We start from the raw sequence: 72089 nt of genomic DNA, 5'->3' as shown, positions 1-72089 counted from the left end.
TCGCGCTCGACATCGCCAGCAAATGCTAGCGATGTCGCAGCGTGTAAAGCCCGCTTTAAACTGCTCGTATCACAAGCTGCAGCGATCCTGTGTCCCATAGAACGGTGACATAATTAATGCTGGCACAAAGCACAGGACAGCTTGCACTGGATCCAGAAGGGGAACAGCAGGTGAGTACAATTTATTTTGTTATTTTTACAGAATCTGGCCTCCAGGTAATGACCTTTTGTCTGGACAATCCCTTTAATAAACTATAATCCTCATCTTTCTTGCACCTGACCGCTCTAGTGTTCCATTCCCTGATGATTCTGTTTACAGTGGCTGCAGATATCACAGCCCAGGTGCCTCATGTGACCGCTGCAGACAATCACTGGTTTCAGACTCTTGTGCCGTATACCAGAGGTCCCCAACTCCAGTCCTCAAGGCCCACCAACAGTGCAGGTTTTTGGGATTTCCTTAGTATTGCACAGGTGTTAATGTAATTACCTGCCCAGGTGCTGGTTCTAACAGCACTGCAATGCTAAGGAAATCCTGAAAACATGCACTGTTGGTGGGCCTTGAGGACTGGAGTTGGGGAACCCTGCCGTATACCACTGACAAACTGCAAAACACACATGGTATCCAGTTTGTGTCGCGGGCGGCGGGGCGCTGCGCTCGCTAACGCTCGGGTCCGGCGCTGCGGCTGCTGCTCGGTGGCTCGAGCGGTGGGCCGGATCCACCCGAGGAGATCCAGGACCAGGTGGTTCATCTTCTCACACATCCCATTAGTCTGGGCATGGTATGGGGTGGTCCTGATCTTCTTACAACCATACAATTGGCAGAATTCTTGAAACACCTTTGCTTCAAAGGCTGATCCCTGGTCCGTAAGTACCCTCTCCGGGTATCCGTGCGGTCGGCAAAAGTAGGCCTGGAATGCTCTAGCCGCGGTACGGCCGGTCAGATCTTTGACTGGGACAATCACCATAAATCTCGAATAGTGGTCTACGATGGTCAGGGCGTAGGTGTACCCACTTCGGCTAGGGGTGAGCTTGACGTGGTCCAGAGCGACCAACTCCAGCGGTTGATGGGTAATGATTGGTCATAGAGGGGGCTTCTGGCTGGCTTCGTCCCTTCTTCTCAGTGCACAGGGAACACACTCTCGGCACCAAGCCTCTACAGACTCCTGCATCCCACTCCAATAGAACCGCTCTCTCAACAGCATCTCCAGCTTCTTCCACCCAAAGTGCCTGGTACCGTCATGGTAAGCTTGTGGAACTGCGGGCACATTAGCCTGAGGAACCACCAGCTGGCGAACCTTCTCATGAGTCTTGGGGTTGATCAGTTCCCGATACAGCTTCCCCTGGGACAGGTGCAGCCGGGCTCATTCCTTCCACAGCCGTTGGGCCTCGGGCGGAGCGGCAGGGTCCATTCCAGCAGAGCCTTGTTCAATCATGGTCTTGACCAATTGGACGGCAGGCGCTTGGTCCTGGGCTTCTCGCCATCCCTGACTGGGTAGCGGGTCCAAGCTCACCTATTGCTGCGTGACATGCAACTTCTTGACCGGTGGCCGGTGGAACGCGGGCAACTTGATTTCTTCGAGGTCATCGTCTTCTGATCCCGCATCGGGCAGGTGGGGCATCCGGGATAGTGCGTCCGCGTTGGTGTTCTTGCGGCCGGCTCGGTACTTGATAGTGAAGTCATAGTTAGGCTACTTTCACACATCCGGATTTTGCTCTGCGGCACAATACGGCGTTCTGCAGAAAAACTGCAACCGGCTTTTGTAACGCCGGTTGCGTTTTTTTTGCATAGACTTACATTAGTGCCGTATTGTGCCGCAGGGGCTTGTGTTCGGTCCGGTTTTTGCCGCATGCGGCAGATTTAGCCGATGCGGCGGCCGGATAGAACGTTCCCTGCCGTGTTTTTTCTCCGGCAAAAAAAACCGCATCGCGCCGCATCCGGCCGCTGCGGCGCATTTTCAATGCATGCCTATGGATGCCGGATGCGGCGCGATGCGGAAAAAAACGCATCCGGCCGCCGTATGCGTTTTTTCCACTGCGCATGCTCAGTAGCGTGCCGCAACCAGAAAAAAACGGACCGACCGCATGTAAAAACTTATGCAAAGGATGCGGTGTTTTCGCCGCATCCGTTGCATAGGTTTCACAGCCGGATTGAGCCGCACGGCTCAAACCAGATGTGTGAAAGTAGCCTTAGACAGCCTGGCCACCCACCGCTGCTCCAACGCGCCCAGCTTGGCCGTGTCCAGAACGGATTATTGTCCGTATAGGCGGTGAACTTTGCTGCTGCGAGGTAATGGCGGAACCGCTCGGTAATGGCCCACACCAGCGCTAGGAACTCAAGCTTGAAGGAGCTGTAATTCTCAGGGTTCCTTTCTGTGGGCCGGAGGTTTCTGCTGGCGTAGGCGATCACTTTTTCCCTTCCGTTCTGGACCTGGGACAGGACTGCTCCCAAGTCTACATTACTGGCATCGGTGTAGAGGATGAATGGGAGGCTGTAGTCGGGGTACACCAGGATTTCTTCCCCGGTCAAGGCCGTCTTCAGCTGGTGGAAGGATTCTTCATGCTTCTCTTCCCACACCAACGAGGGTCCTGGGGCTCTGCCGCCCTTGGCCTGTCCCACGAGGAGGTCTTGCATAGGTGCAGCCATCTTCGTGTATCCCTTAATGAAACGGCCCACCAGGCCCAGGAACTGTCTCACCTCTCTCACCATGGTCGGCCTCGGCCAGTCCTGAATGGCAGTGATCTTTTTGGGGTCTGGGGCGACGCCTTCCGCGCCCACCACATGTCCGAGGTACTGCACCCTGGGTTTCAGTAGGTGGCACTTAGAGGGCTTCAGTTTCATCCCATATTTGGCTAGGGACGCGAACACTTCAGCCAGATGTTCCAGGTGGGCCTCGTACGTCTGGGAATACACGATCACATCGTCCAGGTACAGTAGGACCGTTTCGAAATTGAGATGTCCCAGGCAACACTCCATGAGCCGTTGGAAGATTCCAGGGGCATTGCACAGCCCGAACGACATGCTGTTGAACTCGCAGAGTCCCATGGGAGTGGCGAATGCAGTCTTCTCACAGTCCTCTGGTGCGACCGCTACCTGCCAGTACCCGCTAGTAAGGTCAAGGGTAGAGAAGAAGTTAGCAGTTCTCAGCGCAGCTAGCGACTCTTCGATACAGGGGAGAGGATAGGCATCTTTATGTGTGATCTGGTTGATCTTCCGGTAATCCACACACATTCTCATGGTGCCGTCCTTCTTCTTTACCAGCACCAGTAGGGCTGCCCAGGGACTACAACTATCCCGAATGACCCCTGCCTCCTTCATGTTCCTCAACATGTCTTTGACGCATTGATAGTGTGCTGGCGGAATGGGCCTATAGCTCCTCTTTGATGGGTGGATGTAGGCCTGTAGGGATATGGTGTTGAACCCCCTTAATCCTCCCGAAATCTAACGGGTGTTTGCTGAAAACCTGTTCATACTCTTGTACCACCCTGTATACCCCCTCTTTATGATGCGTGGGTGTGGCGTCAGTGCCTATGTGTAGTTCCTGGCACCACTCCTCTGACTGTTCAGGGGGTGGATGGTTACTGGCAGGGGAGGTTGAGGTAGGAGGGACGGCTTCGTGAATGGTGTGAGGGTCTAGGGTGAGCAACTTGGCAAGGGTAGCGTAACAGGGGGAGCCTGACTTCCTCCTCTCCACAAGTCAGCACTCTTACAGGCACTCTCCCCTTTTTAACGTCAACCTCCACTCTGGCTGCCATCACTGTGGGCCAGTGTTCAGAAGGCGTGGGTTCCACCATCGCCGGGTAGTCGCGCCCCTGGGGGCCAACTGCTGCCCTGCACCAAATCATCATCTCACTTCGGGGTGGCACTACCAAGGGGGCCACATCCATCACCCTTACTCCACCAATCTCTCCACCAGTTGAGTTCCCTTGCTGCCGATACAGAAGGTCCCGGATCTCACGCTGCATAGCCCTCTGTCTGCCTCCTCCTGCTGTGGCGGCCAACTGCTGCAACAGACTCAGCACCTCACTCATACAATGCTCCATCACATTGGTCCCTAGGATTACTTTTGGGTTATGGTCACTGGGTTCATTCATCACCACAATCATCCCTTGGTCCTTTAACTCCGCACGTCCCACGGTCAGGGTCACTTGTTTGTATCCCACTTGGGTTAGAGGGAGTCCATTAGCTGCGACAAGGGTAAGGCTATCATCAGAGGGGGCAAGTTCATCAGTACTCCAATACTGCTGGGACAGTGTATATGGTATAGTGGTTACCTGTGATCCTGTGTCCAAGAGGGCCATGAGCGGGATGCCGTCCACTCTGCCAGAGGGATGATGGGGCGAGCTCCGACGTACTGGTCTCGCCAATCGGGGGCCGTTGGTGTCTACTCCTGAGGATTGGCCCTTGGCCCCAGGGGTTGCTCATTTAACGGGCACCGCCCAGAGTAGTGGCCAGGCTTGCTGCACCTGTAACAAATAGGAGGCCCATACCGTAAGTCATTGGTCTCGCAGGGAGAACGGCATCACCTGGGCAACCGCTGGGCCCGCGGCCTCCCCCACTCTTGCGGCCGGAGCATGAGCTATCCCATTTCCATCTACGGGCGCTGCTGCGGCTGCGACCGCCACTCCTCCAACGGCTCCGTCGGGCGCAGACATCTTTTTCCTGTCCCCCCTTGGTTCTCTTTAGCACTTCCGCTTCTTGGGGGTAGAGCTTCGCTTTTCGCGCCTTCCCTGCTCGGGGAAGACGCTCGAGCGGGAGATTTTCGCGCCAAAGATGGCGGCGCTTTCAATTTTTCGGCCGGACGCCGCCGGCGGAGACTGCAAGGCGCACTTCTACTGGTAAGTAGAACGGTTCTATCCTGTTCATGGCACCAAATTGTCGCTGGCGGCGGGGCGCTGCGCTCGCTAACGCTCGGGTCCGACGCTGCGACTGCTGCTCGGTGGCTCGAGCGGTGGACCGGATCCAGGGACTCAAGCGGTGCTCCTCGCCCATGAGTGAAAAGGGGGTGGTTTGTTTGGGGATTTAGTCCGTGACGCCACCCACGGGTTGTGGTGAAGATGGGCACCACCGCTGCTGGTGACGGGGATCCCGGGAGCGATGGTAGGGAGCAGCTGGGATGTTGTTTTCCTCCTTCGTGAGTAGGGGTTGGTGGTCCCGGGGCCCGGTGGTGTGACAGGGAGGCAGGGTCGGTGAGATGCAGGGTTGCAGGGACAGCGCGGCGCGGTGCCGGGTGGCACGGGTGTACTCACTCAGCAAGAGATGCACAAAGTCTCCGGTAAACCAAACGGCTGGATGGACGGGTCCCGCAGCCGGCTGCTGTGTCTCTCCCCGGACAGGTGATGGTGGCTGTCTCTCCCTGCACCTTTTGTGTACTGTGTTGACTCCAATGGCTCCCCAACGGTAGTACGCTCCCTGGTGTATAGATACCGGAGGACCCTGTTTTGCCCGCAGGCGCTGGCCCTTGGACTTCTAACCGGTGGCGGTGGCTGTATGTCCTCACGGTGTGAGCGGTTGCCTTCAATCGGGACTTGGTTGTTAGGGAACCCCGGGGGTTTCTGTCACATTTGGATTTGACTATTGTCGGCGGCTCCAAGCCTGGTCGGGGTCCGATGGCCCTGCCTGGGTGTGCTTAGCTTCACTCCGTTCCCCGGTCCGGTACCGGTGGACCACCGCCCAGCCCCGGTCCTTACGGCTCCGCGGAGTTCCACCAACTCCTGCAGACAGCCACCACCATCTGCCAACCTTGCTGTCAGTGCCTGGGCTCCGACCCAGATACTCGCAGTACGTGACCTCTCACTTTCACCTCCTGAACTGACCTCCTCCAAACTCTAACTCCAACTCACTGCTTTTCCTGCCTCCAGGCCTGTGAACTCCTCGGTGGGCAGGGTCAACCGACTGGTGTGGACATCAGACCCTGGAGGGAGGCAACAAGGGTTTTGTGTCTGACTAATGTAACTGTCCGGGGGTGGGGGTGTGTGTGTGTTTTGTCTGTGGCTATCTGGCTAGTCCAGGGCGCCACATTTGTGCCATCTCCAATGTAAATAGAAGCATTGGAGACAGCGCTGAAGCTGCAGCAGATAGAAGGGTGGCAGGACCGTGCTGTGTTATATTCAGATGGTAAATATGGAGCTTATTTATTGTTTAGATTTGATTGTTGTATCGTAAACTAGGAAAAAACAGTAGAACCTATATGTTTACATCATTTTGTTGTGGTATGAAGGAGGAAGGGGGGGGGCAAAAAGATTTCTTGCACAGGGGCCCCCTCCAGTCTGTGTCCGCCCCTGAGTTCATTGTATGGTAAGATTCAAAATAACAACTCAGTTGCAAGAAAAACTAGACCTTACACTTATCATATAAATAGAAATTTTTTTTAAAAAAGTCACGGCTCTTGCAACAAGGGGAGTAAAAAAAAACAAAGTGCAAAAATGGAAAAAAAAAATAATCCTGGTCATTGAAGAGTTAAATTTACAAAAAAAAATAAATCAGGAATATATTCAACAATCAGAATTCATTATGCAAAAAAATTGAAGGATAAGGGCTATTCACTGAAACTTACCAACTCGGACTTTATTAAAAGGTCAAAAAACAAATATCTAATAAAAAGGAAACATGATGAGATAGAAGAAGAATTTAATGAATCCACTAAAGTGATAAAAGGAAACTAGAAAAGTGGACACAAGCAGTGGAAATTTAACATTCTGACCACTATTGATAAGGAAAACCTGAAAAAGACTACATAATAGCCCTAAGTAAATTGAGTTCTATCAAAGAAGGAAAAATGACAGCACCTGGAAAGTGAAAGATACAGGGATATACTGAAGATACAGGGATATACTGAAGTTACAGGTATATACTGAAGATACAGGGATATACTGAAGATACAGGGATATACTGATGAAACATTGAAAAATGCTGCTGCTGATCAATATTCATTCCACAAAACAAGTAACAAAATCGTACACAAGGGATATTCAAAATCAAACTGTTAGAAATATATCTGCTCTTTACAATGTATAGTACGCACAAGTCAAACATTAATGGGCTAGAATGAAAGGCCTTAGACATAAAACAAAAAAAATGGATTTGTACAACAAAGCTTGTGATTCCATTTGTTTGCAAATATGGTGCCAACTTTGATCCAATGAAGTGAGACCTATTGAACCGCGGATCAACACAAAACTATCAATAACCATGACTTATACTGGAATTACAGTATATATTACACTGTTTATACCCAGATAAGTTGAATGACTAACAGACTCACTGTAGACCCAGCAAAATCTCACATATAAAATTCATTTGTTAGAGATTAAGTTAATACAGATCTATCCGTTGGCTGGGCATGATAGTGAATCTAATTCAAGAGAGGTTGACTATTATAACAGTGTACTCTTGGTTTTACATCTTGTTATGAAAAAGACCCCACGCAGATTCATTGTCAATTTTTTTTCCATATGTGTGTGTGTCGCCCAGGGTTATGGGGTACTCGGTCCTGGGCAGTGTATATCTGGGGAATGTCACTTTGGTGACCGTTGTCTGGTTCCGTGCCCTGGGTCCTTTTTGAAAAGGGGAATATTTACAGGGGATTAGAATAGTGTTCACACGGGACGCCACTTGCGGTGTTGCGGCTATGTAGATGGAGCCGCTGCTGCACAAAGTCCACTACTGCGGCTGGTGTTAATGGCAGGCTGGATGTTAGACCCTCCTCAAGCAGGGCTGGGCCCCAGAGGGTAGGTGAAGTGACAGGTGTCGGAAGAAGGTAGTCCACACAAGGGATTCAGTGCAACTGGTTCTTTACTCACTTTCTGGTGGTAACTGGCCACCCGAGGCCGCCTGGTTTCACTTTCAGGTCCCCTTTGTCCCAGTGCCAGTTTAGTAATATGGTGCCTTCTTCCCCTGCACCTGTCTCTGGTTGGTGGGTCCCCGTGGCGTAGAGCAACTGGGGGTCCCCGTCTGGTGGTTTTCCACTGCAGTCCGTAAGATGGTAGCGTGAACCCTGTGGGTTTGGAGTCTCTGGTCCTGTCCCCGGTTTTCCCTTTGCTACTAAGCCTCATATTTTTAAATTCAGTGATTGTTCCCTCGCCTTGCAGGTGTTATCAGGCCTGGCTGGAGCTTACGCCTGACCTAAGGTCCTGTACCCCGTTGGTGCGTAGTTCCGGGAGTACTCCACCATACTCCACCGGCAACTAACCTCCTGGGCACCAGGTTACTGTTCACTCCAAGTCAGTGCATCTCTTCACGTCTACCTTCACTGTCTCACTCTGACTCACTACTGTCCACAGTCCGCCTTTCCCACCTGGTCAACTAGTGGACTGGACTGGCTCCACCTCTAGGCGGCCATCCATTGATCTGACCCTAGCTTTGTACCATTCTATGGGGGATTGTTGGGGAAAAACTGGGATCTTGTGAACTGTTTGTGCGTGACCGGCACTGGTCTTCTGGGGCCCTAGGGGGTAGGCCATGCATCCCGGTGAAGATGCAGAACCTTGTAGCTCCCTGATGGCTTCAGGGGTGCTACATATGTACACTTTCTATGGGGCAACATTATTGTTTAAAATTGCTCTATAGTTTTAACATTAACCTTAGCATTAGGAAATGCCTTTCTATATACTGTAAGGATATACAGTACAATCCTATGTGTTGACATATATCAATATTATGTATGTTGTGAACATTAATTAGTTTAACCCTTTCACACCAGATCCCATTTTTAGCTTCCTAACCTGGTCAATTTTTTTTCAATTCGGACTAGTGTCAATTCATGTGGAACGCTTCAATGGATTCCAATGATTCTGAGATTGTTGTTTTTCATGACATATACTTCATGATAGTAGTAAATTTTAGTCAATATTATTTTCTTTAAATTTCTGAAAAAATGAAAAATTTGACAAAAAATGTGTAAGTTTTGCAATTTTCAAATTGTACATTTTTATGCTCTGAAAGGGAACCTATCACGTGGAAAGATGCTATTAACCTTGACATGAGGTTAATCTGCAGGTTATTAGCATTCTAAACATGCTCAGTGCCTGCACATTAAACCCAGCTGTCAGGATTAAAAGAAATGCAATCCTCCAGGTAACATTCGGGTTTCAGTCATGGAGGTGGCACCAGCGCAGGTTCAGTCACTACTCTGTGTATGAAGAGCAGTGGTTGTAACCACTCCCCCAGAACTGACTGACAGCAGGGTCTAATTCTAACTGGCTGTCAGTCAGTGCGGGAGGGCATGGTTACAGCCACTGCTCTCTATACACAAAGCAATGACTTGAACACCGGTGCCGCCTCCATGACTGAAATCAGAATGCTGCTGGGAGGATTCAAGTTCATTTGCTCCCTGGTGGGGTTTAGTATGCAGGTGCTGTGCAGGATTAGAATGCTATTATCCTGCAGATTAACCTTATGATAGCCTTTTTCCACGTGACAGGTTCCCTTTAAACCAGATAGCTATAGCACACAAAATCGTTACTAAATAACATTTGCCACATGTCTAAAGCCTGCTTTACACACAAGAAGGAGAACAGTCGAGTGTATATGCAAATAGAAATTTATTTATTATCAAAAGAGACAAACGCAAGACAGCAATATAAAGGGAGTTAAAAACTACCACTGAATCAAGGGGGGCAAACACTGTGATGAAAATGTACAATATAGTTGTTATCAATAGCCGTGGGAGAGGTGAACATATATGGCTATTCTGTTAAACCATCAAAAATAGATGTGATATAATGATAATATCTATTGTTCACACTCTCTACTAGTCATGGGAGAGGCATGCGGTTTTCAAGGAGGGGTCTCCTCCTTGAAGAAGCAACAACACCTCGCGAAACACGCGTTGGTGGCGATCCCGTCCTCCTCTTTGGGTATGTGCATCATGTGATTCTATACCTTTGACTTCCATGGCTGGTTTCTTGTTGGCATGTGGTTTTTTACTGTGACTTTTTTTTTTTTTTTTTCTCTTTGACATTGGACATTTTCTATTGATATGCACTTGCACTTTAGACTTTGTGATAATTTGTCTGCCAGAGAACTATTGGTAACTATTGGCCTTTTGTTGGGAACTGCCGATATGGTTTTTTACATACCTGGGTGGGGTTGGGCTTTACCAGTATATATACTGCAATTGTCATTTGAATAGAGTATTGATATATTCCACCTACCCCAGTGTGTTTGACTATCTTTCAGTATACCTTTACCTTCCCTCATTCTACGACTAGAGGATTGTAAAACATTCAGCACCTCTCCTCCCACGGCTAATTGTTTCCTCCATTGTTTTAAACCGCATGCCTCTCCTACGACTAGTAGAGAGTGTGAACAATAGATATTATCATTATATCACATCTATTTTTGATGGTTTAACAGAATAGCCATATATGTTCACCTCTCCCACGGCTATTGATAACAACTATACTGTACATTTTCATCACAGTGTTTGCCCCCCTTGATTCAGTGGTAGCTTTTAACTCCCTTTATATTGCTGTCTTGCGTTTGTCTCTTTTGATAATAAATAAATTTCTATTTGCATATACACTCGACTGTTCTCCTTCTCGTATGCTATTACGAGTGGTGCATATACCCCGCCAGCGCAAGTGTACTGGCGGAGTATTTACCTTATGGCTCAGTCCTTGAGAAATTGTCTCATAGCCTGCTTTACACGTTGCAATTTTGCATACAATATCGTATGCGATTTGCAACGCCCCAATCGTATGTGTGGCACGTTCAATTTGTTGAACGTGCCGCACAAACGATTAACCCCCGTCACACGTACTTACCTTCCATACGACCTCGATGTGGGCGGCGAACGTACACTTCCTGGAGTGGGAGGGACGTTCGGCGTCACATCGACGTCACGTGGCAGCCGGCCAATAGAAGCGGAGGGGTGGAGATGAGTGGGACGTAAACATCCCGCCCACCTCTTTCCTTCCGCATAGGCGGCTGAAGCCGCGGGAGGCAGGTAAGATCTGTTCAATGTTCCCGGGGTGTCACACACTGCGATGTGTGCTGCCTCGGGAACATTGAACAACCTCATGTTCAATTCATGAGAAATGAACGACGTGCATGCGATGAACGGATTTTCGTTCAATCGCAATCGCACGTACCTGTCACACACTGCAATGTAACTTACAATGCCGGATGTGCGTCACTTACGACGTGACCCCGCCGACACATTGTAAGATACATTGCAGCGAGTAAAGCGGGCTTTACGCACATTAACATCATTTTTGAAACATATTTTTTTTGTTATCAAGTTGGAAGGGTTTAAAGATTATCAGCAATTCTAATTCTTACAACAAAATTTACAAAACCAAATTTGTTTTTTTATGGACCACATCACATTTGAAGTGACTTTGAGAGGCCTATTTGACAGAAAATACAGAAAAGTTACATCATTTTAAAAACTGCACACCTCACACTGTTCAAAACCACATTCAAGAAGTGTATATTAACCGTTCAGGTGATTCACAGGAATTAAAGCAATGTGGAAGAAAAAAATAAACTTTAATTTTTCCAACAAAATTGTTTAAACCTCATACTTTTAATTTTCAGAAGGGTAATAGGAAAAACTGCACCATAAAATTTTTTGTGAAATTTCGCCTGACTATGCAGATACCCCATATGTGGTGAAAAACCACTGGTTTGGCGCACGGCAGGGCTCGGAATGAAAGTAGTACCTGTGGAGACACGGGGCTCAGTGGGTGCTCTCGTCCACTAAAACCCGCCGCCTTTAGAAAGACAGTGTGGCTCAGGGCTCATCCCAACTGAACGCCGGCCTCCTTAACCGTGGGCGTAACACTACTCAGACAACACAGGGTGAGGGAACCACAATAATTAGACTTTATTGGATCTCCAAACAATTAACGGAACATAACACATAACCAGCAAAACACACAAATGTAACAGGCAACAGAGTCTCACCCTTCCGCTGGCTCACCAGGGATTTAGAATGTCCATGCCTCACAGGTTCCAAGCTGTCTGAGGTCTACAAAGTCTGTAACAGGTGACTGAACTATCCCAACCTGAGTGTCCTCCTTAGGTAGTCCTGGTTTGATGTTAAAATCCTGGCAGCCGGAGTCGAAATCCCTAGGCTGTGGATATGGTCTCCAACCGGGACCGGAGTCCCTAGATTGAAGCCATAAGATATCCTGATCCTCTAGTCAGCTCCAAAGAGCTTAGACTGGATCCATCAGCATCCATCAACCTTCATCAACCCTGGTGGCTTAAAGAAGTCCCTTTTATAGCCATAACCTTCCCTTAGGATACACTGCGTCCTCATCGATTGGTTGGACAAGATTGCTTCTCCCATTGGATGAATTTCAAGCTGCATGGATAATGTTCATTTAAATGATGGGCATAGAAAGACTCAGTATATCTACATGGAGTCGGCAAGTCACCGACTAGACAATGGCTACTAGGGTAATTACATTATCAATACACAACTACAATACAATGATTACTGGAAAAGTCTGGAGAGCAATAGCTAAGCAAACATGTCTTAGCACACATAAGAACAATAGTCTGGGTGAATGTTAAGAAACTTTAACCCATGCTAGGCATTGGGTGTCCATGTCGTCACAGTACCATTTTATTTTTGGAGTGCAAACCTGGCTGGAATAGATAGCGGAGACCACGTCTCATTTGCAGAGCCTCTGATGTGCCTAAACATTGGAAACTACCCACAAATGGCCCCAATTTGGAAACTAGACCCCTTAAGGAATTTATTTAGAGGTGTGGTGAGCACCATGAAGACAATTTTGCCAGAAAACTGTTGCTTTAGCCCCAAATTTTTAGATTTTGACAAGGGAAACATGAGAAAATGTACTGTACAATTTGTTGATCAATTTCTCCTGAGTATGCCAATACCCATGTGTTGTGTAAAACTACTGTTTGGGTGCATGGCAGGGCATAGAATTTAAAGGAGTACCAAGTGACTTTTGAAGTGCAAAATTTGCTGGAAAATATAGCGGACGCCATGTCGCATTTGCAGAGCCCATGATGTGCCTAAATAGTGGACATCACTCCCAAATGACCCCATTTAGAAAAATACACCCCTCAAGGAATTTAAATAGAGTTGTGGTGACGACCTTGATCCCACAGGTGCTTTACAGAATATAGCGTTTAATCATGAAAATGAAAGAAATTAATTTTTTCCACAAAAATGTGGCGTTAGACCCAAATTTTATATTTTTACAAGGGTAACCAGAGAAAATAAGCTATACAATTTGTTGTGCAATTTCTCCTGAGTACAAATATGTGGGGGGAAACTGCTGATTGGGAACATGTAAGGGCTTGGCGTCAGAGACCTCGCCCTCTCTTGGATCTCTTCATACCTCTCCAACCGCACTTTTAGTGTCTCCCATTCCCACACAACCTCTTCATCCCGTTCTCTCTCTGTTGGTGTCCCTCAAGGCTCTGTCCTGGGACCCTTACTTTTTTCTATCTATACATTTGGCCTGGGACAACTGATAAAGTCCCATGGCTTTCAGTACCAGCTATATGCCGATGACACTCAGATCTACCTCTCTGGTCCAGATGTCACATCTCTGCTGTCCAGAATCCCAGAGTGCCTATCGACTATATCTTCCTTCTTTTCCTCTCGCTTCCTAAAGCTTAATGTGGCCAAAACTGAACTGATCATCTTTCCTCCATCTCCCCTGCACTCTCCACCTGACCTATCCATTACAATTAATAACATCACGCTCTCCCCAGCACCCAAAGTTCGGTGCCTCGGAGTGACCTTTGACTCTGCCCTGTCCTTCATACCACACATCCAATCCCTCACCACCTCCTGCCGTTTTCAACTCAAAAATATTTCCAGAATCCGCCCTTTCCTCAATCCCCAATCTACAAAAATGCTAGTGCATGCCCTCATAATCTCCCGCATCGACTACTGCAACATCCTCCTCTGTGGTCTCCCTGCTAACACACTCGCCCCTCTCCAGTCCATCCTTAATTCTGCTGACCGAATGATCCACCTCTCTCCTCAATACCACCCCGCTTCTCCTCTCTGCAAGTCCCTCCATTGGCTCCCAATCTTCTATCGTATCCAATTCAAACTACTAACCCTGACCTACAAAGCTATCTATAATCTGTCTCCTCCATATATCTCTGAACTAATCTCTCGCTACACTCCAAAACGTAACCTCCGGTCCTCCCAAGATCTCCTTCTCTCCTCCTCTCTCATTCGCTCCTCATGCAACCGACTTCTCCCGAGCATCCCCAGTCTCCTGGAACTCACTGCCTCAACACGTCAGACTATCTACTACACTTGCAAACTTCAAACGGACCCTGAAAACTCATCTGTTCAGAAATGCCTATAATCTACAATGACCTCACTGCCCCACCACCGTGCGGAGCTGCCGCCCCACCACCGTGCGGAGCTGCCGCCCCACCACCGTGCGGAGCTGCCGCCCAACCTACACCCCACCTACTGTCTCCTCCCCAAAATCCTTTAGGATGTAAGCCCGCAAGGGCAGGGCCCTCTTCCCTCTGTGATAGTCTGTCTATTGTAACGTGTATATGCATTCTGTATGTAACCCCCTCATGTACAGCACCATGGAATCAATGGTGCTCTATAAATAAACAATAATAATAATAATAATAAGGGCTCAAAAGGGAATGAGCGCTATTTGAATTTTGGAGCACCATTTTTGCTGGAATAGATTGTAGACAATATGTCACATATGAAAAGCCCCTGAAATGCCAGAACAGCAGAAACCCCGACAATCGACCTCGTTTTGTAAACTTCACTTCTCCAGGGATTCATTTAGGGGAGTAATGAGCATTTTTAACCCTGAGGTGATTAACAGAATTGTATAATGTAGCGCCCTGGAAAACCAGGTAGTTGAACATGTAAGCCCCCGCACAACACCCATTCCATGAAGGGTTAAATCAGCCGCCCTGAAACCCTAGTCACCCCCCTCAGGGACGGACACACCATTGGGCGGGACCAGGCGGATATGGAACGCCCACCTAGGGGTCTGGAGAGCCCAGGGCGGGAAAACAGTCACATAAGATTAAGTTCAAGTTTGGAGTGGAGGTGCCAAGCTGACAGGTGCCAGGGTCGGAGCCCTGACACCTTGGCTAGGTAGCAGACGGTAGCCAGAGTCTGCAGGAGACGGGAAGACGGCTTACGGGGATCCGAGGTGGACCGGGACAGGGTTGGAGCCCGCCGGTACCTACACCGGAGAACCGACCCGGAAACCGTGTGCACAAAGGGGGTACTTGGACCCTGAAGCCAGGACCGGCACCGACAACCTGGCTAATTAACCAATTGAGGGCAGTATTTTAGGTCCTGTCCCAACCTAAGTCCCGAAAAGTAGACAACCACCCGCTGAGAAAGATAGGGCCACCGCCTGGGCCTGTAGATCCCAAGGGTCAGCGTGAGACGGGCACGGCTCCCCAACAAAATGACCGGGAGCAGACTCCTGTGTTTCAAACCGGGAAGTCCTATCTGCAAAACACTGAGTGCAGAGGAGAGAGACTTTGACTACCAACCCGGGTGTGGGATCGGATACACCCGTCTGCGGCAGCCGACCACCATCACCTTGGTTTACGACGGGACTTGTGTGCTTTATTCGACCGTGAGTAACATCGCCGGCCTGGTCGGGTGCGCCGGCCCCTGCACTCACCACCCTCAACATAGAGACACTGGGCCCCGGGACATCCATTCCTAGCCACGGAGGGGTTAACATCCAGCTGCCAGCCCAACGTCCCTGGGAGCCCCGCAACGGCAGTGGTGGTGCTACATCTCACCACACACCGTGGGTGGCGTCACAGACATTTTACAACCAATCCCGTATAAATACGTCCCCTTTTCATTCGGAGTGTCCGCGCGACCCCCGGGTCCGGAGAACCCCTCGAGCCGCACCATAGATCCGGATCCGAGCAGCTGGCTTGGGGGTGGCACAATAACATTGGGCTGAATAAATGAAAAACTTATCATGTTGTGCCATAAAAATTGGCTTTGGCCCCAAGTTTAGAATTTTCAAAAGGGGTAATAAGAGAAAATGAATAGAACAATTTGTTATGTACAGTGCTGGCCAAAAGTATTGCCCCCCCCCCGCAATTCTGTCAGATAATACTCAGCTTCTTCTTTGATTGCAATCACAAATTCTTTGGTATTATTATCTTCATTTATTTTGCTTACAATGAAAAAACACAAAAGAGAATGAAACAAAAATCAAATCATTGATCATTTCACAGAAAACTCCAAAAATGGGCCAGACAAAAGTATTGGCACCCTTAGCCTAATACTTGGTTGCACAACCTTTAGCCAAAATAACTGTGAACAACCACTTCCGGTAACCATCAATGAGTTTGTTACAATGCTCTCCTGGAATTTTAGACCATTCTTCTTTGGCAAACTGCTCCAGGTCCCTGAGATTTGAAAGGTGCCTTCTCCAAACTGCCATTTTGAGATCTCTCCACAGGTGTTCTATGGGATTCAGGTCTGGACTCATTATTGGCCACTTTAGTAGTCTCCAGTGCTTTCTCTCAAACCATTTTCTAGTGCTTTTTGAAGTGTGTTTTGGGTCATTGTCCTGCTGGAAGACATTATGCTGCAAAATTTGTTGGTAGTCTTCAGACTTCATAATGTCATGCACACGGTCAAGCAGTTCAGTGCCAGAGGCAGCAAAGCAACCCCAAAACATCTGGGAACCTTCGCGATGTTTGACTGTATGGACCGTGTTCTTTTCTTTGAATGCCTCTTTTTTTTCCCTGTAAACTCTATGTTGATGGCTTTTCCCAAAAAGTTCTACTTTTGTCTCATCTGACCAGACAACATTCTTCCAAAACGTTTTAGGCTTTCTCAGGTAAGTTTTGGCAAACTCCAGCCTGGCTTTTTTATGTCTCGTGGTAAGAAGTGGAGTCTTCCTGGGTATCCTACTATACAGTCCCTTTTTATTCAGACGCCGATGGATAGTATGGGTTGACACTGTTGTACCCTCGGACTGCAGGGCAGCTTGAACTTGTTTGGATGTTAGTGGAGGTTCTTTATCCACCATCCGCACAATCTTGCGTTGAAATCTCTCGTCAATTTTTCTTTTCCTTCCACATCTAGGGAGGTTAGCCACAGTGCCATGGGCTTTAAACTTCTTGATGACACTGCGCACCGTAGACACAGGAACTTTCAGGTCTTTGGAGATGGACTTGTAGCCTTGAGATTGCTCATGCTTCCTCACAATTTGGATTCTCAAGTCCTCAGACAGTTCTTTGGTCTTCTTTCTTTTCTCCATGCTCAATGTGGTACACACAAGGACACAGGACAGAGGCTGAGTCAACTTTAATCCATGTCAACTGGCTGCAATTGTGATTTAGTTATTGCCAACACCTGTTAGGTGCCACAGGTAAGTTACAGGTGCTGTTAATTACACAAATTAGAGAAGCATCACATGATTTTTCAAACAGTGCCAATAGTTTTGTCCACCCCCTTTTTTATGTTTGGTGTGGATTTATATCCAAATTGGCTTTATGACAATTTTTTTTTATTTTTTTTCATTGAAGACAAATTAAATGAAGATGATAATACCAAAGAATTTGTGATTGCAATCATTTTCAAGAAGAAACTGAGTATTATCTAACAGAATTGCAAGGGTGCCAATACTTTTGGCCAGCACTGTAATTTCTCCTGAGTACATCAATACCCCATATGGTGTCGAAAACTACTTTTGAGGCACAATTCAAAGCTCAGATTGGAAAGAGTGCCACGTTGGAGATCAGATTTTACTTAAATTGTTTGAGGGTGCCAAGTCACATTGGAAGAGCCCCCAAGGTGCCAGATCAGCAAAGCCCCCATTAGTCTAGTCTAGTGATTATTTTGACCTCCGTGGCGTTTTCCACCAATTAGTGTACAGTGGAGGTTGCAAATGCAAATTGCAATATCCATTGCATCCTGTGACTTTGAAATTGAGTAGACACCTCTGGAGCTGGCACACAAGGCATGAACATAACTGTGCTCAACCACACTTAAAAAAAAATACACTTTAATATTATTATTTGTTTTTAATTGAGCAAAATATATATACATAAAAAAAGAGGTTTGATATTTTCTAGTCTTAAACACTAGGGGGAGCAGCTGCTGAAATCCTACAGAAATCCTACTGTAGAAGTAGCTCACATTACAGCTGCAGTAAAAGTGGGCAGAATCTGCTCTCCTTTGTGTGATATCACAGCTCCCCTTCCCAATCTGGGTGTTTCCAAAAGGATAAGGAAGATGACATTTAGGATCACAGTGCGGAGCCATTTTGTTGGTGACCACAAATGTCTAAAGTGTCACCAAGGACAGCTATTGGTTGTTCTCAGTGAGAGAAACAAAATTATAATCTTGTGATACCTTTTCATGGCTAACTAAAAAAAAATAAAATGATGTTACAAAGCAAGCTTTCGAGACATCTAAGGTCCCTTAATCAGGCATGGTATGATAAAATATCTGAAGAAACACAAATATATACACAAACAGGGCAGAGGGTTGGCATAATAAAAGGACATTGAAATAAACAAACACTGAGCTTAGAAAGTGAAAAAGAGTTTTAAAGACTTAAGCCCACTTTACACGCTTCAATATATCTCACAATCCGTCGTTGGGGTCAAATTGTAAGTGACGCACATCCGGCATCGTTTGTGAGGTATCTGCGTGTGACATCTACGTGCAATCAGGATTGAACGCAAAACCGTTGATCGCAAACACATCGTATCTTTGTCTAGAATTGAGCGTTTTGTTGCACGAACCTAGTGAATTGTAACGTGTGACATCCCTCATACGATTTTGGTGTCTGAGGCTATGTGCGCAGGTGTGCGCTCTGCACCGCAGCTTAAAAAAGGTCCGCCTCAGAGCGCAGCTGAAAAGCTGCGTTCTGAAGCACCTCACAATGTCTGTCATTCACTAATCTCTGTCAGTCGGTCACTATCTCTGTCCCTCACTCTCTGTCCATGTCAGTCTATCCCCCTCTCTCATATACTCACCGATCCCCGATCCCCGGCGCTGCACGGCGTTCACACTGCTCCGGCGGCTTTTACTGTTTTGAAAAAGCCGGCCGCCCATTAAACAATCTCGTATTCCCTGCTTTCCCCACCCACCGGCGCCTATGATTGGTTACAGTGAGACACGCCCCCGCGCTGAGTGACAGGTGTCACACTGCACCCAATCACAGCAGCCGATAGGCGTGTCTATACTGTGTAGTGAAATAAATAATTAAATAATTAAAAAAAACGGCGTGCGGTCCCCCCCAATTTTAAAACCAGCCAGATAAAGCCATACGGCTGAAGGCTGGTATTCTCAGGATGGGGAGCTCCACGTTATGGGGAGCCCCCCAGCCTAACAATATCAGTCAGCAGCCGCCCAGAATTGCCGCATACATTAGATGCGACAGTTCTGGGACTGTACCCGGCTCTTCCCGATTTGCCCTGGTGCGTTGGCAAATCGGGGTAATAAGGAGTTATTGGCAGCCCATAGCTGCCAATAAGTCCTAGATTAATCATGTCAGGCGTCTCCCCGAGACACCTTCCATGATTAATCTGTAAATTACAGTAAATAAACACACACACCCGAAAAAATCCTTTATTAGAAATAAAAAACACAAACAGATACCCTGGTTCACCACTTTAATCAGCCCCAAAAAGCCCTCCATGTCCGGCGTACTCCAGGATGGTCCAGCGTCGCTTCCAGCTCTGCTGCATGGAGGTGACAGGAGCTGCAGCAGACACAGCCGCTCCGGTCACCTCCACGCAGCTAATGAAGACAGTCGTGCGATCAGCTGAGCTGTCAGTGAGGTTACCTGCTGTCACTGGATCCAGCGGTGGCCGCGGGTAACCTCAGTGACAGCTCAGCTGATCGCGCTACTCACCTCAGTTGCTGCGTGGAGGTGAGAGGAGCGGCGGTGAGTATCGCGATCAGCTGAGCTGTCACTGAGGTTACCCGCGGCCACCGCTGCATCCAGTGACAGCGGGTAACCTCAGTGACAGCTCAGCTGATCGCGCGGCACTCTTCAGTTGCTGTGTGGAGGTGACCGGAGCGGCGGTGTATTCTGCTGCTCCGGTCACCTCCATGCAGCAGCGCTGGAAGCGACGCTGGAGCATCCTGGAGTACGACGGATATGGAGGGCTTTTTGGGGCTGATTAAAGTGGTTAACCAGGGTATATGTTTGTGTTTTTTATTTCTAATAAAGGATTTTTTTCGAGTGTGTGTGTTTATTTACTGTAATTTACAGATTAATCATGGAAGGTGTCTCATAGACGCCTGACATGATTAATCTAGGACTTATTGGCAGCTATGGGCTGCCATTAACTCCTTATTACCCCGATTTGCCAACGCACCAGGGCAAATCGGGAAGAGCCGGGTACAGTCCCAGAACTGTCGCATCTAATGTATGCGGCAATTCTGGGCGGTTGCTGACTGATATTGTTAGGCTGGGGGGCTCCCCATAACGTGGAGCTCCCCATCCTGAGAATACCAGCCTTCAGCCGTATGGCTTTATCTTGCTGGTATTAAAATTGGGGGGACCGCACGCCGTTTTTTTAAATTATTTAATTATTTATTTCACTACACAGTATAGACACACCCACCGGCTGCTGTGATTGGGTGCAGTGAGACACCTGTCACTCAGCGTGGGGGCGTGTCTCACTGTAACCAATCATAGGCGCCGGTGGGCGGGGAAAGCAGGGAATACGAGATTGTTTAATGGGCGGCCGGCTTTTTCAAAACAGTAAAAGCTGCCGGAGCAGTGTGAACACCGTGCAGCGCCGGGGATCGGGGATCGGTGAGTATATGAGAGAGGGCTGCTCAATTCAGTCACTTAGGAGATTAGCGGTCACCGGTGAGTCCTTCACAGGTGACCACTAATCAGGGCGCGACACAGACAGAGCTGCAGCATGACCATGAAGTCGGGTGAAGTTCACCCGAGTTCATTCTGACAGTGCGGCTCTGTCTTTGTCTGCTGTCATCTGCCATTCAGCTCTGCTACATGGCTGTCTGTGTCTGCTGTTAGCGGCCATGTAGCAGAGCTGAATGGCAGATGACATTGTAAAAACGCATCCCTATACACACGCTTGGCAAGTCAATAAATAAAAAAAAAAAAAGGTGCCCAATGCATACGTCACAGAACACATGATCTAAAGGATCGCACACAAAATTGATCAATTTAACATAGACTACTAACGCTCGTGTGACAGCAAATGAACGACCTACGTGTGATCTCATAAGATCCCGTATGCAACCTGGGCGTGTCACATCGCAAATGCGATTGTACAACTAATTGCAACGTGTAAAGCAGGCTTTAGAAAAGTCTTTTTAAGATAGGTTAAGTGTTCATCCTTGTCCCCATCCTATAGTAATGTCCCCATCCTATAGTAATGTCCCCATCCTATAGTAATGTCCCCAGCCTTATCCCTATCCTATAGTAATGTTTCCCATCCTTGTCCCCTTGTAGTAATGTCCTTATCCTGTAGTACTGTGCCTAGTCCCCATCCTATAGTAATGTGCCAACCTTGTCCCCATCCTATAGTAATGTCCCCAGCCTTGCCCCCATTCTATAGTAATAATGTCCCCATCCAATAGTATTGTGCCCATCCTTGTAATGTCCCCATCTTATAGTAATGTCCCAATCCTATAGTAATGTCCCCAGACTTATCCCCATCCCATAGTAATGTGCGCACTTTGTCCCCATCCTGTAGTAATGGGGGGGAGAAGGCAGCGGCTATAACCTACCGATCGCTCTCCTCAGACTCCACAGACGCCGGAGTGAAACTGAGAGGAGCAGTCTCCGGCCCCAGATCCACAGTGATTGGAGAGATCGGTCACAAGGCCGGTCTCTCCAATCAGGGCTGGGGGCGGGTGAAACAGAGGTCACCCAGCTCCAGCCAATTATCAGTGCTATAGCTGCACTGATCATGGCTGGATTTCAATGTTTCAGCCATTTTCAATGGCTGAAACACAGTGGCTGTGATTGGCTGAGTTGCGTTCGTCAGCCAATCACAGCCTCCATAGGTCCGGGGAGGAGACACCACCCCTCCTGAGGTCAGGCAGAGGTCCCCTCCTCCCCGAATCTAAGGTATTTGCAAAGCAATCGCAGCCACCGGGGCCGCGATTTCGCCGTGACGTACTGGGTATGTCATGGGTCCTTAAGTACCAGGGAGCCAGTACGTCATAGGTGGCTAAGGGGTTAATGTGCTGTCCTTCACATACACACACACAAAAAAAAAAAACCACTATTCTTCTAACCTGTCCCGCGTTCCCTCGGCTGCCTCATCTCTGCTTCGTGCGGTTCCCAGGCCAGTGCCCCTGTTCACTATCGCGGCCGGTGCAGGGGCCACAGCCCTTGTCAGCGATTTATGTCAGATGATCGTATTGCCGGCGCGAGAGCGCAGCGCCGGCAAAACATCCATCTGACATAAAGCGTAGACAGTGGCCTGAGGAGCCGCATGTTTGAGACCCCGGCTGTAGACAATGGACTTTACACATTAAACACATTAAAAACACATTAAAACACATTACAAAGTCCATTGTCTGCAGCCAGGCCCTCAGATATAATCGTATCTGTTCTAGCCCTGTAGACAGGGATGAACACTTAACCCATCTTAAAAAGACTTTTCTAAACCAAGGCTACCACCCCAAATCCATAGATGATCAGATCATTAGAGCAACAAGGTCCCCTAGAAGTGAACTTCTTCGATACAAACAAAAAGAGGAAAATAGTTGAGTACCTCTGGTGGTGACCTACAACCCACAGCTTGAGGTACTGAGAAGAACGGCCAAAAAACTTCACCACATTCTACACAAGTATAACTGGTTAAAAACAATATTCAAATATCCTGCTGTGCTACAGGCAACCTCCTAATTTAAAGAGCATCATGATCCGAAGTTCTATGCCCTTAGACACACCAAGAGGAACTTATCCTTGCAATGTAAAGATCTGCAAAACCTGCTCTTATGTAGAGACCAGAGACCGGATACAGATCCCTAACACACAGAAGGACTATAAGATTCCTGGGACATTCACATGTTCCTTTCCCAACATGGTGTACTTAATCCTGTGCACTATATGTCCTATTGGGGGCCTCTATGTTGCAGAAACAGGACAGAGACTGAGAGCAAAGATGAGATCTCACCGCCACACAATTACAGACAAAAAAAAACATTTACCTGTGGCCAAACATTTCTGTGCTTCAGGACACAACATGAACCATATGAAAGTTGTCATATTAAAAGGCAACTTCAGATTACAGAGCCATCGAAGGGTCTGGGAATAGAGGTGAGGCACCCCCTAGTGTTCGAGTTCGGTTCAGTTCGTCGAACGGTGGCTCAGTTCGGCGAACGTTCGACGAACACCTTCGAACCCCATTAAAAACAATGGCAGGCAAACACAAACACATACAAACACATTATACATGTACACATACAGTTAATAAACATTGAAATTACACTTACAGGTCTCCCGCCGCTTTTCCTTCCGATCATTGCTGCACCCTCCCGGTAACCAGCACTGATGATAGGACCTTCCGTGATGTCGTCATAGCATGTGACCAGTCACGTGTGTATTATCTCATTGGCTACAGACTGGTCACATGGCTAGACGTCATGCTAGGTCCTGTCAGTGCATCTCTCCAGCACGCGGTGCTCATTTGAGCATCTCCGTGTACCGGCGAGATGCTCTGGCACATGGTCGACTCCCTGTCCCTGCATGTCGGCGCTCTTTACAGAGTCAGCCCACATGCAAGGACTGGATGCCACAGCTGGTGAATAATGGAGATCACTGTTGCTATAGTAACCTGCCTGTCAGATTACTGTTTCAACGGTGGCAGCGGTGACGTCATCGCTTACAACCCGCTGCCTCTGCTCACTCACTGAGTGATTAGACTGCACGGGAGCAGCAGCATCTTCCTCCCATGCAGTGCTGTCTGATGTAGCAGAGCTGCATGAGTTGAAGGAGAAAGAAGACAGAAGACCAGGATCGTGGAGGGGTGAGAGGGAGTAATAAACATTGAGTCTCTAAGTGTATCTGTGTATTTATTTTTATTAAAGTATTTTTTCTCTGTGTGGTGTCTTTTTTTTAACCCTTTATTGGAGATTCTTAATGGCCGGATCAAACTTGCCTGACATTAAGAATCTCTGGCTTAATACTAGTAGTAAAACAAAGCTAGTATTAACCCATTATTACCCAGCGAGCCACCCATCACCAGGGCAGCTGGAAGAGTTGGATACAGCGCCAGATGATGGCACTTCTATGAAAGTGCCATTTTCTGGGGCGTCTGCGGACTGCAATTCGCAGCAGAGGGGCGCCGAGAAAGTTCGGGCCAACCTGTGCTGCGGATTCCAATCCCCAGCTGCCTAGTTGTACCTGGCTGGACACAAAAATGGGGAAGCCCATGTCGTTTTTTTTTGCTTTTTTTTATAAATTTAACTTTTATTAACATTATCAATAACACAGGAAACACCGTATTGTACAGAGTAAAGCACAATGTCAGAACACAAGCATTGTATCGAGGAATTGTTAGCAGATCAATTCCTAAAATATGGGGAGATACAAAACTCAAGACTGTATAAACAACGATGAGAACTGTAACCAACTACTGTCGGAGGATCAACATAAAAACTTTTTATACTATATAACAAGGCCACCTTAGAGGAGTGAATAAAACCGGGGCCGTAACTCAAGTGTGAGTTGGCAGAATAGAAGATACTGAGTAAAACATGAACAAGAAAGAAAAAGAGAGAAAAGAAAGTCAGAGAAGAAAAATGTGGGAGGGTTGGGGTCAAAAAGCGTAGGTGAATTTGTCAGGATGGAGGGGGAGGTGGGGGGGTACCAGACACTGACAGTGCAAATTCAACCTGTCTCCAACAGTGAAATGTAATCATCAGATCCCTTAAACTCTGTCCAGTTATACCAGGTTCTAACAAACCGATCTTGAGAGTTGTGAATTATGGAAGTGAGGTCTTCGAGCAACATCGTCTCGTTTATCCTGGCGAACCACATTGCCATCGTAGGAGGGTTATCTTTTTTCCACAAGAGCGGTATGCAAGCTCTGGCTGCCGTGATTAAGTGTCGTAGTAAGGAATTTTTGTACTTTTTCGTTGAGATGTCACAATGATGTAAAAGGACAAGGGCTGGATCCAGAGCGGTGGTCAAGCTAGTAACTTTATGTATAACTGTTTGTACATTCTCCCAAAACGGGGCAAGGCGCCTACATGACCAGAAAATATGCATCAGACTACCATCCTCCTCATCACATCTCCAACAGAGTGGGCTCACTTCTGGGAAGATTGAGTGCAGCCTAGTAGGAACTCTGTACCATCTGGTGAGCAACTTAAAACTCGCTTCCTGCTCACGGGACGAGACAGAGGATCGATGGGTCAGAGAACATATCTTTTCCCATTGGGCCTCAGAAAACTGGATTTGAAGATCGTCCTCCCATTGTGATTGAAATTTGGTTTTAGTGTTCCCAGTGGGTGTGTTAATAAGATTATATGCCATAGAAAGGGTATGTCTAATGGGACCCGTGCTCATACATTCCTTTTCAAAAGGTGTCAAAGAGTTAGAAAAATGGGATCTAGGAGGAAGGGATTTCAAGAAATGTGTCAATTGGTTGGATCTCCATACATCAAGGGCATGGGGAGTTTGGGAGCTCATAAGTTGGTCCTTTGTTGGCCAGGCGTTTCCACTACCAAAGTGTAGCACTCTGTGATAGCCCTCTCTCATGATTGACCGGAAAATCCAGTCTTCCACCCCCGGCAGAAAAAGCGGATTTCCCAAAACCGGAAACAATGACAACGATTGGGGGAGTATGTGTGATCTAATGAATGAATTATCGCAACATGCCAAAGTAGCCCCAATTGTGGGGTGATCTCTCAGATGTTTTACTCCCATGGAATGCCCGGTAAATATACATCTGTGAAGTCTTGTTCCACGCCTACCCAGGCCTTCATCTCACCGTTCCTACACCAGTCCAGAATTCTGGAAAGATGAGTAGCTAAGTAATATGATTTGAAATTAGGAAGTGCGGTCGCTCCAGCCGTCTTGGAGCGGTGCAGGATCTTTCTGCTAATTCGTGATGGTTTGTCTCCCCAAATGAATTTAGTTTGGATTGATGTTAGGCTTTTAAAGAATGATGAAGGGACCATAATTGGGAGGCTTGAAGGACATATAATATCCTGGGAAGGATGTTCATTTTAAAAATTGCAATCCTCCCAAACCATGTGAAAGTGTTCTTCCTCCACCTCGAGCAATCATTTTGGACTTCCTGTAATATCTTAGGAAAATGTAGGGAGAAGGTCTGGCGGGTGTCCCTCAGGAGCACAGTGCCTAGGTACTTGATCGAAGAGTTCGCCCAGTGAAACTTGTAAGACCTCTTCAATGGTGCCAAGGCAGCGTGAGCTGAATTAATGTTTAATGCCTCTGATTTCGCTAGGTTAATTTTAAAATTGGATAGCTTCCCGTACAATTCAAACTCAGTCATGAGAGCTGGTAGAGTAGATAAGGGGTTGCTGATAAAAAACAATAAATCGTCTGCATAAGCGGCAATTTTGTATGGTGCACCTTTAATCATGGGGCCTTGTATGTTAGTGTTATTTCTGATCTTCCGGAGGAATGGTTCTATCGATAGTATGAAAATCAAAGGGGAGAGTGGGCACCCCTGCCTTGTTCCGTTAAATATAGAAAAATCAGAGGAGAGGAATCCATTCACTTTCACCCTGGCCGACGGTTTTGAATATAAAGCTGAGATCCAGGTGAGCATGTTATGTCTGAGGCCAATTCAACAGAGTGTCTCGAACATAAATGTCCAATTCACCCTGTCGAATGCCTTCTCTGCGTCAGTAGCAAGCAGCGTCAGGGGTAGAGATTTCAGCTTTGCTCTGTAAATAAGGTTTAGAGCCTTAGTTGTGTTATCTCTAGCTTCTCTACCACTCACGAAGCCTGCCTGATCAGGGTGAATGAGTGATGGTAAAGAAGGAGCCAATCTAAATGCTATCATTTTCGCAAATAGTTTGATATCTACGTTGAAAAGTGATATCGGCCTGTAATTGGAACAGAGGGCAGGGTCTTTACCTATTTTATGTATGACCGAAATGTGGGCTCTCAAAGAGTCTACTGGCAGTCTCGACCCCCCAGGGATAGAGTTCAGGCACCTGATAAGGTGTGGAGACAGGGACTTCAGAAATAGTCTGTAATAGGGGAGTGTAAGACCATCAGGACCCGGGGCCTTCCCTGGTTTAGTGTTCTTAATTGACATGGAGAGCTCCTCTTCTGAGAAGGGCTGTTCCATGGCCACTGCCTCGTCACCTGACAACGCTGGCATGCCCGATTCCTTAATGTATTTTTGAATTTGGTCTTTAAATTCATCTCCTTGTGTTGCCTCCTTACCCTTATCTATTGAGTAAAGTACCTCGTAATAGGGTTTAAAGGCATCCGCTATGCCCGAAAGTGTCTGAGTATGTTGCCCTGACTGATCTACTATAGTTGGTACGTACGTATTGGACCGTTGGACTCTCAGTGCTTTTGCCAGTGCTTTGCCACTTTTATTGCCATGTTCATAATAGAAGCGACGGCACTTGGTAAATATTGCCTTTGCTTTGTGGGTCAGTATAGAACGTAGGGATTCTCGCCTGGCCAACAGGGTTTTTCTCAGGGACTCATCGGGGGATTTTTTGTGAGAGCTCTCCAAGTGATTTATTTCTTTTAGTAAATTAGATATCTCCTCTCCACGTTCCCTCTTCACCCGTGCCCCATGTTTGATAAAAATTCCCCTGATCACGCATTTGTGTGCTTCCCAGACTGACCAAGGATCTGTGTCCCCTTTCATATTGGCAGCAAAGAACCAATTTAAACTTTCTTGAATTTCTGTTGTTATGACAGGGTCATCTAAAAGCGACACGTTCAATCTCCAAAGACATTGCTTTGGTCTAAACATCGGCAAGAGTATGGAGATACTGACAAGCGCATGATCGGAAATTATTATGTTATCAATATCAGCGCTACGGAGAAGGGAAACATCTTGGTGTTTAATGAAAAAGTAATCGATCCTCGTGTACGTGTCATGGGGAGCAGAATAGTATGAAAAATCCCTATCTGATGGGTGCATTAGTCACCATGTATCGAGCAATTGGTGGTTAGTTACGGATGCAGGAAGTCTCGCGCTTTTGAACGGAAGGAGGTGTGGAAGAGATGCCTCTTGAGTTATCCAAGGCAGGGTCCAGAATCATATTGAAATCTCCGCCCAGGATCAAAAGGCCCTCCGTTAGAGAGTCCAACAACTCTAAGTATGTGTGAAAGCGCCCTATCCTGCCCCGTATTTGGGAGGTACAAAGATGCCAGTGTTACCTTTTGGGAAGCAATATGTCCCTTGACCACCAGAAAGCGGCCCTCTCCATCTGTGTGAGATTCAAGGAACTCCCAGGGGATCGCTTTAGAAACGACTATGCTCGAGCCTCTAGATTTCGGATCTGGTGAAGGACTATGATATGCTGCACTAAACCTGGAATCAGAAAGCTTAAAAGGTTTAGTAAGACAGTAATGAGTTTCCTGAAGGAAGGCAATATCTAACTTCCTTTTATGCAGAAGATTTAGAAGGATAGACCGTTTTCCTGGGCTATGCAGCCCCTTTACATTTAATGAGCCTACCCTCACTTCTGAGTATGGGTTTGATACCATTGTGATAATTGTTTGTGGCAGATAGTGACGTCTGTGTCAAGATATCTTAAGGTGGCTTTACACACTGCAACATCGCAAACGACATCGCTGTAATGTCACCGGTTTTGTGACGTAATAGCGACCTCCCCAGCGACATTGCAGTGTGTGAAACACATCAGCGACCTGGCCCCTGCTGTGAAGTTGCTGATCGCTACAAATCGTTCTGGACCATTCTTTGGTCCTTTGTTTCCCGCTGTGCAGCAAAGTCTCAGTGTGTAGAGGGGACTTAAAACACTGGAAACGAGTGATGTGTCACAATATCTGTCAATCACTATTCTCTGTCAGTCGGTCTCTCCCTCTCGGTCTCTATTCTCTCTCTGTCGGTCCGTCACTATCTCTGTCCCTCTCTCACAGTCTGTCGGTCATTTTCCCCTCCTCTCTCATACTCACCGATCCCCGGCGCGGCACTGCACGGCATTCACACTGCTGCGGCAGATTTTACTATTTTGAAAAAGCCGGCCGCTCATTAAACAATTTCGTATTCCCTACTTTCCCCGACCACAGGCGCCTATGATTGGTTGCAGTGAGACACGCCCCCACGCTGAGTGACAGGTGTCTCACTGCACCCAATCACAGCAGCCGGTGGGCGTCTATACTGTGCAGTGAAATAAATAATTAAATAATTAAAAAAAACGGCGTGCGGTCCCCCCCAATTTTAATACCAGCCAGATAAAGCCATACGGCTGAAGGCTGGTATTCTCAGGATAATTATTTAATTATTTATTTCACTGCACAGTATAGACACGCCCACCGGCTGCTGTGATTGGGTGCAGTGAGACACCTGTCACTCAGCGTGGGGGCGTGTCTCACTGCAACCAATCATAGGCGCCTGTGGGCAGGGAAAGTAGGGAATACGAAATTGTTTAATGAGCGGCCGGCTTTTTCAAAATAGTAAAAGCCGCCGCAGCAGTGTGAATGCCGTGCAGTGCCGCGCCGGAGATCAGGGATCGGTGAGAATAAGAGAGGAGGGGAAAATGACCTACAGACTGTGAGAGAGGGACAGAGATAGTGACGGACTGACAAAGAGAGAATAGAGACCGAGAGGGAGAGACCGACTGACAGAGAATAGTGATTGACAGATATTGTGACACATCACTCGTTTCCAGTGTTTGACTAGCTAGGTCGTTCTGCAGGTCCGGATCGCTGTTGCGTCGTTGGCCAGGTTTGCCTGTTTGACAGCTCACCAGAGACTCACCAGAGACTTTGTAGCGATCCCGGCCGGGTTGGGATCGCTGGTGGGATCGCTGAAAGTCTCAGTGTGTAAAGGGGCCTTTAGGGGAGGGAGCGGGAAAAGGAAAAATGGGGATGGGAAGAAGGTAATGTAGTGGAAAAAAGACAAGTAAGGGTGTAGCTTACTAGAGAAGAAAAAAGAAGGGAGAAAGAAGAAGGATTTGAGAAACTAACGTTAAATGCTGAGGTATAAATCTCAAGTCGGCTCCGGACAGCAAAGTGTTAGGCTATGTGCGCACGTGTGCGTATTACATGCAGTTACGCTGCGTTCTGCACCGCAGCGTAACTGCATGCGTCCTGCGTCCCCTGCACAATCTATGGAGATTGTGCAGGAGCCGTGCGCACGTGGCATGTTAGAACGCAGCGATTCGGCTGCTTGCCGAATCGCTGCGTTCTAAGAAGTGACATGTCACTTCTTTCGTGCGTTCTGCATGCTGTCTATAGGGAGAGGCAGCATGCAGAGAGCACGAATCTGCCGGCACCATGCGCTTCAGAACGCAGCTTTTCAGCTGCGCTCTGAAGCGCACATTTTCGGTGTGGTGCAGAGCACACACGTGCTCACATAGCCTTAGGGAGTCTCAAGGGGATAGAGTAAGAAGTAAAGAAACAAAGACAGTAATACATTGAGGAAAGAGAAAAGAGTAATGTGTAAGAAAGCTAACGCAGTGTACCCAAGAAAATTCTTAGGCAAGCTCCAAAAAGCGGAGCATTGGGGAATCAGAAGGTTAATAACAATAAAGATAATTGACACACATGGGGGGACATGGCCGTGGGTGCCACAACCCCCTGAAAGCAAAGAGGAGTGTAAATGTACTGTTGCCAGGTTGAATGACATCGTCCTCCCTGGTGTAACAGGGGAAGGACGATGACTAAGTCTAAAAGGCCATTAAGGAGGCCAACAGCTCCTCCCTGCTTATTCTATGCTAAAGCATTAACCTTATAATTGCCATCTAAAGAACATAATACATATTAAACAGCAAAATAAGTGTCTCCCATTTGGTCTGTGTATACCATATATGTGGATCCCCGAAATGGTTACTACTGAGTCATTTATGGCCCTCCTCTTGTAACCTTCAGGATACATGTGGGAGGGATCCCAAAATGGTTACCACTGGGTCATATATGCCCATCCTCCTATCGCCTCTCATGGTACATGTGGGAGGAGTCAGTATGGGAGACACAAATTGAAGAGCAAAATCTCAAATCAGACTGCGCTTGATGGATAGCGCATCAGGGAGATGTAGAAATTTTATCCTTCTGCGAAGGCTGATGGTGGCGACGTGCTCCTCTTCTCGGCTTCTGCTGAGGTGTACGGAAGCCCTCCAATGACAGTCAGTCTGGAATCCGGACTGGCACCACATTGAGAAGATCAAACAGTGCATGGAGATCATCCGGTGTATGAAGGTAGGACATGGTGTCTTCTTTTCGGACGATGAGGTAGAATGGGTGTCCCCACCGGTATGTTGCTCCAGCATCTAATATCTTCACCAAGAGGGGATGAAGAAGGCGCCTCATGTACAGAGTGCGAGCGGAGACATCTGGAAATATCTTAATAGGAGAGTCATTGACAACGATCTGGTCAGACTTCCAAGCCTCCCGTAGAATGTCTTCTTTGTCTCTCGGCTTGGCAGGATCTAATGGGCTTCTCCTTGTGACAAGATGCACTCTATCAAACTGATAGCGGTCTTCTAGAGCTCGACCGGTCACACTTTGGAAAAGTTTCTGCACTTTAGATTGTAAGTTCTCTCTTCCTTCTTCAGGGAGCCCCTTTATCCGAATGTTGTTTCTCCTCCCTCTATTTTCTTGATCATCAAGGAGGAGAGCCATTTCTTGCAATCGTGAGTGCATTGTATCTTGTTTCTTGGAGAGAGCGAGGACTTGAACCGAAATGTCTTTAAGCGAGACCTCAGTCGCTGATGTCCTATTTGTGAGCTCCGCAACCTCTCCCTTAATATTGTCTATAGCCTGCTGATGGGATGTTTCAATTCTTTCCGCAAGATCAGCGAGGTCTTGTTTAGTGGGGAGAGCCTGAATCAAGTCCTTCAGCGCTTGAAAGTCTAAATTAGCCTGCACATGAGCTGACCTGGTATATGAAGGATCCATAACGTGGGGAAGCAGTATTTTTTGTGTCGAGGAATTAGAGGCGTCTTGTGTGTGGGAATCTGGAGAGGCGTCTTTAGATGTCGATGGCGGAGAATGTTCCGAGTGAGAGGTGGAGGGCAGCCTTTTAGGGGTGTCTTTGTTTTTCCTTGAGGTACCTTTAGTAACTTGTGTCGAGTTAGGCATTGATGTTTTTGCCTTCAGATGCGAGACAGCCTTTGCTGTAGGCGCCGGTTTGAAGTAATGTCCTATTGTTTTGGAGACTTCCCGTGTAATGTGGAGAGAAGAAGGTAGCAAGTCTGCGGTGACAAGCTGGCGTTTCCCTGGCATTCCACTTTAAGATGGCAATGTGTTAAATAGACATCAGGAGGCCGGAATCCCACGTTAGCCCCAACCGTGTCTGTGATTACATCATTTTCAGTCAGTGAGGAAGTATAGGGCTCAGGCTATATTAGGAGCCCCCACACGGGGCATTAGTGAGCTTAGTGTAGAATAAAGTGTAATTTCAGCCTTTGACCACCGGAGGGCAGTTGATGAAGACAGATAGCAGGAGTATGTGAGCAATAAACAAGATTAATGTCCTTGTCCACCAGTAAAGGAATGTCTGTTATACAGTTGTTAATAATCCACCTGAAACAAGCAGACTTGTAGGAGAGACCACCAGGCTGCCAGTTATTTCAATTTGTGTCCAGGCCCTATGTCTTATTTCTGACTGCCAGCTGCAGATATATGTGTTTATTGATAAATCTTATCAGACTCCTCAGGCCACTATCAGTGAGGAAACAGTGCTGCTCAAGCTGGAGTGTCAGATTTCCTGCAGAGTCTTAGGCTATGTGCGCACGTTGCGTACAGTCACTGCAGAATTTTCTGCAGCGGTCTGAAGAGCACATGTGCGCTTCAAATCGCTGCAGAAAATGTCCGTAGAAAAAAAAAAAAAAGCCAATTCCATGAGCTCTGCCTGCAGCTCCTGCCATAGACAGAGCAGGGGCTGCCGGCAAAGCGCACGGAAGAAGTGACATGTCACTTCTTGAACGCAGCGCTTCAGGCAGCAGCCAAAGCGCTGCGCTCTATGACGCCACGTGCGCACGGCCCCTGCACAATCTCCATAGACTGTGCAGGGGATGCAGGACGCATGCAGTTACGCTGCACTACAAAGCGCAGCGTAACTGCATGAATTACGCACACGTGCGCACATAGCCTTAAAGAGGCACCGCAGCTCAGTACCTCTGGAGCAGGTGGAGAATTCCCTTGTTATATAATGGTACAGGAGGACAGGACACACAGCTCCCTGCAATCACAAAGGGCCCTCTCAGCAATCTCTTTTCTCTCTCCTCCCGACTGTAACAGGCAGCAGCATCTACAGGTAAGGCATCAGAGAGGGGGTAGGGAAAGGCCTGTAATGGCTTATGGCAGCAGACCCCATGGAATGCTGCATGCAGGAGGCCTCTAGACACCAGGGGCACCCCCAAGAAGTTCACTCACCCCTCAGTCGGGCTTGCACAGCAGATCTGTTGTAGATGGGTGGGGGAGAGGGTGGCACAGCAGATGTCCTCAGGGAGATATTGCTTTTCCAGCACGAGGTCCCTGCTTCAGGCTCAGTAGTAGGCCACAGATTAAAAAGGTCTTGCAGGCAGATTCTGGGGCAAGAAGCTGGTTCAAAATCGCTGCTGTCTGGTCTCCTGGGCACTGGGCATCTATTAGAGTAGAGCAGGGTGTGTAGTGAGGCACTCCTGTGGGTGGATGGCACAGATTAACTTCTCTGAGTATGGAGCTCCCTCATGTGTGTCTGGTCTCTCCGGCGGCCATGAAATCATGAAATAATTAAAAAAAGGGGCTTCCCTATATTTTTAGTTCCCAGGCGGGTACAAATAGGCAGCTGGGGGTTGGGGGCAGCCCATACCTGCCTGTTGTACCTGGCTATCATACAAAAATATGGCAAAGCCCACGTAATTTTTTTGGGGGGCAAAGAACTCCTGCATACAGTCCTGGATGGAGCATTCTGAGCCTTGTAGTTCTGCAATTGCTGTCTGCTCTCCTGCATACACTAGTGAATGGAGCATGCTGAGCCTTGTAGTTCTGCAACTGCTGTCTGCTCTCCTGCATACACTAGTGAATGGAGCATGCTGAGCCTTGTAGTTCTGTAGCTGCTGTCTGCTCTCCTGCAAACACTAGTGGATGAAGTATGCTGAGCCTTGCAGTTCTGCTCCCCCTGCCTCTCCCTCCAGCATACAGTGCTGGATGGAGGATGCTGAGCCTTGTAGTTCTGCAGCTGCTGTCTGCTCTCCTCCATACAGACAAACAGCAGACAGCAGCTGCAGAACTACAAGGCTCAGCATACTCCATCCAGGACAGTATGCAGGAATTTTTTGCCCCTCCCCCCCAAAATTATGTGGGCTTCGCCATGTTGTTGTATGCTAGCCAGGTACAGCAGGCAGCTACGGGCTGCCCCCAACACCCAGCTGCCTATTTGTACCTGTCTGGGAACCAAAAATATAGGGAAGCCCTTTTTTTTTTTATTATTTCATGAATTTCATGAAATAATTAAAAAAAAATGACATGGGCTTCGCCCAATTTTTGTGTCCGGCCAGGTGCAACTAGGCAGCTGGGGGATTGGAATCTTCAGCGCAGGGTGCCCAAGCTTTCTGGGCATCCCTGCTGTGAATTGCAGTCTGCAGCCACCCCAGAAAATGGCGCTTTCATAGAAGCGCCATCTTCTGGCGCTGTATCCAATTCTTCCAGCTACCCTGGTGACAGATGACTCGTTGGGTAATAATGGGGTTAGGGTTAGCTGTATATTATCAACTGGCCCTAAACCCGAAATTCATGGTGTCACGCCAAAATTAGACATGGCCACCATGAATTTCTAGTACAGATAAAAAAAAACACAACTCACAGAAAAATATTTTTATTAGAAATAAAACGGAACACAATTAGTGACTCCATCTTTATTGAAATAAAGAACCCCCCCCTGCAGTAATCCTGGGTCAAGGGTCCCGCGCCATCCAATCCGGATCCAATATCATCTGATGGGTTTGCTGGAAGGAAAGCGATCAGATGATGTGTCAGGTTCAAGGGCCTGAATCACATGACACAGCAGCTGATTGTATAAACGGCTTTTATACAATCAGCTGATGCATCAGTGCAAAAAAACCCCAAAAAACTACACACTTCTGTGCAGACTCCTGTCCGACAGCAGCAGCTGATAGTTTAGCCGGCCGGGCGGTAAAAAGCCGGCCTCACCGCTCGACTTATAGTGTCAGCTGATTCTGTAAGGTGACTGCATCAGCTGATCATCGCCAGGTCTGAGAGAGAGAAAATAGAGAGAGAACAGAGAGAGAAAATAGAGAAAATAGAGAGAAAAGAGAGAGAAGAGAATAGAGAGAGGGAGAGAGAGAAGAAAGAAGAGAGGAGTGAGAGAAGAGGAGAGAAGAGAGAGAGAGAAGAGAGGGAAAAAGAGAGAGAGAGGGAGAAAGAGAGAAAAAGAGAGTGAAAAAGAGAGAGAAAGAGAGAAAAAGAGAGAGAAGGAGAGAAAAAGAGAGAGAAAGAGAGAGAAAGAGAAAAAGAGAGAGAAAGAGAGAAAAAGAGAAAAATAAAGAGAGAAAAAGAGAGAAAAAAAGAGAAAAAGAGAGAAAGAAAAAGAGAGAAAAAGAGGGGGGATGAATGGATGGAGGGATAGAGGGATGGAGGGAGGGATGAAGGGAAGGATGAATGGATGGAGGGAGGGAGGGATGGATGGATGGATGGATGGATGGATGGGAGGGCAAGCACCGGAACTACCACACTCATCACCGCACACATGCAGACACTACAACCCCCATCATCACCGCACACACAGGCATTACCTCAGTGACGTCCTCGCTGACAGCGCAGCTCACTTCAGCTGCTGCGTGGATTTGACACAGAGCGCTCGTGTTCTACGGTGCTCCCTGTCAGCTTCACGTAGCAGAGGTGGATGTGTCGCGGGACCTCTGTGGATTACGTTGGACCTGGAGGGGTATTTGGGAATATTATTAAAATGGTGAAAGGGTGTTTTTTTGTCTTTTATTCCAAATAAAGGATTTTTCCTTGTGTGTGTTTATTTACTTTCACTTACAGGTTAATCACGGAAGGTATCTCGGGGAGACGCCTGCCATGATTAATTCCTTATTACCCCGATTACTACCGCACCAGGGCAATTCGGCATGAGCCGGGTAGAGTCCCGGGACTGTCACATCTAATGAATGCGGCAATTCCGGGCAGCTGCTGGGTGATATTGTTAGGGTGGTGGGCTCCCCATAACGTGGCGCTCCCCATCCTGACAATACCAGCCTCCAGCCGTGTGGCTTTATCCTGGCTGGTATCAAACTTGGGGGGAACCGCAGTTTTTTTTTTTTTTAATTATTATTTTCTTTATTTATTTTACTGCACGATATAGACCCGCCCGCCGGCAGCTGTGATTGGTTGCAGTGAGACAGCTGTCCCTCATCGTGGGGGCGTGTCTGACTGCAACCAATCATGGGCGCCGGTGGGTGGGGAAAGCAGGGAATACCAGATTGAATAATGAGCGGCAGCCATTTTCAAAAGAGGAAAAGCCGCCGGAGCTTTGTGACAGCTGTGCAGCGCCGCGCCCATGATCGGTGAGTAGGAAAGAGAGGGATTGTGCTGGGGATGCAGGACGCATGCAGATACGCAACGTGCGCACATAGCCTTACTGTGAAAAGCCCGCTTTTGGTGATCGAACCGTTATCGAACGGTAACTCGAACTGCCGAACTTGAAGCAAATCGTACGAGTTCGTTGAACAACTCGAACACCGCCCAAAATCACTCGAATTTGAAATTGGCGAACCGTTCGAATCGAACATCGCTCAACTCTATCTGGGAATACAAATTCATTAAAATGTTTAAAGGCCCAGTCACACACAACGACTTACCAGCGATCCCGAAAACGATGCGACCTGATAGGGATCGCAGGTAAGTCGCTGGGAGGTCGCAGGTGAGATGTCACACAGTGAGATCTTACCAGCGATGCAGGAACAATACAGGTCACAGTAGCGACCTGTATAACGATCTCAGCAGTCACTGTGACCCTGTCACACAGTGTCAAACACAGCGATGTGTCCTGCTCAGCAGGACATCGCCTTTGAAGAAAATGGCCTGGACCATTCTGCAATGACTAGCGATCTCGCAGCAGGGGACTGATCGCTGGTAGGTGTCACACATAACAAAATCACTAAGGGGATCACTACTGCGTCACAGAAACCGTGACTCAGCAACGATCTCGCTAGCGATCTCGTTATGTGTGACGGTACCTTAACTCTGGGGACACAGGACTCAACCTGTCAGGAGGATTTATGATCCGCTACAAAATCTGAGGAGTCTGCTCTGGAGACTGCTAGGGCACCTGACCTCTGATCCTACATGGATATTGGGACAATAAAACTTTAATCTAATCAAAGCTAAATAAGCATTCACTTTATAAGTCAGTGTTTGTTTATTTCAATGTCCTTTTATTATGCCATCCCTCTGCTCTGTTTGTGTATATATTTCTGTTTCTTAAGATATTTTGTCATACCATGCCTGATGAAGGGACCTGAGATGTCTCGAAAGCTTGCTTTGTAACATCATTTTATTTTATTTTAGTTAATCATTAAAAGGTATCACAACAAGATTATAATTTTGTTTCTCTCACTGAGAACAATCAATTTTTCAACTGGAAAACACTATAACAAAACCCTTTCTCTTGTAACCAAGGACAGCTGCATAGTGTTCCCCACATAGCGCTCTGCACACCCTGGTCCAGCAATGCTCTGCCGCATGCATGCTCACCCGCAATGTTCTGCCACATGCACGCCCACAATGCTCTACCACACGCACACACACAATGCTCTGCCACATGCCCGCCCACAATGCTCTGCCACACGCACGCAGTGTGTGTGTACAGTGTGTATATACTGTGTATGACCGAGCAGCATGAGGGAGGTGGAGCCAGTGTGTGTATATACTATATACCCTGTGTACTGTGTGTATATACTGTGAGCAGCATGAGGGCAGCGTAGCCAGTGTGTGTATTTACTATATACCATGTGTGCTGTTTGTATATACCGTGTGTGTGATCGAGCAGCATGAGAGCGGAAATGCTCTGCTACATGCATGCATGCACGTACACAATGCTCTGCATGCACGTATGCAATGCTCTGCATGCCCGCACGCAATTCTCTGCATGTATGCACGCCCGCTTGCAATGCTCCGCACGCACGCACGCACGCACGCAATTCTCTGCCACATGCACGCACGCCTGCACACAATGCTCTGCACGCACACAATGCTCTGCACGCACGCACTGCTCTGCATGCACGCTCGCATGCAATGCTCTGCCACATGCACACAATGCTCTGCCACATGTAGGCACACACGTAATGCTCTGCAAGATGCACACACTCAATCTTCTGCCACATGCACAATTGACTGCAATGCTCTGCATGCATGCACACACACACAATGCTCTGCTGCATGCAGACACACACACAATGCTCTGAATGCACGCACACACACACACACACAGACACACACACACAATGCTCTGCTGCATGCACACACTCACAATACTCTGCATGCACACACACACACACACAATGCTCTGCTGTATGCACATCCGCAGTGGTGGCTGGGTGCAAAGCGGGGCTGGGTAGAGCAGGTGGAGGGAGTGTCATTGGAGATAGTAGCAGTGGGGGGGGCAGCGGCCCGGCACCCCGTACTCACACATCCCGGCGTTTGACAGGGGGAAAGTGGAGCACATAGCATATGGTGTGAGCTCCACAAAGATGGCGCTGATCTCTCTCTGCTGGGATCTGGAAAGCCCAGGGGGTACGTCCATTTCACAGCAGACGCCTTCTCTATGTTACAGTATAGATTCGGAGCCCGACACTGGTCTTCCATGCACTGGGCGCTGCCATAAAGGAGGTAACTGTCGTTACTCACAGCAAATCCAAGATGGCAGCGCCGAGGGCTTCAGTAAAGCTAGAATTAAATAAAAGCTAAATAAACAGTGAGTTTAATTTTGTATTATAAATACTTGATTTCATAATCACTATTATTAATACAAAATAAAAAAAGTGGCACCTTCCCTTTAAGACTGTGTACTTTAAGTGAACAACACATATTAGTTAGTTTACTTTGAGACAGACGTGTACACTACAATTTGGGTGCATTGTATGATTTATACACCTTTTTTTGAAGCAGGCTAAGTCTTGAACGTTTCTTATAAAGGCATGACCCCTTTCATTGGGGCGTCACCTCGTCATCAGACAAGTCATAAAAAGTATTTAAAGTGCATCATAATTCTAAACATAATTTTTGTTGCAAAATATGCCAGAATTCTGGCTCATTTCACTTGATAACTATGTCCCATATTTTGTGAGCCTGGTATAATCAGGAGAAGATTAATTTGCTGTTGTGTTCACAGTTCTCCTGATGAATACACTCTGGTCTTGATGTAGAGGTGTTCTGGAGTCAGATAAGCTTAACTTTGGATTTCGGTGTCCGCACTGAACACAAACTTTTTTTAAAAAAAAAACAGTGTTCGAGGGTATGCCGCCCCCGCGGCAGCAGGCTGCTGCTGCTGCTCGGATCCGGATCCGCAGTGGCTCGAGGGGTCTCCGGACCCGACGGTCGGGGTCGCGCGGCCACTCGGAATTTAAAGGGGGGTATTTACATGGGATTGTATGGACAGTTTGTGACGCCACCCGTGGTGCGTGGTAAGGTGTAGTACCACCGCTACAATGGGGAGTACCTGTTGGCGATGGTGTGGGCAGCCAGATGTTAAACCCCTGCACGGGTAGGGGGGAAATGCCCCGGGACTCAGTGTTGGTGAAAGGGAGGTGCCGTGGGGACGGTCAGGGATCACTTAAGTACTCGCTCAGTCCAATAACGCTGACACCGACAACCGTGGTAAACCAAAGTTCTTAGTACCGCTGCAGCAGGGAGGCAGCACGCCTGGATCCCGTGCCCGTTGGTGTTGCTTGTTAGCCTGTGGCCTTTTCCGTGGCACCTCACTTCTAACTAGTCCCTCTAGCACGATTTTGGAGCGGGTGGAGAACGGATCTTGAAGGCTCCATCCTCGTCGGGTAAATTGTCAAGTCGCTTGAAGCTCCTTATCAACCTAGGGTCCACGTACCCTGTCGTGCCCTGGCCTCTGCCCAGTGATGGCACAAGGCTGTCGGCTGTCCTCCTCGACAGTCTGTGCCCCTTGTCACGATCCCCCTGTGATGGGGGTCCAGCTCCTACCAGGCCCAGCCCAACGTCTGCCACCTAGTAAACCAAGGAGCCCAGCTCCTGACCTCCTCTCACTTTCACCTCCAACACTACACTGACTCTCTTTTGACACTCTTGACCTCCCTTTACCAACCCCCCAAGTGGGCAACCCTATTCCCTTCAGGTCACTGGTGTCTCTGGTGGGTGTGGTGCAGAGTGTTCCCAGGATTTTGATTAGCTTCTTCTTGGCAACACCAAAGGTCAGGCATCCGTAACCAAGAAGGAGGTGGATACTTTGCACAAGGGCAGATTGCACAATACCCTGTGACGACCTGATAGGCCAGGGCGTCAAAAGTCCTTTAAATATGCAAAATGTTTGAATGGCTCACAATGAGGGTAAAATTAGCTCTATCGGATGCAGTGTATCCAAAAAAAAGAGGAAAAACCCTTCCCTTCCTCTTTAGGAAGTTTTCTGTTTATAGCTGTCTGTATGTGGCTGGAGAGCGAACTGCCCAATCAGTGACATCCAATAAAGTTCAGGCAAGATCAGGTCCAGAGCAGAACTATCTAAAGTCCAGCTGAACCAACAGAACCTGAACTTCCATGGGTCCGGTCATCTCTACTCCTGATTAGAGTACCGAACATAGACTTTGCAAAAGCAATTCGGGCTCGGATTTCTGGTGCGTTACATATACACAGCCAAATGCAAGCCACTTGCAGTGATTGAATTTCTCTCACTGGAGGTAACAACAGCATGATCGGATGTAGTGTGCACCAAACAAAAACAAAATACAGTGGAACCTCGCTTAACGAGTAACCCACTTAACGAGAATTTCGCTTCACAATCAAAGCTTTCTGTAAATTTGTAACTCTGCTTACGAGAAAGCTTTGCCGTATGAGCAAAATCCTCACCGCACACACTTCGGTTCCGTACATCCACCGCGCTCTGACCCGCACTTGCAGTCAATAAAAACACACACAAGCACGCACAAACACACACGTATGCACAAACATACAGTATTATGCTCACCTTACCTTCCGTTCCATCGCCGGTCTCATGGTTCTTGTAGTCCGCTGGTGCAATGCGACGTCCTCGCGGCGAACTACAAGACCCAGCAGGCCGGCAATGGAATGAAGGTAAGGTGAGCATAATATGTGTACCTTCAGTTCCATCGCCGGCCTCCTGGGTCCTGTAGTTCGCCGCTCTAGGCTGTGTATCGGCAGGCAGCATGACGAAGCAGGAAGTTCCGCTGTCACCGCTACTCAAAGGCAGCGCGCTGGCCAATCAGAGGCAAGCAACTCCTGCCTTTGACGTCAGCCCTCTGGTGCGGAAGTTCCTCCCTTGTCGTCATGGTTACGAGATACACAGCCTGTACCGGAGAACAGCAAGTCCCAGCAGGCCGGCGATGGAACGGAAGGTAAGGTGAGCATATAATATGTGCGTGTGCGTGCAAGCTTGTGTGTTTGTGTGTGTTTATGTGTGTTTGTACGTGTTTGTACATGTTTGTGTGTGTTTGTGCATGTGTGGAATGACACAATAGGGGACCAGGATGGGACATTTAACAAGTGGTGGAACGAATTGTCTGCATTGCAATGATTTCATATGGGAAATCTTGCTTTGCTGAACGAGTAACTTGGTTAACAAGCACACTCCCAGAACGGATTGTTCTCGTTAACTAAGGTTCCACTGTAGAAGGAAAAAACCCTCCCCCCTAAGTGTACAGTCATGGCCAAAAGTTTTGAGAATGCTACAAATATTAATTTGTCTACTGCTTAAGTTTTTCTAATGGCAATTTGTATATACTCCAGACTGTCATAAAGAGTGATCAGCTTAACAGCAATTACTTGCAAAGTCAATATTGGCTAAGAAAATGAACTTTAACCCCCAAAACACATTTCAACATCATTGCATTCCTGCCTTAAAAGGAGCAGCTAATATTGTTTTAGTGATTGTTCCATTAACACAGGTGTGGGTGTTGATGAGGACAGGGCTGGCGATCAATCAGTCATGATTAAGTAAGAATGACACCACTGGACACTTTAAAAGGAGGCTGGTGCTTGGTATCATTGTTTCTCTTCAGTTAACCATGGTTATCGCTAAAGAAACACGTGCAGCCATCATTGCTCTGCACAAAAAGGGCCTAACAGGGAAGAGTATCGCAGCTACAAAGATTGCACCTCAGTCAACAATCTATCGCATCATCAAGAACTTCAAGGAGAGAGCTTCCATTGTTGCCAAAAAGGCTCCTGGGCGCCCAAGAAGGACCAGCAAACGCCAGGACTGTATCTTAAAACTGTTTCAGCTGCGGGATCGGACTACCAGCAGTGCCGAGCTAGCTCAGCAATGGCAGCAGGCTGGTGTGAGTGCTTCTGCACACACTGTGAGGCGGAGACTGCTTGAGCAAGGCCTGGTTTCAAGAAGGGCAGCAAAGAAGCCACTTCTCTCCAGAAAAAACATCAGGGACCGACTGATATTTTGCAAACGGTACAGGGAGTGGACTGCTGAGGCCTGGGATAAAGTCATTTTCTCAGATGAATCCCCTTTTCGATTGTTTGGGACATCTGGAAAACAGCTTATTAGGAGAAGAAGAGGTGAGCGCTACCACCAGTCTTGTCTCATGCCAACTGTTAAGCATCCTGAAACGATTCATGTATGGGGTTGCTTCTCAGCCAAGGGAATCGGCTCACTCACAATCTTGCCTAAAAACACAGCCATGAATAAAGAATGGTACCAGAATGTCCTCCAAGAGCAACTTCTCCCAACTGTCCAAGAGGAGTTTGGCGCCCAACAATGCCTTTTCCAGCATGATGGCGCACCTTGCCATAAAGAAAAGGTGATCACTAAATGGCTCATGGAACAAAACATAGAGATTTTGGGTCCATGGCCTGGAAACTCCCCAGATCTTAATCCCATTGAGAACTTGTGGGCAATCATCAAAAGACGGGTGGACAAACAAAAAACAACAAATTCTGGCAAAATGCAAGCATTGCTTATGCAAGAATGGACAGCTGTCAGGATTTGATCCAGAAGTTGATTGAGAGCATGCCAGGGAGAATTGCAGAGGTCCTGAAGAAGAAGGGTCAACACTGCAAATATTGACTTTCTGCATTAACTCACTCTAACTGTCAATATAACCTTTTGGTACTCATAATATGATTGCAATTATATTTTTGTATGTGATGTAAACATCAGACAAACACAATTAAAAACCAGAGGGCAACAGATCATGTGAAAATATAATTTTGGTGTCATTCTCAAAACGTTTGGCCATGACTGTACTGTTTATGGCTAACTGCATGTGGGAAGACACCCGAACTGTCCAATTAATGACTTCCATTGGGGTTCCGGTCAAGTCCAGGTCCCAAACCGTATTTTTCCAAAAGTCTGGGTGAACAAGCCAAACTGAACTTCCATGGGTTTGCGCATCTCTACTCCTGGTTCATGAAGAGGCATATGCCTCTTCATGAACCATGACCATTGGAGAACCTCAATTAGCGCCTCACCACTAATTTTACTCCAGTCGAGTTGCCAAGTGGCAGTTGCCACTGTGTCATAGATGGGCAAAAATGTTATATACAATGACATATTGACAAGTATTAGTTGGCTTCGAGTTGCAACAAAGCTTTGCAACTTTTCAAAGCATTTGATGCCTGAATTCTGGCATAAAAGCAGTGATGAATTGGGCTCTCTATTCCTAAAGTAAAGCGGGCTTCACACGGTACGACCTATCGTGCGATTGAATGAGCGATCGGACCCGCCCCCGTCGTTTGTGCGTCATGGGCTAATTGCTGCCCGTGTCGCACAAAGTCGTTAAACCGCTGTCACACGTACTTACCTGATGAGCGACCTCGCTGTTGGCGGCGAACATCCTCTTCCTGAAGGGGGAGGGACGTTCGGTGTCACAGTGACGTCACACAGCCACCGGCCAATAGAAGCGGAGGGGCGGAAATGAGCGGGACGTAAATATCCTGCCCACCTCCTTCCTTCCGCATAGCCAGCGGGTGCCGCAGGACGCAGGTAAGCTGTGTTCGTTGTTCCCGTGGTGTCACACGGAGCGACGTGTGCTGCCACGGGAACGATGAACAACCTGCGCTATTAAGAATTACCGATTTTTTAAAAATAAGCGAAGAGTACACGATCGACGATTTTTTACCGATTTGCGATCACACGTAGGTGTCAAACGAGACGACGGCGTGAACGATGCCGGATGTGCGTCACGAAAACCATGACCCCGACGATGCATCGCACGATAGATCGTCTCGTGTGACGCCCGCATAAGGCGCTAGTTCATCATTATTGTTTTATCAGTTTTCTGGAGTAATTAGCTCGTTTTTAGTTATAGTAAATACACTTTATTTTCAATAAGTTACGGTAATTTTTAAAGTTAATTTTCTTTTTTTTCCTAGACATCTTAGCTTATCCAGCTATTTCACTCAGATTCATAAAATACCAAATTTCCAAATGTCATATTTTTTGGAAACTGTATCTCCAGTGACTTTTTGTTCAAATCAAAGTTTACTGAAGTTATTCTGGACAAAATATCAAGGGGCAATTATCCAAGAATTAATCATTGGAACCATGCCATAAGAGAAAAAATTCACATATATTTGTAGTTGGTACAAGAGTTCTTGTGTTCGATGCACATAATATTAAAACACACTGGTTTTAATAGAAAACAGAGACGAATGAGAAAGCAAAAGAGCGAGGAATAATGTAGAAAGCTTAGAAGGTATGAATGCATGAAAAAGAAAAAGAAGAAAGTAAGAGAAGCCAAGGGAGATAGAATAGGTCCTGCATAGGGTGCCCGAGCCCCAACCCGCCTCCACACCCACACCGTTCCAGCCCAATTATCCCGTGATCCAGAGTCCCAGTTCCGAGGAGTCCCTAAATAGAACCCAGGGAGTCCACACATCTAGAACTTTCTCCAAAGTCTCTGTTACCTGACCTATTAGTTCTTCCATCCTGAAAATCTCATTGAGTTTGGCCACAAATTCGGATCTAGAAGGGGTCTTCGCCTGTTTCCATAATCTGGGGATCAGTCTCTGTGCAGTTGCCAAGAAGTGCCCGAGGATGTTCTTCTTGTATTTAGCAATGGAGAAATCACTCAGGGACAAAAGGGCAAGCTCAGGGGAAGGCCGGATTCCCATCCCGAAAACCTTGTTAAAGAGGTTGAACACATCGTCCCAAAATTTCCTTATAGGGTGGCATTGCCACCAGGTGTGTATGGAAGAGCCCCTCTCGCGCGAACATCTCCAACAGGTATCAGGAGCTTCGGGAAACATGGCTCTAATAGTAGTCGGACACCTATACCATCGTATCAAAATTTTTTAACTTTTCTCCTGGGTCAGAGCACATGTAGAGGAGAGTTTTGTAAATAATAGAATCCTGGCACAGCCCTCCCCAGAAATAGGTCTCCCCAGGTCCTCCTCCCACTTGGAGAAGTAATGAAGAGGAGCCCCATCCGCCGTTATGCTTGCAAGGAACAAGCTGTACAACACTGAGACCGAATGGGCAGGGGGCACATCCCCTATGCAAAGTTGTTCGAATATCGTGGGGGACCTAAAGATATTATTACAAGGGAGTAGGGATTTGATATAACTCTTTACCTGTTCATATAAAAACCAGGTCCCTGACGGAATATCAGACTCTGGAAAAAAGTATGAAAGGGGTCTAATCTCCATAGTGTCAATATAATCGTTGACTACAGGATAGTCCTGTTTTTTCTTGTGTAGTATGATGTGGCTGTGTAGTCCCACTGGAAACCTAGGGTTCCCGCATAAAGGTGTGTGTTGCCTGGGATTGTAGTAAGGTGGAGTTTCTCATGATTCTGCCTTACCCATTGGGTTAGATTCAGAACCAAATACAATGACATCCATGGGGAGGCCTGGAGGGTATCTGGGATCCAAATCTCAGTTAAAGGTCCATGTTCTGTCTTGGCATACTCAACGTCTACCCAGCGCTTGCTACCCTTATGGTGGAACAGGTCCAGGATACACGTTCCCAATGAAGCAAAATTGTATAGCCGAACGTCAGGTAAATCTACACCACCACCCCTCCTACTTCTGCGTAGGGTCTGATAGGAAATGTGAGGTTTTTTGTTGGCCCATATAAATCTGGTGACTAAAGCCTTAAGTCTAGAGAAGGAGGAGGCCGGAAGGCATATAGGAATGGCCTGGAAGAAATATAAGAGGCGTTGTATAAGATCCATCTTAACCATGTTCATTCTTCCAAACCATGAAAGATTCAGTTTGTTCCATTTAGGTATGTCTTGTTCAATAGACAGCAAGGCTCTGTAGAGATTCAAAGTCGGGAGACGGGATGTATCTTCGGATATCCTAATACCAAGATAAGTAAGATATTCCGTAGCCCACTGGTGGAGGGGGATGAGGGTAAACCCAACCTGCTGAATGACTTTTTTTCTACGGTTTTTATACAACAAAATGCCATGGCATATGACATGACCAGTGATACCATAAATACACCCTTTAATATTACCTGCTTAACCCAGCAGGAAGTATGCCGCCGCCTCGAAATCACTAAGGTTGACAAATCTCCGGGCCCGGATGGCATACACCCCAGAGTACTACAGGAATTGAGTTCTGTGATAGATAGACCATTATTTTTAATCTTCACAGATGCCTTAATAACAGGGTCGGTACCGCAGGACTGGTGCATAGCAAATGTGGTGCCAATATTCAAAAAGGGGACAAAAACTGAGCCGGGAAATTATAGGCCAGTAAGTTTAACCTCTACGGTTGGTAAAATCCTTGAGGGTTTCTTGAGAGATGCTATACTGGACTATCTCAAGAAAAATAACCTTATGACAGAGTATCAACATGGGTTTATGAGGGATCGATCCTGTCAAACTAATTTGATCAGCTTCTATGAAGAGGTAAGTTCAAGCCTGGACCAGGGAAATGCAGTGGATGTTGTGTATATGGACTTTTCAAAAGCTTTTGATACGGTGCCACACAAAAGGTTGGTACATAAAATGAGAATAATGGGGATAGGGGAAAATATGTGTAACTGGGTAAAAAACTGGCTCAATGATAGGAAACAAAGGGTGGTTATTAATGGTACGTACTCGGACTGGATCTCAGTTCATAGTGGGGTACCACAGGGGTCAGTATTGGGCCCGCTTCTTTTCAACATATTTATTAATGACCTTGTTGGGGGCATGCGGAGTAGAATTTCAATATTTGCAGATGATACTAAACTCTGCAGGGTAATCAATACAGAGGAGGATAATTTTGTATTACAGGGAGATTTATGTAAATTGGAGGATTGGGCTGAGAAGTGGCAATTGAAGTTTAATGTAGATAAATGTAAGGTCATGCACTTGGGTAGAGGAAATAAAATTTATAATTATGTACTTAATTGTAGAACACTGGGTAAAACAGACACAGAAAAAGACTTGGGTGTATGGGTGGATGGTAAACTTAACTTTAGTGGACAGTGTCAGGCAACTGCTGCCAGGGCTAATAAAATAATGGGATGTATTAAAAGAGGTATAAGTGTTCATGAAAAAAATATAGTTCTACCTCTTTACAAGTCACTAGTGCGACCACACTTAGAATACTGTGTACAATCATAATCACAGACGAGGATTCTTTACTGTACGAGCAGTGAGACTATGGACCTCTCTGCCGCATGATGTTGTAATGAGTGATTCACTACTAACATTTAAGCAGATCCTGGATGCCTTTCTTGGAAAATGTAATATTACCAGTTATGTATATTAGATTTTATGACAGGGTGTTGATCCAGGGAACTAGTCTGATTGCCGTATGTGGAGTCAGGAAGGAATTTTTTTCCCCATTGGAGCTTAATTGCCACATTGTTTTTTGTTTTTTTTTGCCTTCCTCTGAATCAACATGTTAGGCTACGGGTTGAACTAGATGGACTTAGAGTCTCCCTTCAACCTTAAAAACTATGAAAGTATGAAACTTATAGGGCAAAGAGTAGCGTAGTGGCTTCTCCAAATGAGGAGGCAATGAGACATTAAGAATTTCCGATTTATGTAAGTTAACTTTAAAGTTGCTGAGGCGACCAAACCTAGAGTGCTCCGAGACTAAATTTGGAATATTAGTGACCGGAGATGTAATATAAAGAAGTAGGTCATCAGCAAAGAGGGCCAACTTGTGCTTTCCTCCTCCAATTGTCACCCCCCGAATTGAGGGGTTGGTTCTGATCGCCTCAGCAAGAAATTCCATGGTTAGCACATACAGCAGTGGGGAAAGTGGGCACCCTTGTCTAGTTCCATTACCGATGCCAAACGGCTGGGATAAAGTACCATTTATTTTTACCTGCGCAGTCGGCGACGCATATAGAGTCGAGATTCTGTTGACCATACACTCCCCAATTCCAATACTTTTGAGAGCCAGAAACATAAATTCCCAGTGCACCCTATCGAAGGCTTTTTCAGCGTATATCGACAGGGCACACATAGGGATACACCTTCTTTTAGCCCAATCTACTAAGGACACTGTCTTGATAATATTGTCTCTCACCTCTCTACCTAGTACGAACCCTACCTGGTGTGCGTTGATAAGCATTGGGAGAAGAGTTCGTAACCTGTTTGCTATTAATTTTGCATAGAGTTTAACGTCAGTATTGATGAGAGAGATTGGCCGGTAACTACTGCATAGGAGGGGTCCAGTGACTTTTTAATTTGATGCATTTAGTGACAAATATGCAACTTATTAAAGGGTTTGCTACATTTTCCAGTGAAAAATTGCGTAAAAGTTAAAGGACCATTTCTAATTTTGTGTTAAGTTTATGAACCCTGTGTGCTATTTTGATGAATTTGACACAAAAAAGTGAGAAAATATACAAGACAACTAAAAAAGAAAAGTAACTTTAAGGGTATGTGTACATAATCAGTGTTCACAGCGTTTTGGATGCTGCAGCTGAGTCCAAACACTGCATTGTATAGTACAAGCATAGTGGACGAAATTTCTAGAAAGGTCATACTTTCTGAGCCACAGCATGTCAATTGTTTGCTGAGGAGTTGCAAGTGTCTTAGGGAGAACATAAGCAAGAGACCGCAGCGCCCCGAACACTGATCATGGGCACGAGCAGTTGCGGTCTCCTGTGTTCTCCTGCGGAGGAGTCTTGCGGCCCCTGCTGAGTTCAGGACACAGCAAGTCCTGGTTATGTGCATGTACCCTAATAAATCGAAAATGAATTGGTGGCCGAAGATCTAGAGTATTACTTTTGGACTTCTAGTAGCCAAAGAACACATTTTTGGTGATATTTTGGCTACTAGCAGTATTGCTGTAATTTGTTGCCTTTCTATAAACATATTAAGCCGACAGATCCGCTTTAAACACCTTTACTTCTGAATCTGAAATCAAGTTAGTTGACAGCTGAAAAATAAACACATAACTTTGAAGTTTATTCAAGGTAAATTTATGTTAACTAATACATAAAACAATTTCAGTAAAAGCTATATGAAAGCAAATTCTGCAGGTTAGAAGTTATGCCGACCAGCTAAGTACTATAATTGATACCCTGAATGAGCATAGTAATTGTGAACACTATGTTCTAGTTCACCATTTACTAGAAATAAAATTCATGAAATAATGGGCTATGCTTGTTTTCTACTGAAATGACATTTGCAAACCTCCCTCAACTAAAGCAAAGTGGTCATGTAAGTATAATTTACTCTTTTTTTCTCCATGGACAAGGTGATTTAAGTTACATAGTAGCATTTAGGCTACATTCCCATAATGAATATTTAGTGAGTTTTTAATGTTGCACATTTTCTGCAGTGTTTCTGAGCCTATTAGCTAACTTATGTTACTTGTGTGCATTTTTACTACATTTTTAACATGGTGGTTTTTGTCTCTTTTTGGCTTATGTTTTAAACTAAGCTTTTATACTTCCTAGTATTTGACTTTCACAGAACTTTATTGATACAGACATGTGTGGATTACATGCATTTTTAGTGCATTTCCACAGCGGAAAACTACTAAAAAACACATTGCGTTTTTTACGTGATTTTCACGTCAATTGCTATTCTAAAAAAACTGTGTTATCTATACAGCGAAAATTTGCAAAAACTGACCAAAAACTCTGTTGAAATGTAATCTTAAGAGATCAAAGCATGACATTTTAAGATCAACAATTGACCCCAGAATTTACGACTTTTTTAGCTAAAGCTCTTTGGGCCAGGAGGGTGTAATAAAATTAAAAATAATTTACTCCCCTCCATGAGGAGCACTGCTTTTGTCAGTTTTGTCACGATCAGTGTTTGCAGCGTTTTAGACAAAGCCTGCTTCAGCTCCATCCAAACACTGTATTGTACTGTACAATACTGTTACGTCCGGGTGGTGGAAACTCTGGACCGTACACCGGTTTCCCTTGAGGAGGCAGCCAGGCCGGTCACCCCGCCAGAGGGTCTTGATGCACGGCAGCCGAAGCACTATTGGTAGCCAGACAGTCCGTAGGGGAGCTGGAAAGGTGGATGTTGCTGAACACACGGAGTTCTGGACGGTAGTCCGGGTGACGAGGCTCAGGGTCCAAGGCCGGGTTGAAGGGTCAGGCGGGATACGGAACCTGCTGAGCGATGGGACGGGTCACCCAACGGAGCCAGGGACTGGAGACTGGCGGAGCTGCAGAGGTGGTGGAACATCCGCCGAAGTCACCGTCAGGGTACTGGAATGGACGTGGTTCGGATCGGCTGGCGTGGCAGGACAGGCTCTGCGAGACAGACAGGGTTAATACAGGGCAAAGCAATACGGGGACCTGAACTCCTAGCTTACTAAACACGTAGAACAGGCCCCGCCCACCAGGAAGGAGAATCTTAATATACCCTGTACCTGTCTATGCAATTTCCTGTTTGAAGGTGCTGGCCCTTTAAGAAAGGGTCAATGACCGCGCACGCGCCCTAATGCGCATGCGCGAGGCCCGTGTGCCAGAAGCCAGTCCAGGGAGCGGTGCAGAGGAAGCAGGGGTGCCCGGCAGGGTGTCCCACGTCGCTGAGGAGCGCCGGGAGTGGGGAGCTGGATGCATAGAGGGCGCAGGCGAGGAAGAGGAGACCGGGACCGGAGTGGTGAGTCGGGACCGCCGCCGGGAAGCGGGGAGCGGGCCACGGGGACCGGAGAGCGGGGCACGGGGACCGGGAAGCGTGACAGTACCCCCTCCCCCACGCCCCCCTCCCCGCAACCGGGACAGGAAAGCACGAATCAGAGGAGTGCCAACATTCTCCCGGGGCTCCCAGGACCTATCCTCGGGACCATAACCCGCCCAGTCCATCAGGAAGTATTGCCGACCTCGTACGGTCTTCATGGCCACGATATCCCTTACCGCATAGATGTCATCGTCAGCGATAAGAGGAGGAGCAGGACTGGCAGCAGCGGAGAAGGGACCAAGGACGACAGACTTGAGCAAGGAGACATGGAAGGAGTTGGGTATCCGCATCGTGGCCGGGAGCTGCAGTTTGTAGGAGACTGCATTGATCTTGCTGATGACTTTAAACGGCCCGATGTAACGAGGACCCAACTTGTACAAGGGTAACTTCAATCGGACATATCTGGATGCAAGCCAGACCAGATCACCTGGGGAGAAACACGGGGGATCCAGGCGCCTCTTGTCCGCATGTCTCTTCATCCGCAGAGAAGCACGTTCTAGGGAAGACTTGACAAAGTTCCATATAGCTGAGAAGTCCCGAACCAGAGCATCTGCTGCGGGGACATCGGAAGCCGAGGATACTGGCAACGGGACAGAAGGCTGAAGTCCGTAGACGACCTGGAAGGGAGAGCTGGAGGTGGACTCGCTGATGTGTTGGTTGTGGGAGAATTCAGCCCAAGGTAGGAGCGTGGACCAATCATCATGATGGATATTGACGTAGTGGCGCAGGAAGGAGGTCAGGATCTGATTGACCCGTTCCACTTGGCCATTCGACTGAGGATGGTAGGCCGAAGAAAAGTCCAAGGATACTCCCAGATGTTTGCAGAGAGCCCTCCAGAAGCGCAAGGTAAACTGAGTTCCTCTGTCGGACACAATGTGTGCGGGGAAGCCATGCAATCGGAATATGTGCTGTATGAAGGAGTCAGCTAGCTCCTGGCAGAAGACATGAAGGACAGCATGCGGGTCTGGGTCTCGCGCTGTCGTACGAGTTCCTGCTGCAAGGCCGCTAGTGCTTCGGCGGGATCCATGGCCTGTTCTAGCTGTTACGTCCGGGTGGTGGAAACTCTGGACCGTACACCGGTTTCCCTTGAGGAGGCAGCCAGGCCGGTCACCCCGCCAGAGGGTCTTGATGCACGGCAGCCGAAGCACTATTGGTAGCCAGACAGTCCGTAGGGGAGCTGGAAAGGTGGATGTTGCTGAACACACGGAGTTCTGGACGGTAGTCCGGGTGACGAGGCTCAGGGTCCAAGGCCGGGTTGAAGGGTCAGGCGGGATCCAGAACCTGCTGAGCGATGGGACGGGTCACCCAACGGAGCCAGGGACTGGAGACTGGCGGAGCTGCAGAGGTGGTGGAACATCCGCTGAAGTCACCGTCAGGGTACTGGAATGGACGTGGTTCGGAGCGGCTGGCGTGGCAGGACAGGCTCTGCGAGACAGACAGGGTTAATACAGGGCAAAGCAATACGGGGACCTTAACTCCTAGCTTACTAAACACGTAGAACAGGCCCCGCCCACCAGGAAGGAGAATCTTAATATACCCTGTACCTGTCTATGCAATTTCCTGTTTGAAGGTGCTGGCCCTTTAAGAAAGGGTCAATGACCGCGTGCGTGCCCTAATGCGCATGCGTGAGGCCCGTGTGCCAGAAGCCAGTCCAGGGAGCGGTGCAGGGGAAGCAGGGGTGCCCGGCAGGGTGTCCCACGTCGCTGAGGAGCGCCGGGAGCGTGGAGCTGGACGCATGGAGGGCGCAGGCGAGGAAGAGGAGACCGGGACCGGAGTGGTGAGTCGGGGACGCCGCCGGGAAGCGGGGAGCGGGCCACGGGGACCGGAGAGCGGGGCACGGGGACCGGGAAGCGTGACAAATACGTACGTACCCTTAAAGTTACTTTTCTTATTTTGTCTTGTATATTTTCTCACTTTTTTGTGTCAAATTCTTCAAAATGGCACACAAGATTTATGAACTTAACACAAAATTAGAAATGGTCCTTTTTTATTAATAGAGTTGTGGGAGTCATCATGCTGTGTATATAGAGCCATGTGGGCCATGATACTGTGTATGGGATGTAAGTAGGGGCTTCAAACTGTGTGTGGGATAGTCTGTGGGGGCCAATATTTTGTATGTAGAGTTGCATGTTGGGGGCTGTAAGGGCACATCACACTGTGTATAGGAAGTTGTGAGGACCTTCATAATGTGTATGCAGGACTGTGGTGTTCCATCCTACTGGCTATGGGATACTATGGGGAGTTGTGGTGGCCATCCTACTGTGTATAAGGGGCTGTGGTGATCAATATACTGTGCGTTTGGGGGACTGGTGCACATTATACTGTGAATAGGGGCCTGTAGGGGCATCATGCTGTATATATGGGTAGCTTTACGGACATCATTTTGATTTATCTATATTACTTTAAGACGACATGATGAGTGAGATTATAGTAAGGAGGTGGAATAGTGGCTTTATTATAGGGAGGCACAACAGGGGCAAAAATGGAAAGTCCTGAAACAGCAATAAGTCAAAGATGTCTATGTATTGCACCTTACAGCGATAAGTCATGGATGGAATAAGTGGTCATGGCCAAATAGAAACGAATACGTAAAATAAATGACTAGCAACAATGAAAACATCACTGGAGAGTCTCTGTACAGACGCAAATTTGGTCTACAGAGCACTGGTGTAGAATTTATTTTACCATTATATGGAAACTGAGTAGTGATAATATCAGTGTTAGTGTTTTCATTAACGCTCAGTATACTTATGTTTTTGCTATTGCATATGTGAAGCCCCACAGGTGTTGTGTCGGTGCATTACCTTCAGGGACTCCACGTGGATGGAACAGTCTGGTCACAGGTAGGGAACCTTCTTTTGGGATTTTCGTGACGCCACTCTCGGTATTGTGGTCAGGGTGACCGCCACTGCAGATTAAGGGGTGCCTGGGGCTGATGGTGGGTGCAGTCAGTTGTAGTGGCCTCCCGAGAGTGAGGCAAGCCCCAGGGACCTGTGTAGGTGTGTGGAACCACAAGGCGCAGAATGACTCAAACACAAGCAGAATGTCTATCAGGGTTTTTACTCACATTAGGTGGCAGGGTGAGTAACCCGGGCATAGCTGGGATGAACCAGGCTGGAACCAGGAATCCTTCTGGCTGGCTGATGAGGGTAACTACCAACTTGCTTTCCTTAGCCCTTTGTGTTTTTGTGGTGACCCCGACTTGAAGTCCCTACGGGGGTCACCCAGGGAAGTTGCTGCTTTCTGTTCTCCCCTCGTTTCAGCCCGTTTGCTTGTAGCCTGGACCAGGTCACTCCGGCTGCTTGCCTCCTGTGAACTATGGGCCCTCTCTTTGCTACATGGCTGCGGACTCTGTGGTGTTGTCTTGAGGGTCTGAAGTGCCCCCTCAGGCAGGTTTGGCAGAAGAAAGGTGAATCTATCTCTGCACTGGGACCTGTTACCCTTGTGGGCCTGGTACCTCCCTGGCAGTCCCCTTACTCTGCCACCTCTTTGCTCTCTCTAGCCTTAGGTGGATTTCGGGTGGCACTACCAGGTGACCGATCTCCCCCGTCGGTAGACTGCAACAGCTCCAGGGTCTGCTGCCTGCGACTGCTCTCCCTGAGCTGCACACTCTAAACTGGCTCACTAGTGAGTTCTGCACGTCTGCTCTCTCTGAGCTCCACTCCAGACTCCTCTCTCCTCTCTACTTCCTCTCCCCAGTGTACCTGCCTACGCAACCTAGCAACCAGGCTCTCTATCACACCCCTCGAGTGGACATGGAGGCCACGCCCCCTCCTGGATTCCCCAGGGGTCCTCCCAAAGGTAGATGTGTGAGACCTGATTACTATGCGCCTGTGTAGTCACACCTCGGTCAGCCTTCTGGATTACCTGGATTGTACTGCCCCCAGCATGGGTGCAGTACTCAGTGGTGCCTGACCAGGTCAGGGGCGCCTCACATACACAGCCTTGCGAGAGTAATTAAAATCCCCACTTGGATTTTTACTTATTTTGTTACATTACAATTTGTGTTTAAATATTTTTGTAATCCGATTTGTGTGGGATAAATCAGCACTAAAGAGTCTAAGTTGGGGAAGTAAAGTGAGAAAAATATAGGCAAAAATTAAATTTATGAGATAAAATAAATAAAAATTACCATGTACATATGTATTCACCCCTTTTCCCTTTTGCTATGAAGCCCCTAAAAATTTCTGGTGCAAACAATTACCTTCATAAGTCACATGCTTAGTGAAAGGAAGTTCACTTGCGTGCAATCTAAGTGTCACATGACTAGAGATGAGCGAACCAGCCGTGGTTCGGCTCGAGTTCGGTTCGTCGAACGGAGGTCTCGTTCGAGTTCAGTTCGGCGAACGTTCGACGAACCGAACTCGATAACAAATCACAAACACATAAAAACGCATTATAAATGTACACAAACAGTAAATAAACATTGCCTTAACACTTACCGGTCCCTGCGATCCCTCCTGCACTCTGTCTCCTGTCGCTATTCCATCCGATGATCGCTGAATCCTCCCGGTGACCAGCACTGCCAGCAGTGATGCAGGACCTATCGTGACGTCAAAATAGCCATGTGACCAGTCACGTGGCTATTATCTCATTTGCTACAGACTGGTCACATGACTATGACACGTCATGTAGGACCTGTCATTGCACTCTCCGGTACACGGTGCACATTTGTGTATCGCCGTGTACCGGCGACATGCTCTAGCACACGGTCGACTCCCCGTTCCGTTAGGGACCGGCTGACACAGCCGGTCATTAACGGAGATCACCGTTGCCATAGCAACACAGTTAGCGGTGACGTCACCGCTAACCGCGGCTCCGGGAATCACATGATCAGAGCCCTGTTGCTATGGTAACGCGTCTGTCACCGCCATCAGCCAGCAGCACTGATCTCTCACGGAGTGAAGGCTGCACGGGAAGCAGCGTCTTCCCTCATGCAGCAGTGATGGAGCAGAGCTGCATTTGTTGAACGAGAAAGACAGAAGACCATGGATCGTGGAGGGCTGACAGGGGGTAATAAAGATGGAGTCTCTAATGTGTCTGTGTATTTATTTCTATTAAAGTATTTTTTCTCTGTGTGGTGTCTTTTTTTTAACCCTTTATTGGAGATTCTTAATGGCCGGGTCAAACGTGCCTGACATTAGGAATCTCTGGTTTAATACTGGCTAGTAAAACAAAGCCAGTATTAACTCATGATTACCCAACAAGCCACCCGGCTCCAGGGCTGTTGGAAGAGTTGGATACAGCGCCAGATGATGGCGCTTCTATGAGAGCGCCATTTTCTGGGGCGGCTGCGGACTGCAATTCGCAGCAGAGGCGCCCAGAAACCTCGGGCTAACCTGTGCTGCGGATTCCAATCCCCAGCTGCCTAGTTGTACCTGGCTGGACACAAAAATGGGGCGAAGCCCACGTCATTTGTTTTTTAATTATTTCATGAAATAAGTGAAATAATTAAAAAAAACGGGCTTCCCTATATTTTTGGTTCCCAGCCGGGTACAAATAGGCAACTGGGGGTTGGAGGCAGCCCGTGGCTGCCTGCTGTACCTGGCTAGCATACAAAAGTATGGCGAAGCCCACGTCATTTTTTTGGTGGGCAAAAAACTTCTGCATACAGTCCTGGATGGAGTATGCTGAGCCTTGTAGTTCAGCAGCTGCTGTCTGCTCTTCTCCATACAGACAGACAGCAGCTGCAGAACTACAAGGCTCAGCATACTCTATCCAGGACTGTATGCAGAAGTTTTTTGCCCCCTGAAAAAATTATGTGGGCTTCGCCATATTTTTGTATGCTAGCCAGGTACAGCAGACAGGTACGGCTGCCCCCAACCCCCAGTTGCCTATTTGTACCCGGCTGGGAACCAAAAATAAAGGGAAGCCCTTTTTTTATAATTTCATGAATTTCATGAAATAATTAGAAAACAAATGACGTAGGCTTCGCCCCATTTTTGTGTCCAGCCAGGTACAACTAGGCAGCTGGGGATTGGAATCTGCAGCACAGGTTGGCCTGAGCTTTCTGGGCCCCACTGCTGCGAATTGCAGTCTGCAGCCGCCTCAGAAAATGGCACTTTCATAGAAGCGCCATCTTCTGGCGCTGTATCCAACTCTTCCAGCACCTGCCTGCTATACCTGGCTAGCATACAAAAATATGGCGAAGCTCACTTCCTTTTTTTGTAGTTTTTTGGCAAAAAAAAAATAAAAATGCTTCCCTGGATTTTCCATTGCCAGTGAAGGTAACACCAAGCAGTGGGGGTTAGCAGCCAGTAGCTGCTTGGATTACCCTTAGCTAGCAATACAAAAAATGCAGCGGGAGCCCATATATATTTTTTTAATTATTTATTTAAATAACTAAAAACAAAATGGGCTTCCCTGTATTTTGATTGCTGCACATCACAGTGCTGTAAAAATAAATCTTTAAAAAAAATGACGTAGCGCTCCACGGTATTTTTGATTCTCAGCGCAGATAAAGCAGACAGCTATGGGTTGCCACCCCCATCTGCCTGCCGTTACCTTGGTTGGCAATCAAAATACAGGGAAGCCCATTAATTTTTTCTATTTAAAAAATAGTTAAAAAAAAAATGACGTTGGGTCCCCCCATTTTTGATAGCCAGCTAGGGTAAAGCAGATGGCTGTAGCCTGAAAACCACAGCTGGCAGCTTTACCGTGGTTGGGGATCCAATGTGGAGTTCCCCCCAGGCTCTTTTTTTATAATTATTTTATAAATATTAATAATTACACAAAAAAAGTAGGGTCCCCCCCAAATTGGATCACCAGCCAAGGTAAAGCAGACAGCTGTGGTCTGGTATTCTCAGGGTGGGAAGGTCTATAGTTATTGGGCCTTCACAGCCTAAAAATAGCAGGCCGCAGTCACCCCAGACGTGGCGCATCCACTAGATGCGCCAATCCTGGCGCTTCACCCCAGCTCATCCCGTGCCCTGGTGCAGTGGCAAACGGGGTAATAAATCGGGTTGATACTAGCTGTAAAGTCACCTGAGATCAAGCCCAGCAGTTTGTGATGTCATGGCGTCTATTAGATACCCAACATCATAAACTGTCAGTACTAACAAAAAAAAAAAATCGACAAAAGATATTTATTTGAAAAAACAGTCCCCAAAACATTTCCTCTTTCACCAATTTATTGTAAGAAAAAAAATAAAGGAGTCCCACGACGACTCTGGACTGTCTAGAATATGGGGGGGAGACACTCAGGGAACGTATCCCCCATTTTCTAGGAGTGCAGACCCTTCATGTGAGGAGTGTGGGTGCAATGAATCTGCACTCACTCTCCCCAGGTCCACAGCAGCAGAGTCCATGTCGTAATGGTTGCTACCAAAGCTGCAATGCCCTGCTCATGAGGTAAGGGCATGCCTAATCAGGAGAACTATTCTACATTTCCAAATATTGGTATTTGCCGATATTATTGCTATTCCACCTACTATATATTGGGGATAGGATCTTGGAGATGGAATACCCCTTTAAGTCCAGTTATCCAGCTGAATGAATACTTAACAACAGAGCTCGCTATTTAGATGTGTTTTCTTGTGGCGTATAACGGACTCTCATGTTTGGTAGTCGTTTAGCAGGGAAACTATAAAAGCAAATCCCTCCATTTGGAAATGTAGTATATAGCTCTCCTGATCAATTATGTTCCTTACCTCATGAGCAGGGCATTGCAGTAATAATAATAATTTATATAGCGTTAATAATTCCATAGCGCTGTATGTCTTTGGAGTGTGGGAGGAAACCGGAGTACCCGGAGGAAACCCACGCAAACACGGGGAGAACATACAAACTCCTTGCAGATGGTGCTCTTGGTGAGAATTGAACCGAGGACCTCAGCGCTGCAAGACTGCAGTGCTAACCACTGAGCCACCGTGCCGCCCATTTAGCTTACAGATGCATAACCACCACTCACTATGTCTGAACACAGGAAGCTGAGCTGACATGCGGCAGCGTCTATTGTGAAGGAGAGGGCCGTGGGGGGATCAACGCTGCACAGGTACCGTGGGACATCGGGGAACACCGGTGGGGTTATAGGGGGTGACCTGGCAGGGCCTGGGGAGGAGTTTTCTGTCGCATGTGTCATGGCACATGCGACAGAAATCAGAGGAGTAGGGTGAATGCGGCCGGCGCGCTGCTGTGCGCGCGGCCATCTTGGATTTCTGGGAGGGCATCAGGGGGGGCACTTTGGCGACACCGGGGGACCGGAGGGGACCGGGGAGGAGATTTATCATGTTTTGTTCATGCCAGATGGGAGATAAACAATTTTTTACCGGCGCTGTCATTTACTGTAACGTGATCATCGGTATACGGTGTATACCTGTGATCACGTGAGCGGGGACTGGAAAAACCGTCCTGAATCATGATCTCCAGGGTCTCAGCTAGCCCTGAAACCCCGGAGATTTTCTGACGCTGGGGGGCGTTATTCACTTATTTCTGCCTGCTGTTTATAAACGGCAGATCAGAATAAGGCTACATTCACACGACCGATCCATTTTTGTGGTCTGCAAAAAACAGTCCTTTTTTTTTCACGGGTGCATCCGTGTGGCATCCGTTTCCGTTCCGTAGACGGTCCGTATGTCATCTGTTTGTCATCCGTGTGCCTTCCGTTTTTTTTGTGTACTGCAAAAAAACTGAAGGAGGGAAAATACATAAATTTACCCATAGCTTCAACCTACATGAGGCGGTCACATGTTCACTCCAGTGCCATTTTCTACTGCTTTTCACAGCGTAGAGCGCTCTGGTGATTTTCCTGTGCTTGTACACTTCATATCAGTCTTTTCTGTCATTATAATGGCAGAAAGACACATAATGTCCCACTCTCCTGCATTTTGTAATTTTGCACCCTTTGGTGCCTTTCATGTGGCACTAAGGGGTGCTTAGCTTTGTATTTAGCCAAAAAAATGAAAAAAAAAAATGACGTAGGGTTCCCCCTATTTTTGTAGCCAGCTAGGGTAAAGTAGACGGCTGCAGCCTGCAGACCACAGCTGGCAGCCTCACCTTGGCTGGTAATCCAAAACTGAGGGCACCCCACGCTGTTATTTTAAATTAAATAAATAATTTTAAAAAAAAAATACGTAGGGGTCCCCCCAAAATTGGATCACCAGCCAAGGTAAAGCAGACAGCTGGGGTCTGATATTCTCAGACTAGGGAGGTCCATGGTTATTGGACTCTCCGCAGCCTAAAAATAGCAGGCCGCAGCCTCCCCAGAAGTGGCGCATCCATTAGATGCGCCAATCCTGGTGCTTCGCCCCAGCTCATCCCGTGCCATGGTGCGGTGGCAAACGGGGTAATATATGGGGTTAATACCAGATGTGTAATGTCACCTGGCATCAAGCCCTGGGGTTGGTGAGGTCAGGCATCTATCAGATACCCGACATCACCAACCCAGTCAGTAATAAAAAAAATAGACGACAAACACATTTTTATTTGAAAAAACACTCCCCAATACATTCCCTTTTTAACCAATTTATTAGAAAGAAAAACAAATCCAGGTCTGGTGTAATCCAAGGGGTTGCCATGACGATCCACACTGTCCCAGTCAATGAAGACCAGGATGTTCCCCATTGGCTGGGAGAGCAGTGCAGTGACCTGAGCTAACATCAATGGGTCAGCCCAGGTCACTGCAGGGGGATGACAAGTGCTGCTGTCAGCGAGGTACATTACCTACATTACCTGCGCTGATCTCCTGCACTGCTGACAGCACCTGTCACTGAGTTCAATGACCGCCGCCTTCACAGCCAAGTATCGCGAGAGGCCCGTGACGTCACCGCTAGTCAGTCTCGGGTCGGAAGCGAGAGAAGGTGATGTGACAAGCGGCGGCCATGGAGGACAGTGACAGCGCTGAGGTCGGGACTTCATCACCACAGGTAAGCCGAGCGGGACCATGTGTGCAGAGTGCCAGGAGGACGTCAGTGTCGTGGACTGCATGGCTGGGGACGTGTGTGTGTGTGAGTGTGTGTGTACATGCCGCGTGCAGGAGGGGGCGGAGTGAGCTGAGCGGGGAAGTGTGGGCTTCCTGCACGTAACTAGGATAAACATCGGGTTTCTAACCAAAGCGCTTTGCTTGGATACCCGATGTTTATCTTGGTTACCAGCTTCTGGCAGGCTGCCAGTGATGGCTCCTGCACACTGTAGCTGTAAAAAGCCCTGCTTTTTGCTGCTAGAACCGTTCTCGAACGTATCTAGAACTATCGAGCTTTAGCAAAAAGCTCGAGTTCTAGTTTGATCTAGAACAGCCCCCAAAATCACTCGAGCCGCGAACTGGAGAACTTTGAACCGCGAACCGCGCTCAACTCTACACATGACCTGTCAGTATACGCTATTCTGTTTCCACTTAAAGGGAACCTGTCACCAAATTTTTCACTATTAAACTAAAAGTGTCACCTTCTGCAGCTCCTGGGCTGCATTCTTTGAAGGTGCACTTTGTGCCCTGACTCCCCTTCCAGACCCCAAAAATAACTTTATAAAACATAACCGCCATATAGCATTTAGCTCACTGCGCGAGGGCAGCTATGTTTTCTGCTCTGCCCGTGATATGGCAGAGCAAACTGCACCTGCACGAGCCAACATAACTGCACAGGCGCAAGATTTGAAAATACAGCAAGGATGATGACGGAGGCGTCATCACGTCAATCAAGAAAGGAGGACAGTGAACAGCGGCAGGAGGGGGGACAGGAGCAGAAAATGAACCCACCCATCTGAGCCACACAGGTAATTAGCATACGTGGCGGTCATGTTTTATAAAGTTATATTCGGGGTCTGGAAGGGGAGTCAGGGCACAAGGTGCACCTTCATAGAATGCAGCCCAGGAGCTGCAGAAGGTGACACTTTTAGTTTAATAGTGAAAAATCTGGTGACAGGTTCCCTTTAAGGGCAATTGAAGGTGTGTAGTTAGACAGTGCTGTGAAAAGTCTTATCTTCATGTCCAATCAGTGAATAGACAGGACCAGAGTGCTCCAGAGTTGATGGATTTAAATGTGCACATGCTGAGATGAAACAAAGGTGGTTTATTTTCTCCATAAGGTGAGGACAAGCATTAGTACAGTGGTCCGAGTACCTGGCATTGTGGTTGTCTTGTGATGCTTGTCTCTGGAGCCACTACAGTAAAAAAACTTTGCTTTCTGCAGCTCAAATGAAGGAGATGTGATTCTCACAAGCACTGGCAGAAAACTAAAATGGATGTCAGGAAGTGAGGTACACACAGGGCTGAGACCCTCCCAAAGGCTGTACTAGAAAGAAACAGGGAACAGAAGGGCCTGACCAGTAGGTGTCAGCAGAGTACAAGCATGAACAACGTAAATAACCTACATTAACCCCTTCACGACCGGACGATTTTTCGCTTTCCGTTTTTTTTTCGCCATTCTTCTGAGAGACGTAACTTTTTTATTTTTCAGTCAATATGGTCATGTGAGGGCTCATTTTTTGCAGAACGAGCTGTACTTTTAAATGAAGCCATACGTTTTACCATATTGTGTACTGGAAAACGGCAAAAAAATTCCAAATGCAGAAAAATTGCAAAAAAAAAGTGCGATAGCACTATTGTTTTTGAGATAATTTATTCACTGTGTTCACTATTTGGTAAAACTGATGTGTCGGTGTGAGGCCTCAGGTTGGTGCGAGTTCGTAGACACCAAACATGAATAGGTTTACTTTTATTTAAGAGGTTAAAAAAAAACAGAAGTTTGTCCGAAAAGTGGCGTACGTTTTACGCCATATTCAGCAACCTGTTGCGTTCTCATTTTTCAGGATCTATGGCTCAGTGATGGCTTATTATTTGCAAGTCAGGCTTATGTTTTTAACGGTACCATTTTTGCGCAGATGCTACATTTTGTTCGCCTGTTATTGCATTTAGCACAAAATTTGTGGCGACCAAAAAATGTAATTTTGGCGTTTTGAATTTTTTTACCGCTATGCTGTTTACCGATCGGTTAATTGATTTTATATTTTGATAGATTAGGCATTTCTGAACGCGGCGATACCAAATGTGTGTATATTTTTTATTTTTTTTTAACCTTGAATTTTCAATGGGGCGAAAGGGGGGTGATTTGAACTTTTAGGGTTTTTTTATTTTTTTTTAAATTTTAAGAATTTTTTTTACTTTTTTTTTCTTATTTTACTAGGTCCTCTATGAGACTATATGGATCAGCTGTCTGATCGCTCTGCCATTTCTGCTGATCACAGCTACACAGTTGTGAACAGCAGATATGCTCCTAACCTGTCTCACCAAGCTCTCCGCTGTGTGATTCAGGAAGTAAGTCATGTGAGCTACAGGAGTCATCACATGACTCTGTGCTACCATGACAACAACGGGAAGTCACGTGATCACGTCACATGACTTCCAGTATCGGCCAGTGAGTAAATGTTTACCGCCAATACGATTATAATGGCGCTGTCCCATATTGACAGCACCATTTAAGGGGTTAAAAGGCACGGGTGGATAATGATTCCGCTCGTGCCTGGCAGGCACACGTCAGCTGTAAAAATCAGCTGAGATGTGCGCCGATCGCTGCAAGCTGCTTGCAGAAGACCGTGGGCAATAACACTATGACCGCCAGGACGTAAGATAACTGCCCACGGTCGTTAAGGGGTTAAAGGGAACCTGTCACCAGATTTGGCGACTATAAGCTGTGGCCACCACCAGTGAGCCCTTATATACAGCATTCTAACATGCTGTATATAAGAGCCCAGGCCGCTGTGTAGAACGTAAAAATGAGTTTATATTATTCACCTAAGGGGCGGTGCAGTGCAGACTGATAGGATGGGCGTCTCTGGGTCCGGCGCCTCCTCTTTTGGCCATCTTTGTCGTCCTTCTTCTGAAGCCGGCGTGCATGACGCATCCTACGTCATCCACACTCGCCGGCAGTGAGGTCCTGCGCAGGCGCACTACAATACTTTGATCTGCCCTGCTGTCATGTGCACAGACTCATAGGGTGAGTTGTCAGTAAGGGGCGCGACCACTTAAAGTGCCTAGGGCAGCATGAAGGCCAAATACAGCCCTGGGTAAACGTGTTAATGTATTAGAGTGGCCTAGTCAAAGCCCAGACCATAATCCAAATGAGAATCTGTGGTCAGTCTTGAAGATTGCTGTTCACTAGAAGAAACCATCTAATTTGAAGGAGATGGAGTGTATTTGCCTTGAGGAATGGGCAAAAATCTGAGTGTCAAAAAATGGAAAATTTTCAGTTATTTTGTATATTTGTTGTTGGCTTCACAATAAAAATAGAACCAAATGTTCACAGTTGTAGGCTTGTTCTTTACATGAACTGATTCAAACCTTCAAACAAAAGCAGTGAAATTCCAGGTTGTGAGGTAGCAAAACACGAAAAATGCCAAGGGAGGTGACTCTTTTACCAGGCCTTGTATGTTGCATTTTTGAAGATAGCCAGGGTGAAATTTATTCATTGGCCAAGTACACTTACCAGCAAAAGGGTAACAATGTTTTGAACTTTTCACTCTCAGGTTCCATATCTCACCATCCACCATAGCTTTGAACATGAGAGTACCTTCATTTTATAGACAATCATCTTGGCTATCTTATACATAAATTTGACTTGCGACTATTTATGTATGACTAGTTATGATTAAACAGAATTTTATTGCTTTTTCATATAACACAAGGGAAAGGGGAAAAGAAAAGGGGGAAACAAGAGGGTGGGAGGGAAGAAAAAAAGGGGGAGAGGAGATATAGAGGTACCACGCAGGGTCTACCAAACAGATAGTGATGGTTACATTCCGTTCCATAGTACAATTCAAAAATCGAACATTAAAACTAATAAAACTCCAACATTTTATTACATCCCTTACACAGACGAATGAGCTCTCATTTTCTCAAATCTCTTTTGAAACCATGTGTACTGCGACGACGGCCCCCAATCACAATATTTCAGTTATATACAAACTACTGATTTTCAGAGGCTTGGACTCTCCCCCCCCTTCTGTGGTGCGTAGGAGGGGGATTTCAACCAAGCGTTCTCTAAAGAACAATGGGAGCGTTGCTTTCATTTGTCGCATAAATCGGTGACTGCCACTAAGTCCCAGGAGACTAGTTATAAAGTCATATCATGATGGTACAGGGTCCCTTCCCTTCTTCATAGATGGTGGCCTGAGATCCCGGATACTTGTTGGAGGTGTGGGAGTCAGGGGGGCACCATGATGTATATATGGTGGTCGTGTACAACCTTGGAGACCTTCTGGGATGGGGTACTGGAGGTGGTCCGGGAGGGTTCAGGGACGGTGGTGCCGAGACATCCTGAGGCGGTCCTGCTCTATATGTTTCCCATGTCCCAGAAAGCTTGCAAAAAATCTGTGTTGCGACACCTTCTGCAGGCCACCAAGACTGTTAATGCCGCTTTACACACTGCGATATCGTTACCGATATCACTAGCAAGCGTGCCCGCCCCCATCGGTTGTGTGTCATGGGCAAATCGCTGTCCGTGGCGCACAACATCGCTAACACCTGTCACACTACTTACCTGCCTAGCGACGTCGCTGTGACCGGCGAACCGCCTCTTTTCTAAGGGTGTGGTTCGTTCAGCGTCATAGCGACATCACTAAGTGGCCACCCAATAGCAGAGGAGGGGCGGAGATGAGCGGGCCAAACATCCCGCCCACCTCCTTCCTTCCTCATTGCCGGCGGGAAGCTGGAACGGTGAGTTTCCTCGTTCCTGCGGTGTCACACATAGCGATGTGTGCTGCCATAGGAACGACAAACAACCTCGCTACTCACCTGTCAACGATTTTTGGTGTTGGAGCGACCTCTCCAATACCAACGATTTTTACCTCTTCTGCGATCATTTTAGGTCGCTCAGAGGTGTTACATGCTGCGATGTCGCTAACGACGCCGGATGTGCGTCACAAACACCGTGACCCCGACGATAAATCATTAGCGATATCGCAGCGTGTAAAGCCCCCTTTATTCCTCGCCACTGGAAGACTGCAGACTCTCTAACCCTGGAGGAGTGGATTGACAAGGTGAATGCGGTATATCGGATGGAGAGGGTACTGGCCGAATCGCAGGGGGGATGTGGAATCTGTGATCACAAAACAGAACCTATGACATAACTTCACTTTTGAATGAGACTCTCCGCCTCCCGATATGGATATGGTGGGTATGTGGTGCCCCCGTGGTTTCCTCTTCTTTGCTCCCCCTTCCTCCTTCCTCTTAAGGCCCCGTCACACTAAGCAACATCGCTAGCAACATCGCTGCTAACGAACAACTTTTGTGACGTTGCTAGCGATGTTGCTGTGTGTGACATCCAGCAATAACCTGGCCCCTGCTGTGAGGTCGTTGGTTGTTGCTGAATGTCCTGGGCCATTTTTTAGTTGTTGCTGTCCTGCTGTGAAGCACAGATCGCTGTGTGTGACAGCGAGACAGCAACAACTAAATGTGCAGGCAGCAGGAGCCGGCTTCTGCAGAGGCTGGTAACCAATGTAAACATCGGGTAACCAAGAATCCCTGTCCTTGGTTACCCGATATTTACCTTTGATACCAGCCTCCGCCGCTCTCACTGTCAGTGCCGGCTCCTGCTCTGTGCACATGTAGCTGCAGGACACATCGGGTTAATTAACCCGATGTGTGCTGTAGCTAGGAGAGCAGGGAGCCAGCGCTAAGCATTGTGCGCTGCTCCCTGCTCTGTGCACATTTAGCTGCAGCACACATCGGGTAATTAACCCGATGTGTGCTGTAACTAGGAGAGCAGGGAGCCAGCGCTAAGCATTGTGCGCTGCTCCCTGCTCTGTGTACATTTAGCTGCAGCACACATCGGGTAATTAACCCGATGTGTGCTGTAACTAGGAGAGCAGGGAGCCAGCGCTAAGCATTGTGCGCTGCTCCCTGCACATTTAGCTGCAGCACACATCGGGTAATTAACCCGATGTGTGCTGTAACTAGGAGAGCAGGGAGTCAGCGCTAAGCATTGTGCGCTGCTCCCTGCTCTGTGCACATTTAGCTGCAGCACACATCGGGTAATTAACCCGATGTGTGTTGTAACTAGGAGAGCAGGGAGCCAGCGCTCAGTGTGCGCTGCTCCCTGTTCTCTGCTCTATTCTGTAGCTCCGTGCACTGGTAACCAAGGTAAATATCGGGTTGGTTACCCGATATTTACCTTAGTTACCAAGCGCAGCATCTTCCACGCGGCGCTGGGGACTGGTCACTGGTTGCTGGTGAGCTCACCAGCAACTCGTGTAGCGACCCTCCAGCGATCCCTGCCAGGTCAGGTTGCTGGTGGGATCGCTGGAGCGTCGCAGTGTGACATCTCACCAGCAACCTCCTAGCAACTTACCAGCGATCCCTATCGTTGTTGGGATCGCTGGTAAGTTGCTTAGTGTGACTGGACCTTTACTCTTTGATTCTCTCTATCTCTATTAGAAGTTCTTCTTTTGTGATAGGTTTCCTTTGTGGGGGGGAGGAGGGGAGTTTTTGCACAAGGATTTTCTGTGTTTGGTACATCTGATAACACAGCAAAGTATAAGAGAAATAACTTTTGGTTCCTTTTTTTGGTTGGACTCCGTGGTCCCTATATTCCCAATTTGGTGTGAAAGATATAATTATATGTTGTGACATGTTCTGTTTTTCATGAAAACCGATAAAATATTTAAGTATTAAAATTAATAAAACATCCGCACCCGTTAATAAAGGAAACCACATGTTCAATTATTAAAGTGTCCTTTTACGTCCGGGTGCACAACAATTGTCGTTGATCCACAATCTAGCCTTTCGGTCTGGAGGAGGGCCTGGATGTACCCCAACCACTGTTAGTGACTGCTATGGTAGCTTCCCCCGTTGTCTGCTTTAACGTAGCAGAAATAAAGGGGCAAAAGGGATACTGGGGGGGGGTGTGAGAGGGAAACTTGGGGGTTTGGAAATACAGGGCCCCTAAATACAGCATAGGGACCAGGGGAGATAGTTGAAGATAGAATAAAGGAAAGCGAGTATTAGGAAAGAAGAAAAGGGAAAAAAATATGAGAAGGAAGAAAGAAAAGAAGTGAGAGAAGGAAGAAAGAGAGAAAGTTCTGTGAAAGGGAAGGAGAAGAAAGAGGTAAAAAAGAGAAGGGGGGGAGAAAGGAGACACCTACAGGCTCAGGGGTTCCCCACTTCAAATAAATAACTTTGAGAAGTCCAGAGTCTACCTGAAAAGATTCCACGACTGACAGGTTTTGACATAGGAATCATTCTTATCATTGGCCTTGGCGGATAGTTCCTCCATGAGAGCAATTGTAAAGCTGTAGAGGAAAAAAGCGCAATAGGGTCTTACCCAGTATGAGGGTAGAGAGACAGAAAGAGACACACTCACCTGGTAGGGTTGTGCCAGTCACAACACCCTATGGTTGCATGTGAGTGATTATAGTGGTTTAGCAGCGGCCCCGGGGAGCAGATAATAAATAAATCAAATGGAATGAAACCGGTTTAAATGCCGCGCTAGAAACCACAGATGCTGCAGATAAATTTTTTTTCTTAATTTCACAATTCTATTTCACAAAAGAATATAATTGTGAAATAAAGAAAATCTTTTTATCTACAGCATCTGTGGTTTCTAGCGCAGCATTTAAACCGGTTTCATTCCATTTGATTAATCCATGAGAGCAATATGAGAGAATTCTTTAAGCCACTCCTCCACCGGGGGGGTGTCCGTCTTGTGCCAATACCTAGGGATAACTGATCTGGCCGCCTTCAGACAAAATCTAAGGAGGCCTCGTTTTTGTGTCCCTATGCAACATGGACAGGATGGCCACCCGGGGAGAGGGCTGTACTTGAACTCCTGTTATTTTAGCGTGAGCCTTAAACACTGCATCCCTAAAGGGCTTTATTTTGTCACACCCCCACCAAATATGTGACATTGTCCCCTTTTCGGTTTCACATCGACAGCAGACATTCGATACCGCGGGGAATAACTTGTGAATTTTAGTTGGGCAAAGATACCATGGAGCCAGAATCTTGTAATTTCGCTCTTGAGCGTATCCCACCACTTAAATTTATGAGTGAAGAGGAGGGCTTTTTGTTTATCCTCCTCTGAGAAAGTGGTCCCCAACTCCTGTTCCCATGCCTGGACAAATTCAGGATCAGGGAGGTTGGGCCGCTGGTTAAGGTGACTGTATATAAGTGAGATCATGTGAGGAGGTGGTGAGTTCCAAAAAATAAACTTCCAAACGGGGTTGGTAACACTAGGAAAGAGTGCTGACTTCCCATCCTCCACCCCTCCAGAAAGGACCTCAGTTGGCCATATTGCAGCCAGGATAGTCTCATGTGGGGTCAATAGCCTGCAACTCAACCAGAGAAGGGATATGTATTCCCTTGGAAAGGAAGGTGCCCCATCCTAAGGTCTGAGCTTTTGTGCCATTTGAGAAATCTCTCCGCCGTGCATCCCAGAGGAAACTCAGGGTTGAGGAATATAGGAGTGAGAGGACTGAAGGGTCTAGTCAGCATTTTTTTCCTTTTTAAACTGTCTCATAGTCCTAATGTCGCCTTCACCAAAATTTTTGAGGGCGTTATTTGTATCTTTTCCTTGTTACCGATCCAAGGAAGATTTCAAAGGGGGATCAGGGACGAGTTCTGCTCCAGACCCACCCACTGTTTTTTATCTTTCCGAAAGAGCCAGTCGAACAGCCTGACTAACACTGAGGCCTTGTGATAAAGGCGAAGGTTCAGCACCCCCCTCCTGCTTGTGCCTGGAAAGGGTTTGAAATTTAATTCTTGGCTTAGCCTGCTGCCACACACAAATCTAGTCAATGCAGACCTCATGGTTTTGAAGAAACTGGCTGGTGGAACGAGGGGGACTACCTGGAAAACGTACAAGAATCATAGGAGGATGTCCATTTTAAAAGTGTTGATTAGCCCGAACCAGGAGATGCTTCTTACCATATGTATTAAAATCTCTTAAGAGTTTTATCCAGGAGTGTCTGGTAATGTAGTGCGTACAAGTTGCAAAGATCAGACGGGATATCAAATCCTAGATTCTTGATTGACTGCTCCTGCCACTTAAATAGGAAGTTGATTTGGGATCTCTGAACTTCTGTTGCTGATAGGGAGATATTCAGAGCTTCCATTTTGTTGTTGTTAACCGTAAAATTACTAAGATCTCCGAAACGCTCAAATGCCGTCATAAGGGAGGGGAAGGTAATATGAGGCTGTGTTACATATAGTAGTAAATCTTCCGCGTAGAGGGCTGCCTTGTACTGTCTACCCCCCACGCATTGGCCGTGGACACTGGGGTTCTTTCTAATAGCAATGGCTGAATGTTCCGTGATGATAGCGTGAATCAAAGGGGACAGAGGGTAACCCTGTCTCGTGCCATTGTGGATTTGAAACAGGGCTGATAGGAAGCCATTTGCTTTAATTTGCACTGTGGGACTTACATATAGGGCCATTATTTTGGCAAGAAAGCCCCTGCCCAATCCGATCTGTTTAAGAGTCGCTTCCATAAATTCCCCCAATGAACTCGGTCAAATGCCTTCTCGGCGTTGACCGACAATAATCCCACCCTCCACCCCACCCCCGAGGAAACTGCTGTGTTGGCGATCAGAAAGATGGTTTTGCATACATTATCCCGCTCCTCGCGCCCCTGTATAAACCTGACCTGGTCCATGTGTATTATTCCCGGGAGTAGAGGTGTCAGTCGATTAGCTAGTATTTTAGCAAATATTTTGATGTCCACGTTGATCAACGATATTGGGCAATAATTCAATACCAGCAAGAGGTCTTTCCCTGGTTTGGGGATCACAGTGATGTGTGCCACTAATGATTGTGGAATTAACCCAGTGGAGAGCGAGATCGAGTTGAACACTTTTGTTAGGAAGGGAGTGAGCTGCCCCTTAAACATTTTATAAAACAATGGGGAGAACCCTGCCAGTCCAGAACTCTTCCTTCTGGGTGAATTATTAAAGGCCTCTTCTACTTTCCACCTTAATAGAGTGTTCCTCAAGCTGTGCTGTGGTTTTATCCATCTAAGAGTGGCAGCGCCGTGTCGTTGATCTAGCTATCTATTCAAGAGGGTCGATATCTTAGAATTTCCCCTAAATGAATTCAGTCTGCTTGCGGGGGTGAAGGAGACGTGCCAATGGGCGGCCGCATTTATTGGAGTGGTTATACAAAATCTTTTTAAACTGATTTTTGTACCTAAAAAACCTTTGATTTAAAAGGAATCTCAATTCGTCTCTGCATGTAGTCAGCTCTACCAGTATTTCTGTGTAAGAGGTATTCTTATGTTGTAATTCTAGAGACTTTATTTGGGCCAAAAGTTCTGACATTGTCTCCGGCTTAGCCTTTTTAATACGAGCCCCGTGTTTTATCAAAGTACCCCTCAAAATGCACTTCAACGCCTCCCACTGAGTGGGGTACAGTGTGCCATCTGATGTATGTACGGCAAAAGAATGAGTCAATGCATTCCTGGATGTTGTCTACACAAGTGGAGTCCCTAAGCAGGATATCATTAAGTCTCCAATTCCATGCCTGAGTGAGCCTTACTGGGGTGGAGATTTTGAGGAAAACTGGCGTGTGATCGGACCACACCATATTACCAATGGAGGGACAGGGCTGCCAAGACAGCGTGTGGTGACTAAGGAGGAAAAAAATGAATTCCGCACTAGGAGCCATGTGGATGTGAAAAAAATGTATAGTCCCTCCCCTGGGCACTCATTATCCTCCCTCCATACATCCACCAGCTGCAATCCGTGCAGCTCTCTCTTTAAAGTCCTTAGAAATCTAGAGGGAACAACACTCCTCCCCGTGATAGTA

Source organism: Anomaloglossus baeobatrachus, chromosome 4 (assembly GCF_048569485.1).
Source record: "Anomaloglossus baeobatrachus isolate aAnoBae1 chromosome 4, aAnoBae1.hap1, whole genome shotgun sequence".
NCBI classification, from domain to species: Eukaryota; Metazoa; Chordata; class Amphibia; order Anura; family Aromobatidae; genus Anomaloglossus; species Anomaloglossus baeobatrachus.
Note: the sequence above shows the minus strand (reverse complement) of the source record.